Raw genomic sequence first — 53,548 nt, forward strand, 5'->3', positions numbered from 1 at the left:
AAAATGGAAAAAACCCTATAAGCTCACAAGATCTAAAGATAGGGTGTTTTCAATGTTCCTGCTTTGCCTGCCCCAGATGAAGTTCTACAGGGAAAGAAACATCCCTTCCTCCTCCTTTTCCCCTTCCTTTCCTTGCCCCGCTTGCTGCATTTACAGGATCCAAAGTTTTTCATCGCATGCCATTGTAATCTGTGTAAATAAATACAAGCGTAAAAAATAACTTTGGGGAGCCTGGGCTACTTCCAGCTTGCCTGGATAGCTGGGTTGTGCATGGAGCTGGAAGGGTGTTTTTTAAAAGGAGGGAAGCAGAAGAGAACAGCTTAAGAATCTTGGCTCAGGCTGGGCATATTTCCGCCTAACTCTGGCTAAACCTCAGCACGAAGGGCTGGACGAGGAGTGGATAGGAAGCCGGGGAGGGAGGGAGGCTGCGGGGCTCTCCAGCACAGCTACAGCAGAGCCCGGACAGGCTGAAGCCATGCTTTTCCTCTGGGCACTGGCATTTGTTCTAGTCCTGCAGGAGCAAGATCCTTTAGGTAAGTGACTCTGAACTTGCAAAGCAGAAACTGTAGCTTAATCTTAATATGGTCAAAGCCTTTGCTTGGGGTGGGAGAGGGAGGCAAATAATTGCCTAATTTCTCTATGCATTTTACGTGAAGGTGACACAGGTATGTATCAAAATTCTGTGGGCGTATTGATTTTAAGAGGTAAAGCTCCATTTTTGTGACATTAAAGTCTCTCCTGTAGACATATTGCTTTGGTAGAGGTTTTTACTTCTTACAGGAGATAATATCACTCTACATTCAGAAATTTAGAACCACATTGAGGTGCTGCAGACAGAGCTCTGAATTTCCATAATTACTGTTCTGGCAGCTTTATTAATACCACACTAATCCACCTGGAAAGTTCAAGGTGATTAGAGAAAGATTCTCCTTTATTCAAAGCCTTCTTTTTAAATTTCCTGCTAACAGCATCACAATTTTATTTCTTCTGCTTTTCATTGCTTATTCCTGAGATTTTGAAGTACATAATGATTTCTCCAAAAGTCTTGTGAGAACAAACAAACAAACTGCATCTGAATTCTACTTTCATTAACAAGAGATTAGTGCTGAATAACCTGTAATCACATTGTAGTGTGACTGAAAGCTATTCACTTTGACTAGTTCAAGGATTTACAGTCTCTATGTAACCACAAACCTGGCTGCCCAGCCTGTTTGTACTGCATCTTTTCTGCTAGCTGAGGCTCAGCTTTATTTTCCCTCTGGTCCTACTTTCTTGACAACACAGTAGTTGTATTTCATGGCAGGGTAGTAAGATCCTATTACATTCAAAACATTTCCTGAAAGACTGTTAGTCCCTTCTGCCCCCAAGTTCTAGTCACTCTTCCTTGCTCTGACTCCCTCCTACTTAACTGGCTTTGTGACATTTATCTCAGTGATGAACTGAAATATCAATGCAACAGCAGGAGCACTAACTTGTTTTCACTCCACAAGAATACACTGTCCTCTTGTGAGTTTTGTGAGCTTCACCAAAATAAATGTGAAATTAAAGAAAAAAAATTTAAAGGCTTTGTCTATTCCCATTAAAGTATGGTTTTAACCTCAAATCATTTGCAAACTCAGATAAAATCCAGTTAATAAGAATAGCACTTCAATAATAACTGCAGTGGAGACTAGCACCCAGTATCATGCCAGGTGGCAGCTACTCAGTCAGCAAACCATGTTTACTGTCTTAGTGGTGTACATCATGCAAAATGAGAAATTTTGTGTATGTCAGGGCCAGGGGAGCACCCTGCCTGACTGAAGGATTAAAAAAGCCATCCTCACATGCTACCCTTGAGCTGGGGAACATGACCTGATTCCCTTGCAGATCCCCCTCATCCTTACTCCCACGGGTTCCTCTTAAAAATTATTCAGAAAAACTAGAATTTACGTTTCAATTCAATTAATAGAAACAATCTCAAATTCAAAGAGGTCAGCCTCCATATCATTCAGGAGGAGAGGCTGGCACGGGGGCCCTTCTGGATGCAACCATGTGCTCCTGCCACAGTTCATAGTGCTTTGCTGCCAGCGCCAGGTTAATCTGTGGGGTGCTGCTCAAATGTAGCCTGGAGCACAATACCTGCCCCATTTAAACGCGTTTCCATTCTTACAAAAACATCCAGGCGGATGTTTCTGAGGGGCGTGGCACAGAGCAGCAGAGATTTTGCTCCATGTTTACTCGTGGCAGAGAGGTGAGCCGGAGCTCTCGGGTCAGCACGTAGCTGGCAAGCAGGGCCATCATTAGCGGGGCGCTCCGGCCACCGAGAGAGGACAGAGAGCTCTCAGCGCAGGCACTGCTGCTCCACACCGCGCCGGGGTGCGCTCGCAAACAGCACGAGAGCCACTCGGTTTGAAATACAAGCTAAAGTAAACCGAGCGTATGAATGCTTTTCTTCATTCACCGAACGTTCCTTGAATTCTCAAGATCTTTTGAATCCTCTGATGCTCACATGCAATATCAAAGCTGGGAAGATCTATAAGCTAAACCAGTATCTAGAAACTGGGGAAAAAATCCTTTCAGAACAGTCAGATTCTGCCCCAAATTGACCATTTGCATTATCATAGAGGAGCGTTTTTTCTCCAGGAAATTAAACTACTGCTACTGCATTGCAGAACTAAAGCCACAGAAATAAACTTATGATAGCTATCCTATTTTAGAGCAGACTTGGACTCATATTTATCTTACCAACAAATTAGTAATGGTTTAACCTATACTCCATGTTATAGGTATTTTCTGTCCTTCTGGAAACCTATCAGCATTAGTGTCTCCAGCACCAGGATTGTAGACTTTGCAGAACCCACCTCAGAGCTCCAACAAAGAAGGAGAAATAAAGTTTGCAATAAAGTGTACCCTGAAATAACCGTGGTTTTTAAGACTGTGAGGTATCTGGAGATCATGGTTCACTACAGAAGTGAGCCTTTTATAAAGAGATTTTATACATCTGTAAAGCCCTATGTTTTCTTACATTTATTAAAAGGAATTTAAGTTCTGTGAACTTTGTAACCCTTTTGCAAAGCAAAAGTTAGTTTCAAATGCCCCCCAAAAACCAGGAGTTTAGAAATATAGGACTCCTATTGTTCATCTGCAGGATGTGGCTCTATTCATAAACACAGCTGATCTGCTCTGCTTGAAGCAGATGTAAGTCCCAGGCCTGAATGTCAGGATCTACTGTGTATGTATATATATGTGTGAATATATATATTATCTCTGAATATATATATACATATATATTCTCTCCCACTATTCTACTTCCTGAGCTGCTGCACAATGCATGAACTGTCTGCCAAGAGAAAATATAACTTCAAGCAAGTTCTTAGATTTGTTTAGATACTAGAAAAAACTCTAAAATTATATTCTTTCATTGTACTTATTTATCTATTATTATTTCTATTGTTCCCATTTATTTCTTATATATTTCTACTATGACTTAGACATATGAAAACTACACAATCACAGAGCTGACTAATTAGTCACAGACTCACCTCACCCACTTCCCATGACCAGTTTCTATTACTAAACACAGACTAAAAGCCATGTCCTCAGAGAATTGAGAAACTCTTTATCCCTGATACCAGTGATTATCTTCAAATTGATGGTGGCATCCATTATTCATTTATCTCACATCTTCCACTCTCAAGCCAGCCTTAAGCTCACTAATTCTGCACAACTGGGATTCTTTATGTATACTAAGACACAACTTCTCTTCTTCCTAAACAGCTTCCCCTTCTCTACACACAGGTGTGTCCTATACAGCTTCTAGCCATAATCCTCCTAACATTTAGCCTTAGTTTCCATAACAAAGATATACTCACACAAAAATATATACATAATAAAGGCAAATTTTTCTGCAGCCCAATGCATCATTGTAAGACACAGCCTGAATTAGAGTAACATACCTGCTAATTACATGGCTCACATCTCTTATCAGTCCAATTCCCTGTAGTCAGTTTCCATCACAGCAGCAAGTGCAGGAAGACTTGCACTGCTTGTTCAGAAGACCAGCATGCTGAAAACACGCGCCAAGCCAATAGCTCCCTCACAGGAACTTTCAATTGCTATCCTTCTTCCTTTCAATGAAAATACACAAAACTTAAGTGCTTCTTACAGTCACAGATATGGTCAAATATCAGAAAAAGGAAAGCAGCTTTTCAAGTAGCAATTTTGCTTCTGGCACATAGCCATGGCAGGGAGCCAGATTTTTCTGTGCCTTAAAAAAAACCACCCACTGGAAGTACAAACTATCCCTGGCCCTGTGCACTCCCTCTCAATCTCTACTGATGCATAATAGATGGATCCCCTTATGAAATGAGAATTACATGGGTCACAATAGCAAAAGCTGCTGTAAATGAAGTAGTTTTACTCAGAAATACATGCTAACTAGTCAGGAACAATTGCTATGAGGTCCCATTTCTGGTTTTGCACATTCCACAAGCACAAATGATGTACGGTCGGACCAGAACATGCCGTGACACCAAGTCCCACCCACAGGTGGATGGGATAGACTAGGTAGAGATGTGAGGCCTCATAGGCTGGTATCTGACCACCTTCATTAATATATTCCACAACCCATGAGATTCTCCCTTTGCTTCTTCTCTTTCAGGTAAAAAAAGAATTAAAAAAAGTACAATCTTAACTGATGTAGGATCTGAAGTAATATTCATAGTAGCATATTCTACACCTTGATAAAGAGAGTATGAACCAGGTCTGCAATTTTGGAACTTGACCTTCTGATATGGTTATTTAGCTACTAAAATTAATATTAAAAGTAATTAATTTCATGGAAGAAACTAACTTCAGGATGTTTCCCTTATTGGAGGACCATAAAACTTGGATACCAGAGAAATCCCTTGGTTTTTGTATCATGTTTGAAACCTTTCCAAGACTTGACATTCAGGCAGCAGTTGAAGTATTCAACGAATGTATAGATTACAGAGTAATCCCTAATCAGGCATTAAAAACTTTCTATGTACCTTTTTGAAATGAAAACAAAAAACTAACCAAACAAACAAAAACAACAACAACAAAATCTTCCCACAACCCCTAAATTTCAGATCTTCCGATACTGTGAGTTTACTGTCTAATACACAATGCCTGCTTTCCATCTCCCACTTTGGACAGACCATAGTTACCCTGTATGAAATTTGCCTTGTCATTCTGCCATAAAAGCTAGAGCCTAGTAAAGGTGTGTGTACATTTAAATATTTATATGTATATGTATATATTTACATGTATATATATTTGCATGTAAATATAAGCAAACCCATGCAGTTGCCTCCAGTGTGAAGCATATGGCAGCATGTAAGTTGGTAAGGAATTTCATATATTTATTGCAATTCCTGCAGTCTTTATTGCAATCACTAAAGGTAAGAATTCCCTTATCCTGAAGAAAATAGAGACAAAACTTGAAAAAGAGGATCAGAGGTGTCTAAATCACAGCTAAGCATTAGTGTTTTATGGATTACATTCAGAAAGATGCTCTATGTCCAGTTAAAGATATGCTTCCGAGTGGCTAAGAACTTGAAGGGAATCTGTGCCCTAAAAAACATTTTAAATACAACACTTGATATCCAAATCAATTATTTTTGATGTCCTAACAATAAAATTTGATATGGCTCGAGTTATATATCACTGCTTGAAATGAATTTGGGCATGCTGATGATAATGAAACTCGTAATGACACAAAGTTCATTCAGAACCTCTATACCCACGGGTGCCAATGTGATTAATTAAGAGCTGACATTACTGGAAACTAACTTTGATGCCTTGAAGAACAGCCCCCAAAATTAAATATGACTAACAGTTTTAGCTCAACATAGTTTATGGTCTGAAAGCACTAGTACCGATATTTATTAGTATTGGTTAAGGTTCAAAGCAATTAAATCTTTCCTGAATTCAGCTGCAAGTTATCCTAACCAATCACTTTTGAAAACTATATGATTTCTTGTACCATTTCAAAGTCACATGCAAATTTCCAAGTGGAATCCAGAACTTATATTTAGAGAAAAAAATCATTTAAGCAAGGATCAGCAAGTCTATTCAGAAGTCTGTTGCATTCCTCCCAAACTGGTTAGTGGATTCATCATTTGAACTTGATCCTCCAGCTCATGACCTTTTTCCTGTTGGAACATAAATCATTACTACCACCATTCCTTTTCTTATCAAGGGCTATCTGGCCACCTTATGCTACGTGCTCCAGGAATAAGATTATACTACTAAACCTAAGGCAGTGCAAACAAAACCACACAGCACAGCACATTTTCTTGAAGAGTTAGACACGTTTTCTCCTTTATTCCCCTTGCTCTATCACGTTTTCAGGCTTCTTCATTTGCCATCTGGTTCCTGTTTTAATCTCCCATGTTTTTCACTTGGCTTGTGGCCTGCTTTGTTTTACCCCTCCCACTGAGCACAAAGAAGAACTTGCAGTCAACTTGCAAAACCACACTGATCATAGAATGAGGTGAAAGAATTTTGCAGGTTTTAAGACCAATGGAGAACACTGTGGTCACTCACCTTGACCTTCTCTATAATGCAGACCAAAGAACCCAACCTAGCAATTTCTAGATCAAGCCTGTAACTTCATTTGGACCAGCAATATGTCATTAGGAAGGATACTTTAAAAGACCTTCCAGATCTGTGTGGTCACAAACTTCAGTTCTGGCAGTCCCAGCAACCACAGAAAATGACAGCAGAGAAGCAGTTGCTTGGGTTTATTCTGATGCTTACCATTAGCAACTACTCAGATGATCAAAATGAACCATTTAACAGCATCTGGATAGAAAGAACCCTGACAGTCCTAGAAGGGAACTTCGTCAGGGAGCACAGAGAAGCAACATCTTGTGGGTTGGGGGAATATATCAAATGTAAAGGAAGCAGAAGAGCTTAACTGAGTGATATTCTTAATCTAAGATCTCTGCTCTTAACCTCTTTAGTATGGCTGTTCTTAGTCTGCTCTTTCTCCCTCTTGCTATAAGATCAAGCTTTGTACAGTCAGGCTGACCATGATACATAGATGTTACTCTTCATTGTGCTACTTCTTTCAAACTTTAAGCATGTTCTTCTATTAAACAGATCGTTATTAACAACCAGTTCAGAGATGCTCCATTTCCCTGCTGGTGTCTGACTGCATCACAGCCCAGGGTGGTTGGAACTACCCTGATTTATGAGCATCATCAATGTAGCACAGAGGACTTAATCAGAGGAAATAAGGCATGAGTTGTTTTCTTATATCGAACATGAGATTTCTGGTTCTTGATGGAAAATAACTACTCTATATATCAAATAGAATGGATTTCAAGAATTTAACTAAACATGTCACCTGCAAGAAACATCAGGTGGAAATCTGCAGATGGGACATGAACTGAAAGGTAATGTTCTCTCTGCTGCACTGAAATGTGAAAAGGGTCTGCGTGAAATAATCTATTAAGTTTCAAATGAGAGATTTAAGACATTGAAATATGCCTCCTACACATTTGCATAAGCTGTCAAAAGTTGCAAACACCCACACATATTAAATATGTAATTTATATGGCATACAAAGAACACTTCACTTCTAAAAGTAGTAAGCTTCAAAACTTACTACCAAAGTTGTCTGTATTTGTGCACATGCTTTGAAACACAGACAAGTAAAAATTCCAATTTACATTTTAAACAATGTTTCTTCAGTAATCTCAGTAAGTACCTGGAAGTATCCTAAAAGGTCATTAGTCTTTTGCTTACATAGTTTGCAGCCTTCCACTCTTCACTTCCTTTACACAGTGACTGAATTTATTACATGAGGTAGAGGTACTGCTGGAGTAAGGTCAGTGCCAAAGGCAGATTGTGTCCCTTTCCCTCACCAGTTGCAATAGAGAAGGGCAGTGCTCATAAGCAACATTCCATGTGCTCTCTTTGAGCACATGGAAATTACTGCTTTGGCTGAATTGCCCGACCACAGTGACCCAGATATGTGCTGTATTTACAAGGGACCGGATGTGTCCTGTGAACAGCCCATCCCAGAGATAAAGCCGTAGTTTAACAGCTAAAGCCAGACAACAAAATAACAATGAGTGTTTTGGGCAGCCACAGCCTCAAGCCAGAAAAAAGAAATCTGCACAAAGCACTGGCTGGCCAGCCAGTAGCAGCTGAGTTAGCCTATTCTGGCGTGGTGGTGAAGGGGCAATCACAAGAACCTGAGCATCTCTTTTCTGGTGTGAAAGTGACTAACAAGACATGGACATACAGGTCCTGAGAAGGTTTCTCCTTTCTCAGCCCTCTCACAGCTCCATACTGTGAGATCTACAACTAGACATGCTTTTGCTTATACTAACTCTTAGCCTTGCTATCATCAGCTGTCAGGTGCTCCCTGAGACACTTAGGCTTGGCCTGTTTATCAAATTTTTTGGGCACTGCACTAATTCTGTGGTTCTGAGTGATAATCTTACAGCCCTGTCAAACTAGAACAAGATGCTTTGTCCTCCTTCAGTACACCCATTGCAGCTGATAACGCAGCAATGCACTTTGAGTGGTGGAAAGTTGTCTCCCCTCATATCAGGAGAGGAACCCATCACCAAAGGAACCAAGAGCTACTGAGTCCTGTGTCTCATAGCATAGTGTCTCCCTTTACCTTGTTCTCTAGATGCACACAAAGCCTTGCAGTGCTTTGCTAAGCTCACAGTAAGATACGACAACCTTACATTGGCTATACATACCTATCATGGTATGTATACATGTGCTTTGAACTGTCATCCATCATATCTAACCTCCCCACCTACAAACACTTGCCTAGAGAATCAGCCAGCACAATTTCAGTATCTCCACACTGTTCTAGCCATGATAGGAAAAAACCAAATGTGTAAAGAAGCAAAAATTTTAAGAAACAGCACGTTCCCCTGACCACTAAGACAATAACAATACTCATAAACCACCACTACCAGCAGCAAAGAGAAAAAAAAGGGTAACTGCAAAGCAGCTGGTGTTGAAATACCTGCTGTATTTCAGCACTCTCCTGTAAACAGGTAGAGGAAGCCTTTGGGTTTCTGTCCTAACAGCACCACCTTCTGGTGACTGCACTAAAAAAAAACCCAACCAAACCTCTGCCAAACCAGTTTCTAAATAATGCCCAGTAAGTCAGGTCACCTCGTAATCCCTCCTCCCCTCCGTCCTCCACCCTCCAATTACGAGGATGTCATTCCAACTCAGAGTACATCTCTCATCCCCCCAAACTGCAGTGATCCTTACTGACACGTGTTTGCCATCACCTGACACCTACACTCCAGAAATCTTGGCACAGCCTTGAGATGAAGCACTGCAGCAGTTCCACACCTCTGTTCTGGCACAGCAGTACTGAAGACAGAGTTAGTTACTGTTCTTGTGTGTTTTACTGATCATTGTAACACAAGCTCAGTTTTGTCTTTGTTACAATCAGTGACAATGTTACAATCAAACAATGAGTTACTTCTGTTTCCTCATTATCATAGCTGCTTCAAGCATCAAACAAGAGCAAAACCTATCTTTACATGCAGGAAGATATGTTATCACTTTACCACAGCTTAAGATATTCCATTACAGTCCTCTGCACACATGTGAAAATGTAAATGTTACTGAATGCTACAAAGAAATTATGAAAAGGAAGCGGGCTCCACTAAAGCATGGACACCAGCAGCTACTGACTGACCTTTCATGGAGCACAGCCAGCAGAAGGAAAAGTTCAAAGAGCAAGAGCTCACAAGTACTGAAAGTAAATACAGATAACTGTCAGAGATATGTGACTTCGTATATAGGACTATATACAAGTCAGCAAATGTGCACATTTTTATTGTTTCCCTCCCCATTGCAAAGTCAGACTGTTAGGGACAACTTGCTGTCATCAGACATCATCAGCAACCATTTGGAAAGGGGACAAGCTTAGCTACTCTTCAAAGCTCTACCGCACCAGCTGCTTCTGAAGAAAGTCTACAATGAACTGTTGTGCAAGGCAGATCTTCCCCAAAGTTAGGCTTCACACTTAAGAGACAGAGTTATAGCCTATAAACTTACCCTACACAGGTAGGAAAAAGTAGATTATGTAAAACAAACACACACATAAACAAAACAAACACCTGTAGGAAGAGAAAACACCTTTTTACAACCAACATGATGTGTGCAGGCAAGGAGACATTCACTGCACCAGGGCACAGCTGTACTTACTGGAAAAGAAGTTCAATTTCTACATTTGGTTCATAAACAAGGCCGGGTAGCATGCAAAATACAACTTCAGAAATCAGAAAGGTAAGGACTGCTATTAGCCCTCTGCTAATTAACTGTGTCTGTACTTCCAGCTGCTGCAGATCCTGTCAGTATGGTACCTGGAAGTTTGGAAAGAGGAAGCTGGTGTAATGAACATATGCTCCATGAACGCTTAGATATTATTGAAGAGGTAAGAGGGATTGTGCTGGCTCCTGAACTTTACCAGACCTCTGCCCTATCCTTTTGACCAAAGAAAAAGGATGTTTCTAGACAGTGTCCCTTCCTGACTTAATTCTAGTCAAGGTTGGACTACTTTTTTTTTTTTTTTTCAGATGTCATAGTTTATAACTATCCATAAAACCATTATCACCAGAAATATATAATCTTGATGAATTCCAAAAATCTGATTAACAATTTATTATATATCAGCCTTTTCTAGAATGTTTATAACTGTGCCTTTAATCTAAAAATCTCAGAATCAGTATTTGTAAAGTTTCACATTGGCTTATTGGTAAATGTGAGTTCTGCAGGTGATGATAGAGGAGTTTCTGCTCACCCCTGCTGACACTTAAGAGCTAAATGCGCTTTATGACTGGGATTCTAGGAAAGCTGCAGAGTTTGATTTTTTTTTTCCCTGATGTCTTAAGCACTCACAAGATATCTGCTAACTATTCTCAGCTGGGTAGTTCCCAAACTCCATGCTGACGTTTTCAAATGGCAACATTACCTCTTTCTTGCTCTAGTCCCAGCCCTGTTCTTTCCGCCTCATCTCATCATCCACGCAGTTTCTTTTATTGCATATAGTAAATTTCAATTCTCTCACAGAAAGAATTAAAAACAAACTAATGCAAAGCCCCAATAAGTTAAATTCTTCTTTATGTTAAGGGGTGCCTTAACATAACTCTTACAAAACCAAGTGCTAGTACTTGGTGCCACTAGAGGCCAGCAGAACACAAGAAATGTTTAAAGCTGCAATGCGCAATATAGACTAAATTAGCTGTTGGCACTAAAGGACATGAGGTTTGCATTTCCACAAACACATCTGGTGCAATTCCTTCCACTTGACCCTTTGACTACCTCCTTTCTCCATTTGTCTCCCTTGTTTCCATTAGAAGGTAATAAAAACTGTGGAGCACCTAGAATCAGAAGTCAAATCACTCCTCAACATCATCAGTGAGACAACATTGAATATCCCCACCGTTCCAGGAACTCCACTGATAGACATTTTTGATGGTCAGTATCTGGTCCGATATAATCTATGTTGAAAAAAAGGGTTACATATGTTATTATTAAATATGCCATATTTTCTCTCTCAGGATGTGAACTAAATCCTTCATTCAGCTCAGAGTAGCTAAGGGCTCAGAACTGGGGGCCTCAGGACCCCAATTCTGGGTCCAGTTTGAAAAATCGGATTTCAACAACCACTGAAGACAGGGCTGGGAGAAAAGGAAGCAACTCACCTTAGAACAGCAGGGCAGATGAAGATGCAGGGCAGATGAAAAATCTCAAGGTTCCTTTCAGATTTAAAAGCCTGTGCTTCTTTAGCTTCATGTGTAAGAAAATAAGGGAGAGCAACAAAATTTAAAAAAAACTGGAGGTATTGCCACTATGATATCCTAAATTCAACTTTGACCCATTAGCCCCTCACACAAAACATGCTCCTGGATAAACAATTTTGGAATAAATTAAACCACAACAGAAATTAGTTGGATGAGACCACCTATTCTACTCACTTTCTTATAATGCTCTACGCTCTTCATCCTCTGCCTAAATATCAATAGTGCATTTAACAAGGTGAGACACTCTTGATGGAAAACAAACCACTTGTGGACAGATGTAAGCATCCACAGACATGTTTATGAAGTCAGTTTTGTCAGTGCTGGGTTGTTTTTTCATTTAAAAATATCTTAAAGTGGGCACACTACAGTGCACTGAGATGATGGAAGGAGACAGCAGCAGAGTTTATGCTGCTTTTTGTTTCTTGCAGTTGGCTGTATGGATCTGGTCACCATGACTGATAATGTCCTCCCCAACTTTGCTATCCATTGAAGTTTACAGTTTTCTGTGAGGGGCAGTTGACAGGTTAACAATTAAGTTACTCCCCTGCAATGGAAGGGGGTGTTCCAGTAAAAGTGAAAAGTATTCCAGTAAAGCACTGCAGTGAATTTAAAGTGGAAATCAGCACATTTGCAGCAAATCTATAGCAAGTACTACTCGGATGGATCTTGCAACAACTGCCAAATTGCTCAAGAATTACAGATCAGACCTTCCTTCTATGATTTTGTGACTCAAGGTGACAATTCCCCACTTTAGAGTAGCAAGATTCATTTTTTAAATTAGATTTATCCACAAAGATTGATCCTGATCTCATAACCAAAAATAATTGCATCAACTCTTCTCTACACAGATACCAGCTGAACACTGTGAAGACAGGAGACAGCTGAATGTAACTGTGGTTGTCTAAACAATTGCCCTTCTGATCGTTTAATAAGCTTGTGTTTCCAGAATTTGTGCAGGGTGAACAATACTCAGCTGTAGTTTGTATTCTGTGTTGCTGTGCTTTATAATAAAGAGGTATTTGCTTTCAGACACCGTTTCAAACTTTGCATTCCAAATCTTTCAGGAGCCCCACTTTATCAAAACTGCCTTTCAAATACAGCAGTCAGTAAGCAAACAAGATCGGGTGGTGTTCAGGACTAAAGAACAGCCAACAATTCAAAAGCTTCCTCCTACCCTTGCAAAGAAGTGAACTATTGGTTTCAGCCAACAAAGAGACTTCCAGCTGCAAATTCCTCTCAAGACATGCCCAGATTGTCTGACAGAAATGAGTGTATGATCTGCCTTTGGACACAGGACACACTGCTGCCATTGACCAAAATGGGAGTCCTGCCAGCAAGTCCCAGTCAGAATCCATCATTTGGACACACAGCTACCATATTCTGTAATCTTTACATTCCCCTCCCTTGCTATGCTGACAAATCAGAATTAAATCCAGGTCCTGTCAGACAACAGACAGAGCACACCTACATGTGTGTGAAGGAAGGGGAGTTTGCACATTCTTGAATAATAAGCAGTCTATTTTCACTGATCTAGTTAGAAAACCTTTCCCCTGCTATGTACTTTTTACCTTTACATGTTTTTATTTTGAGAACAAGCTGAAGAGATGTCATCCATGCCAGCAGCGAATAAAAATTCAGAGTTCCAAGAGTTAGAGAAACTGCAACATGCAAAATGAAAATACTGAGCAGTAACTACAGATTACATGTATCATATACAATTGCTCATTAACAGCATACATCTCCCAAACTCTTATCAAAACAACAATTTCTGAATAATCCTGGGGAAGAGAACTTCTATGGAAAAATTAAGTTACATAAACTGAATCATCACTCACATACATCAATATGAACACCAAAAGGCACAGTCTGCAAAGACTCAGACAGCTTTAATTTCATAATCTCTTCTTACATACATATATTTAAGGCACGATCCAAAACCTTTAAACATTAATGACAGAATCTTTACTACTGTCAACATTACTACTGCCTTGGGACAGTCTGCCTTAGCAAGAATGAAATGTGGAACATATCTTCCTTGAAAATAATCAAGGTAAAAAATAGAACTTGACAAAACTTCTTTAAAACAGTCTTAACTTGACACAAAATCTCGAGGCTGCTATCTCCACATATCAGGAAGTGGGCTAACCAACTCTACATACAATAGATATAAAACTTGCATTAAAATTGCACTCAATGTTTATACAAAAAAAAATCTTAAATCACACAACTGTGATTTTTCATAAAACAAACATTATTTCAGCATGATTGAAGCAGAAAAGAAATAATGACCACCCATTCATGGATTGCTAAGGCTGCTATACAGAATCCTGAGTAGACAGCACATAAGCTGGGTATTTTGGGGGGTTTTGGCATTTATTACCTACTACTTCTGAACTGAAGATATATGCAATATTATTTAAAATGTAATTGCTTTAGAAGAAACAAGTCATTACATATTTACTTATGGAGGAAAAAAGATGCTTTGCAGCAAGTACATGAAAATTGCAGCTTTTTGAAGAAAAGCTCAATGCTCCATTTAGTCATTTCCACCACACAACTTGAGTAGGATTTTCCGGTAGTCTCCTGAAGTATCACCCTGAAAAGTAATCCAGAAAAAGAAAAGTTGAAGAATAACCAAAAGAGATGAAGCCACAGCTGGAAAACTGAGAACTTTCTTTCCAGGGATATTTTTGGCTCTACTTTTACAGAAATAAGCAGCTGAGTTTACATACACCTAACTGTGGACATGCACACCCCATATTTACTGAAGCTGAGTTTTAACCAAGTTCAGTCCATTAAATAGATATGGCCTGTTCTGCTTCTATTCTGAATGGTAAATTATAGTGCCAGATCAAAAGAGGAACAGGGGGGAAGAAGAAATACAGAGCTTTTCCACCAATGTCTCACTTCTTTTTACTGATACATTGGTGGTTACAGGGCATGCAACTACTGTAGAAGAAACATTTGGCACATGCTAACCTCCAGAATGTCTACAGGATTCTTTCCAAACACCAAGTTACAGCCCCTCCGTGTCCAGAGCAGAAGGAATAAACAGGGGCTTAATAGGTTTGGCACCCTCATTACAAGGTAAATAAAAGTGACACCACTCACTCTCCTCCAGCACTTACTGCCCTACCACTGGCCAGGCATCCTCTTGGCTGTTGCTATAGCTCTTCATAGCAGCAGGAATGTGGATCAACTGCTAAAGAATCTGAAGTTTAGCCTATTTGCAAAATCTTGTACTTTCAAGAGAAAGAGGAGGCAATCCTTAAGAAGATTTTTAGGACCTTTATATTCTTCCAAGACACACATGAAGTAGAGCGTCACTGTTACTCAACTGGAGGACTGAGTAGTTCCCACAAGATCATATAAGTAGATTGGGATAGAGGGGTCTCAGAAACCTCTTTTCCCTTTCCTTCCTTCCCATCCCTAGTTCATCTAGCCCCCATGCAAACCCAAGTGCTCTCAATCCTCCAGCCCTCAGCCTCCATGCTCCTGGCCAATGCAGCAATCCAACACAGCCAGCTAAGCTTAGTGCAGGTAACAGCCGTTCAGCACAAGGAGCAGTGTTTTGCCAGCACAAGGGGTGTCACGGCAGGGAAGGTAAGGAAGGCAAGGAAGGTAAGATGTGCAAGTCTTACAGTGATATCTGAGTAGAGAGATCTGCCATACATCCGCTTGTACTCTGCACGTATGTCCAGCAGGTCAACCTCGCTGCGCGATACCATGATCCGGATCAGCGTCCTGTCCTTTGTCCCCGCTCCCTGAAACAAACATAGCAGCAGTATAATGCATTGAAAAGTGTATGATACAGCACTGGTAAAAAATAAAATGCCTGTTTACTAGCATAATCCCACTGACTTAATAAGCTTGAACAGAATTTGGCCTATCATACTTTAATAAATTTAATTTAGTGGTAGGACGCTAATTTCTCTGCACAAGAACAGCTCAAAAAAAAAGAGGGGGATTTATAAAGACAGGTCACAAAAATCTGTTGAGTTAAATGGCCTTTATTTCTGCTAGAATTCCCTACTTAAAAAGTACCCATTTCAATGAGTTTTAAGCATATTTTTGTTTCACCAAGTGAAGATTTTTGTTTTATGTATGGTTGCATTCATCGCTCTGTTAAGCTGGATCAAATTAGCTAGATTTTTTCCAGCCTTTCATAATAATGACTGCATCCTGTTAGTCATCTGCCCACTGAAAAATGTAATCCCTTCAGCTGCACAGCTCCTTCCCAAGAGCTGTACAAGCATTTATAAAAACCCCACACTATAAGTTTATGTAACTTGTCACAGACACCTACCTTCATTGCTTTATATAATCTCTCTGCAAAAAAAGCTGGTGTGTTCTTGAGACACTTAACTGCAAAAAGAAACAGTATTACAGAAATCAGGCATTCCTCCTCAATCAGAACTCAGTAATTCTTTGAGTTTATCCAACATAGTCACATGCTTGAATTTTACATAAACATACGCTTTATACAATGCAGCTTCCACTCCTTCCATTAGTCACCGAAATTATTTTTAATCCAAACAGTAGCTGCAATACAGTTAAAGAACCTACACTGCACGGCTAAAAGTAAACATTTCTGTCACTAGAAACCATCTAGTGTGAGCCATAATGAACCTTTGAATTCTAATGTCCAGATTCTTGTTTGTGAAGTGAGAACAGGGGATGAGGAGGGGGCAGAAGATTTGAAGGAACACATAGGTAGTGGTGTTCCTGACTTCTTGATTCTAAATTTTCAGGCCATGCATCTGCAAGGTATGAAAAATTCAAGTCCTGCACTAGTACAAATTAGGAAACCACCTATGATAGCAGAGAATCTTAGGTGGTTCCTTCTCCTTAAGGGTGAATCATCATAACCCTTATTTTAGTCTTATTTTAGCCACAAAGTTCATTAAGACTCCTGAAATTTTTTTAACGTGCTCATTTACTAATGACTAGATGTTATATTTAATTAGCACAGTTAATTAGAAATCTGAAAGAGCAAAATCTAAGTCAAATTACTGTCATGTTAATCAGGATAATTAAAGAATTCTCCATCACTGATCAGAATTAAAATCTATGTATTGATGCAATGTTGCTTACAAGTAAACAATCATGCAAACTGTGGTAAACTACAGAGGAAACAAACCAAACTTGACATTTAATAGCACAGTAAGATATCAAAATCAATCACACAGAATCAACGCAGAACTAAAGGTGTAACCCCAGATATATTTTTCATAGCAACACACATTCTGTATAGGGAGAAGTACTTTTCTCAGTAGGAAAATGTAGATGAGAGATAGCAGTTCACCACACAACTGTCAATGATACGTACAATACTATTCAAAAACAAATGACAAAATGAAATGCATGTTTCTGTATCACTATATTTAGCTAACACAACACACTTGCATTCTAAGATGTTTAAAGATGTTGTTTAAGTTACCAGTTTTACAATCCAGAAAGCTTTAAAGAAAGCAAAATTAAATATTTTCAATTAGAAACTCCTTTTTTTCTTGCAAATAAGGTTCACAGAACAAATGAGGTTAATATCATTTACTGATATAGAGATATGTGTATATACATAAAAAATCCCACAGAATCTATTTAATAAAGGGAGTTAGTGAATATTAATGACAAGCCTTGCTCAAAAAGCTATTGACTTGTTTGCCAGCTACAGTCTCAGTTTTGAATCTGGATTTACATGAAGACCTGTCAAGTCACTATGAAGCTCCATGAAGACAAATGGCTTCTAAACTCTGAGCAGTTTCTTTACTAAGGCAATCTTTTTCTACAAACAGAGAAATCTTTTCCCTAAGCTTGGTTTTCTGACAATAGTTTCTGAGGTGACAGTTTGAATCCTGGAAAAGGTCTGCAAATGAATCAGACACAATGAGCTAGATCCAGCTTGGGTCATTAAAAGATCGGTACAACAACAGTACGGCCAAGTAGAATAAGAACATTAGTTACATAGTTCACACATGCACAAGACAGGAGTGAAAAAATAAGACTTTTAAGTTGATTTTCATTTTGTCAAGATTTTGTTACAAAGTTCAGTGGAAAAATCTGTTGTGGTTGAACCAAATATCCTCTTCTATCTCATTTCCAAGTGATGCAAAGTTCACTTTTCCTATTTTTTGGGTTAGGTGTCTGTGGTTGTTTTAGGAGTTTTTTTGTTATATCACTACCATATTCAAAACCAAAGAACACCACTTTTAAAGCAGGAGCTCTAGATACCACAGTATGTTTACAGAAATAAACAGAAAAAGAAATTGAGATGTAAAGACACAAGACAGCAAAGTGGTTCACAGTTATATCTATAATAAAGCATTTTAAATTAAACTACTGCACAGCAACTTGAGGCCTTGTCCCAACCTCATGGAAATAAATGGCTGCTTCTGAAGAGAGAACAGTAGACCTGAGGTAAGAATTTTTACTCCTCAGAAGTTCTGGGGCCATTAAAAATGAAGTTTTAATAAAATTGTAGCCACAGGAAAAGTGGAAAAAATAACCCTTTTACAATTAAATTCAAGTTTTCTTTCTACTAAATAGAGGTAGAGGTAACTAATTAGAGGGTTAAAGCCTGTATCTTGCTAGATTTCCAAAATTGTCCCAAATACTCCATTCTCACTGAGTCAGCAGTTGGTACAAGTTCATTTCTTAAACAGTGTCAATTGTAGTTAATAATTCTCTCCCTATTTTAACACGTGAAATTCAAATTCTGCAGATGCCTGAAATAAAAAAGCTTCATCTGTCCTTTTGAGGTGAATTAAGTGTCCCACTTTACTAATCACAAATGACTTCACAGAAAGCTCAACATAAAAAGCAGAAAACTAGAAACTACTACTAATAAGAACATCCTTAGCTGGAGTCACAGGTGCCACCTGAGCCAGCTGTAGCAGAATAGCAGGAATGAACTTGCTAAGGTGGCACATACCTACTGCCAGCATGCCCCTCTCCAAGTCTCCAGACATTTCACGACATATGCTGCTTTCGATGTCCCGGTTACACATCCTCTGGTACTCGCTGAAGACTGTTAATGGAAAAGAAAGATTTCAGCTCCACCACAAGAGGTGGCTCTGGAATGTGCTGGATGGCTTCATTTCAATGGCGATTCTCAGCTGGAGAAGTGTACTCACACTACAGTGTACTCACACTAGTTTGAACATCTCAAGGATTAATAACTGTGTTATCAACCATTTGCATGTTATCAGGCTCCTTCTAGCTTGCCTAACTCTGTCCTCTTCACTGAAAAAATAGACTAAGAAATCACAGCAATTTTTTAGGAAAACTTTGGGTGTCAACAAAATTAAGAAATTATTCATGTTCTCATATACACCCCTTTCCTCCATATAAGCACCTCGCATACCAACAACACATTGTAAAAGTTCTATGTAGTTACTAAAACATTTCCACCACGACAGACTGATGTAGTACCTTACATCAGCAAGTAAAAAGGGAAGGATTGCAAGTGTCTTGCACACACAAGTATGCAAGACTGAAACAATTCTAGTTTTTCAACTCTTTATCAGAGGATCATTTGAACAAGTATGACCTCTACTTCTACTAGAAAGGTGACTCTTCCTGTTCCTCAGCAGAATTCACCCTGCTTGTCATTGATATCTTATTGGCCTCACTTTACAGATGGAGGAAATTCAGAGCACAGAGCAGTGCTGTACATTTTTATCATTATACACAACAGAATCAAGTTACTGTTTATGTAGGGCATCGTTACCTGCTCTAAGGTGGGCCCTGCTTCTTGCACACAGAATGGCATTGAATTTGGATTCATCAGTTCCTAGACGGTTCTCTCCAGCTGCATACAACTCCTGAACACAGAAGAGAGTTCACACTTCATTACTCAGAAAAGTAGTCAGGCTGAACAGCTCAGTTACAGATTTGCCTCCTTGCAGCCTCTCCTCCTTTTATACTTATTTCATAGCCTATGTACCACTGCAAAAGGGTGGTACAAGGGGCAAGCAATAAATAGCAACTAGTTCTAACCTTCCTATAATATGCTATGCTTGCAGTCTTCCTAGCTTGCTGATGCATAAGTGCTCAAGCACAAGAGCACCACATTACTAAAGAAGGGGACATTGTTCAAAAAGTACCTGAAATTTTTTCTTCCTAACAGTCCTTACATCTAGCTTTTCTTCTACAATTCTAGGTGCATTCTGGGACATTCTTGTATTTTGGCTAAGGCACACTATGTAGAAAGCTAATGGCGTTACTATTTAAATGCCACTAGTATGGCTAAAACAATCCGGGGTTTTCCCTTTGCTACATAGTGAAATGGAATATACAGAAAAATAAATGGGGAGGCATTACTAAGTCCAAGTGCCTTATTTATATGTATATTAAACAACATGCAAAGGCTATTGCAGGTGTTGAATTGTTTAAAATTTAATCCACACACGTCACCTCAAATCTCTTTGGACCATTTCCTTAGTAAGCAGCACAATCCAATACTTGGAAAAGCCAAGGACCTGACTGAATGAGAAGTAAAATATCCCATGGACTGTACTCCCAAGAGATTCATCTCTGTATTGCACCTACATGGCTCTAATGCTCTGTCACAGCTTTTTGTATCTCTACTCAAACATAAGCATTGAATCAGAAGACGTCACAAGGTATCCAAAACTAACAGTAAGCAGAATCCACACAGTCTAATTTCAGCAAACTGAGTTGACCATAGCTAGAAATGATGAAGCATTTTTACTGACCTGTACATCTCTTTGGACAACAGACATGTCGACATTTGTACTTTCATCTCTGTTTCCCTGAAAGAAGTAGAAGATCCAGCAGTGTTACTGATGGGCTGCTTTTTTTTTAAATTAAAAAAAAACAAAAAACAACCAAAACCAAACCAAACCCATCCACACCACCTACAAATACACAACAAAAAATTCCCAAAATCCCAGCAGACAAGTACCTGAGCAAGTGATATTAAAAGTCTCTGAAAGTGTCCAGATGTGTCACTTTTTATTGCTTCCTCCAGAGTTTTCTTATATTCTGGAAAAGAGACAGTCATGAATCCTCATACAACCCTGCTCAATTCCTAAATTCAAACTATCAATCAGTGATTAAGGAAGAAAGGGATGAAAATTTTGATGCAACAGATCTAACCTGCTTTATAGACCCTGTTAAGTTCCTGAATATGCTCATTACTGCGGGAAGCTAAGATTTCAATGAGACAATTTTCGTCTGTGCCAACGCCCTAAAACAAGCAAAGAAGAAACACTTCAGATTCTTGATTTCTACAGCCTAGCACAAAAGAAATGTAATAAAATTGTACAGGAAAAAATTCAGATTATAACCAAAGCAAGTAATCCCAAGTAAGCCCAAACTTTTAAATGGCAACCAAATATTTTATCAGCTCAACTATTTCCCCTATCTTATAAATGTATCTCCTACACAAACCTTTATAGCTTCCTTGATTTCATAAGCATCAAACATGACAGGTGTCTTCATCATTGCCAAGATTGTCTTCTCAAAGTTACCTGATAGCTCAGACTTGAGATCCTTGATCAAATCCTAATGAGAAGGAAAAACAAGGAATATATGTGTAAAGACCAAACTTGACAAAAGCAAGCACCAAAAATACACATTTTATTAAGAATTTTTTATGCATAAGCACCAGTAATGTATGTTCAAAGTAAAGCTATGCCACTTAACACTAAAACCAGCATAATGGAATATGTACATTGAGGTCACTAAGGTCCAATTAAATAGACTGCACAGATCAAAGCGTCAAAGTAACCATTTAGCATAGAAACTGCTTTACATGTTTCATCTGCAACACTGCATAAAGAAGTCAAGCATGGGTAAAAAGCAGAACTCTGAACTGGCTATGACTTAAGAAACATCTTCCCCTAATGCACCTTTCAATCTTTTTTCCCCACCACTAAGTCTTCTGACTGCCACTGAAGGGATGTAGGCTCTTATTTCTTCTTCCTTCTGTTCTCACAATGTACTTACTTTTCCATAAGCTGTTTTGAAGGACAGGATTATCTGCTGCCGTTGCTTGTTTGAACGACTTCCAAGACAATCGATGATGGCCTGCTCATCGGTTCCTGTACACGCACACAGACACCACAGAATGAGCATCACCTCACGTGAGAATTGAGCTTTCTGTCTCTATTTCATCCTGTTCTAAACCCAGCAGAAGGACATGAATGCCTTGAATTCACCTACAGTATCTACTCTTGTGTACAACCACAGAACTTCGAGCTCTACTCCCAACCACAAACACAGTAAGAATACAAAGAAAACCTAAACCAAACTCATGATATTATTTATGCCTACATGAATGTCCAGTAATACTTCTGATAACCAAGGACAATCACATGTGAACTATCCTGCTCAGTACACACACAGCAATAGAAAAACATCAGTGCTGAATGGATATGCAATTCTACTTTAACTGACATGTAAATCCTCAGACTGCTCACCAAATCCTTTCATGGCCTTCCTTAAGACTTCTGCATCCTTCAGAGGGTCAAAACCTGGTGCATCAGTGATGGTACCTCGGTTTCCATGCTAAAATGAGATCAATAGTGTTAAACAGTACTAGTGTTAACAGCATATTAGTGTTAAATAGTGAAATACTGGTTTACTACTTAGGAAAGATGATCACTGTTACTAATTTTTTTCTTGTGAGAAAAGTAATAGAGAAAACTCAAACCAACCCTTCCTTAAGCAATTTGCTAATTTCTAGACACAAATGACAAAATGCAAGATCAAGGTTTCCTGACATTAAATCTGCTTTCCAATTAATTAAGGTTTGATTATACTGTATATATGACTGGCAATACTTGCTAAAGTTAGGAAAGGCAAGATTTATTAATTTGAATTAATGTCAAAACTTTTTTCTTGGATACCATGGTAAAACATCATTTGTTTCAAGACATATGAGCCTATACTGCTTGTGTTTGAAAAGGTTCCATCTCTCTCTTTGCTCAAACTTCTTTTCCTAACTTTCTTTCCAATTTCATGATTGGTTTACATTAATACACACAAAGTAAATGTAGAGGAACATATATACAGCCACACCTCAAAAGAAAAGCAGTGAATGCTCTTACTGTTACAGGAGTGACTGCAGGCCCTGTAGTTCCTGAGTAAGAGGGCATAGATGGGTTCACAGCTGGACCTGCTGGGTAATTTGGCATGGGCTGCTGCCCTGGGTGAGTTGCTGGAAATCCTGGATAGTTCATAGGCTGCTGAGCAGGTGGTGGTGTGGGCTGGCCTGGCACAGGGCCGCCTCCATACCCTGGGTAAGAAGGCATTCCGGATGGTGGATTTCCTCCAGGGGGAGCGTACCCTCCGTACGAGGGCTGCTGTCCTGGCTGGGGTTGCCCAAAGCCACCTGGAGGAACAGGTGGATAACCCCCAGGTGTGGAAGGATACATGTTTTGCGGTACATTTGCCCCTCCAAAGGTCCCTGCCAGGTTGGATGCCTGCAATGACAGCAAAAAAGCAAGAGACAGGAAGATGTACAAACAGCTGAGTTTCAGTAACATGCTTAATACAACACAACCTCCCTCCCCACCAACACAGACAGATAGTTCTTTATCTGGAAAACAAAGCAAGCAGGATGGAAAAATCTGCCTAAAACTACACCAAATAATCCCTTCTTTTCTCATGGCTGCCTTGTATGATCACAAGGGTGCACCTGGGTGCAAGGACTTTAAGCAACCTTTGGCTGTTTTATGATGTGTTAGTAGTTTACAACTAGCAGGAGTTCCTGGACTGCATTTGGAAAGACTTCTGCAGAAACTGAAATGAAGATATTCCGCTCCACATCAAAACTTTACCACTGAAACCACTCTTCTAGAGAGAAACCAGAAGAGACATTTGATGATTGCAGAATTGTCAAAAACTAGTTGCTGTGGATATTGCCTCCTGCACCCTAGATAGTTTGTTGCTCAATTTGCCTGCTGGCTGCCAAATCGCTTCATTTAATCACTGCCTCAGAAAGGCATCTATAATGCAAATATCTTCCTACAAACTGCATTCGTTATGCAGCATAACAGATTTCTGAAGACTAAAGTTGTCAGAAGTGTCACTCACTTCTGCTCTATGAAAAAAATCACATTGGAAACGTCTACATTTTCTTCAGTCAATGTAAAAGGTTTTTACTTCCATCTGTTAAACATCAGTGTTTGTAAGAGACTGTTGATCCCATATTATTTTCAAGGATGAATCATTGCTACCTCTAATTACACTGCCTTTTTCCTTACTCTGACTGGTCAAAACACAGGTAATAGGCAAAATCCAGACTGTGTTTGCTCATGTGAATATATTAACAGTGCATACTCTGTGTTAATAGCTCCCTATTCCTCAACTCAGCAAATGCCAAGTTGTATTAGTTTTACGTTCACAACTTTTGAAGTTAGACTGTTAACAACACTTAACTAGTGTTCTGTTTCCTAAAATAAGAAATAGCTTTCAGTAATCATTTTCTTCAATAGGCAATATTGAATGCTCAACACTTAAACAGATTAGACATAAAGGCACAGAATTCAAGTGATGAACTTCACTGTGACAATGCCAGAAACACAAATTCACCCTTAAGGGCATCACAGTGAAACACATTAAATGAAAGCAAACTCACCATTCCAGCCATGTGGCTGGGATTGAACTGGTTGGCATAGCCAGCCACATTTTCCAGGCCAATTGGAGGTGGATTTGAAGGTGGATAGGCAGCACCACCCCAAGGACTGCTACCTGAAATCAAACACACATGTGCTGAAACAAGAAACTATGCCATTTTAAAGTTCTTACTACTGAAATTTCTAATGTAATTATTTTCAACACTACCAGGAAAATCAACTGAAGAGGTGCAGGGCAGCAGTGTAATTATTATAAAAAGAGAGGTCTCACTGGGTATTTCTAATCATGTTAGTATAACTGAATCTGTAAGTTCTCAAACTCTAAACCTATTTGACAGTTAGCACTCAGTCAAGACTAGCACCACATTTTGACTTGAGAGTACTTAAAGTACAAAGTTGTCTGGGTATTCCAGTAGGAAGATATTATTAATTCCACTTACTTTGCTAATTTGAGAGGTGTCCACAGAGCACAACAGTATATTTACAGACACCAAAGTCATAAAACTTGTCTGCACCCAGCAGTATGGTCTAACTTAAGATAGAATACTCTGCTGAGAAATAGGCTTTATCCTCCTAGCTAGTTCAACTTCCCCTTCCTGAGCTAGCCTACCTAACTCCACACTTCACCATACCTGCATGACTCCAGACCCTTCTTTCTGAATTTCAACAATATTAACAACTGTGAAGCTCAGCTTGATAACCAAGCAGTGGTTGAGTATTTCATCAGCTTTATGTTATTATAAATGCCACCCTTGTTAATTGCCCTCTCTCCTCTGTATGCAATCACCTGCCTAAGAACAGTGAATTAAGAATAATTTCCTATTTCTTTGGAGAATATGGTTTTAAGATGTATGAATGATTTCTCCCCATACTCATTTGTCTCACCACACACCCTAAAGACTCAGTATTGACTTGACACTGATCCTTGTCATTTATTTGATTTGATCAAGTTAAGACCATTTCCTAATGCTCTGTGCTTTATTTGAGATGAATGAAACTGGACCCTACTATATGAGCACATGGCAGAACACACATATTAGACAAATCAGAATCCCCAGCCTAAATAACACAGGACTTAACAAGCAAGTACAGAAAGCTCTGGGGAGTCAAGGAAACCCTTCAGAGTCCTGTTCTTCATCCATGCCATGTTTCCACTCCAGACAGGACTGCCAGTGCATTATGTTTAATTCATCTGAACAACTTACCTGGAGCAGCTGGTGGATATCCACCCGCTGGGGGATAGCCCGGGTAACTCATTGCAAAGATCTGGAAAGTATGGGTGATACAGTTATTTTCTGCAATGCTTCACTCATTACACCATGTAACACTAAGAGGTAACATTTATGCAGTAGCCAGTTATCAATATTTATATATAATCTGCACAAGCCTGTCCCGGCTTTCCCTTTAAAAACCTCTTCCTGTTTCCTTCTGCTGGACTAATAAACAGATAGCTAAGCAGCTGCAGAGTCACTCCTCACACTATTTTTCTTATCAGTTCCAGTTACTACTTGCTGCTTGCTTTGCCTATTATGTTGTTAGGAATATATTACTTGTACATGCTTCCTTTACTGTGCTATTAAAACCTCCAGAATTTCCAGCCTATACAAAACTGTGTTACCAATGAGGAGTAGAAAATCATCTGACAAAGAAGCTATGTCTTCAAGTGAGTAATTAGGAGAAGGTGTTAGAAGGCACCTAAATGCAAACGTCTGGAGAAGTGCAAGGTCAGAATAAGAAGCAGAAGGGATACACCTTCATGGTTACCGCATTGCCATAAAATATGAAGGGTTTACTGATAGGACAAGATCACTAGAACAAATTTGGTCTCTCAAAATGGATAGTGCCTCTGTCAGCACAGAAGTGCACAAAGTCATTAGCTGTCCAAAATAGAAGCGGAGGTCAAAAAGGAAGAACAGCTAAATTAAGGACAAAATGAAAACTGGCTTCCAAAATACAAAGGCTTTATTTTAAACAGAACAACTACCAGAAGAAATGGTAAAAGGAACTATGAAGAAAATATCCATAATGAGTGTTAACTTTTGAAGGTTATTTTAATGACAAATCACAGTCTATTTTTAGAATTGCTGCCCTTTTTTTCCCCCTCTCTTTCCCCTAAAGCACTACCTTTTGCATCTGGCATGTTTTGCTGTGTTTTGGGTTTCAACTGTGGAATTTTGCTTTGGATTTGGTTTGAGTTGGCAGGGGTGCTGTTCTTGTGAAATTGTTTTCATTTTGCATGATCACATTAACTTCTCTTTCTGGTTTGCATGGCTCTATCGCATAGCAACACTGAAATGGAGAAACACTCTTTTTTAGTGGTTTTCTTTTTTAAAAGGAAATACAATTAGGAAATCTGAAATTTACTTAAAAACTGCTCGGACTTCATGCTGCACATACTCATTTAAATTTAAAGAGAGATAAATTAACAGAAACAGCAATGAACAGAGTACACCAAAAGTTATAACCCTACCTTACTTTTGCTCCAGTATGTAGTGTCTGAGAATCAGTAAATAAGCGAATGCAGCTTCTCAGCATTAGAAAAGCAATGCCTGCTGTTACCCATGCAAAGACTGACACAACTCACAAGGCCAAGAAACAAAAAAGCAAGACGTATTCTCCCTCTGCTGCTGGAAAAACGAGCAGGCAGCTTCCTCCCTCCTGGCGCTTGGCCACACAATTGCCAGAGGGAGCTGCCAGGCCCCAGGCCCATGCTGCCACCTCCGGCAGGTACCCGAGTATGGAAGTGCAGAGAGGCCAGCAGAAAAAAAAAAAAAACCATTAAAAAACTCAACAGAAGGCAGCCTGGCACACTTCAGAGACTCTCTAATTCAGAAATGGGCTTTATGTAATAAAGCATGGAAAAATAAAAAAGAACAATTATTACCATGTCACTCAAAAATAAACCAAACCCCCAGAATCTAGATTCTTAGCATGTGTAATGTCAAGGTGTACATTTTTATATACAAAATATTACAACACTGAAATTAGTGTTATTTCTTCAGGTAAAACCGTAATTATATTTTTAGTTACTTTTTAGCTTTACATGTAAATACAACAAAGACAGGGTACTCAAAAAATTTTAAGATGCCTTTTTAATAAAGATTTAGGTACACATTTAAGGAAAAAAAAACTTTTTTTTTTTGTGGTAGAGGGTGAGAAGCAATGGGATAGGCTTTGTTTTTCTTAGCAAGGCTGTTTGCTTGCTTTTAATCCCATACAGAACGCTCATTTCAAATTGGGAAAAAACCCAAGATTAAAAGAGCCTTTCGGCAATGAAAGCTGAGGTTGAGAAAAAACAGCCAACTTCAGCAATCTGAAAAAAATGTTAGTTTCTATATAAAAATGTTCCACTTGCTTCTTTTGAACACTGTATTTAACCAGGGCTTTTCCAAGGGGAAATTTTCCCAGACTGGTTAGATTCCAGGCAAACTAGATCTGCAAACACACCGACTTCTCATGTTCAGAAACTTCCCTGATCACCACCTTTTCCGCAGTTGATTCGAGCCTCTGTTGACCAGTACTCTAACTTTAGAAATACTAACATAGAAAGTTACCTTTCCCAACCATTCCCTCAAGCCAGCCTCCATTTCATCTTCTAATCTCATCATCCACACTTTCTCCTGCTACATCCACAATATTTTACTAAAATTGCTCCTGATGAGCAGCACTTGCCTGCTGATAACAGAGGGTGATACAGGCGAGGGAACAGAAGATATGGAAACCTACCCTGCTACACAAATATTGCGTGGGAGGACAAAGGAACAGCAAGGTCTCTGTTTGCTCAGTCATAAAAAATGTAGTGCATAAGACAAGGGAAAAATACAAACAACCAAACCACACACGGAAAGAGGGAGTGCCTTGAAGAAAACAAAGAACAACTACTGTCAAGGTCCTCTCCCCATTCCCAGTATTCAATCCCAGAGGTCCACCTCAGAACTTTAAATAAAGACCTGAGGTTTTACTCCCACAGCAAACGTCGCTATCATGCTTCACACTGCAAGCTATAAACCATTCAGGCTCTTGAGCATTTTCCTGCTGCTTGACAAAACTAAGAGGGAACAGACCTGTTCATAAACATTTAAACCTATGACAGACTTTCAACAGGAGTCTTGCAAATATGCTTCTGTACGATACAACACAGAAGGAAAGGACTACAACTCAATAAATTTGTAACAAAAATACAAATGCCATAATGAAGGCAGAAATAAAGAAGAAAACTTCAAGGCTGCAAGAAAACTTCTGTTTCAAGGTGCAATAGCAATAAACTCAGCCACTGCATTCACGCCCACTACTGGAATGTATTTAGTGGCTGCTGTTCAGGCTCCAGCTATGCCATGGTACAATAATTTGAAGACAAAAAAGGATGAAAAACCACAATCTTTATTTTTTCAAAATTATTTGTTTAATTATGCCCATTTCATCACAGGGATCACCGAGTAAAGTTAAACCCTTGGCCTTGACTCCTCCACAAGGTTAATTACCAGGATATTGTAGACAAAGCAGCCTGAAGCTATAAATTACAGTACCTGCTCTGAGACTGATCCCTGATTGTGAAACCAGCAGAACAGAATTTATCACCTTACAATATGCTGTCGTTTTTCATCAGATATGAGCTGAGGCATCCACCACAATGCTTTTCCAGGACAAGGACAAACCACAGTCAGCACTGAACCAGCAAAGTGCTTTTTTACCAGCCTGAGCAAAATTTATCTTTGACTCATACACTGCATCATACAAGTTGTTCTCTCCTGTATCAGTTGTAATAGTTTTCATCCTGACAGATAAAAAGTCCTGCAATTTTATTTTTTCATTAAGTCTTCTGTATATGTATGTGATTCCTGTCTAGCCTTCCTCTCACTATGAAAAGAACTAATTTAGTGGAATGGGTTTATCTTCCAACACGGGTGAGCTCATGCTGCCCAAAACTCAGGAAACCTCTTTACACAGATCTTATCACTCATTGTTCACCTTTACTGGAATTCATCCAACAATGCATATTTAAAGAGTACTAACACATCATCCACTTCCAATAAAAAATAGCTTCCCAAACCAACTCACAGCTTTGAATAGACTGTGGAACAGAAACAAAATAAAATATGAGTTTTTTTTAAAAAAATTATCCATTTAAATTGCTTGCTAGTATTATGACTCAGGAGCTCCGTCACTTTTGATGATCCTTCTAATTCAATATAATAATCTTTTTTATTACAGAAAATAATCTAACACTTTTTGACCTACTGGGGCAAGGGGGGTGAGGAGGGAAGAGCATCAGAAAGGTAGCACTTGTAAGCTTTAGTCAAAATAAAATAGATCTGAAATGTTGATGATGCCACGCTCAACAAAGAAAAGCTGAATGGGAAGACATACCCATAAGCCACAATCAAGCTGTAAAAATATTACTAAGAACATTCCTGTAACCTTTACAGTGACTGAAGCCCTACATATAAACTCAGGGCTTCAAAATCCAAAGAACTTAGTTGAGCTGCATGGACTTTCAAGATCTATGTGCAGGAAAAACCTGAGTTAACTCCAAGACGTCAATTTCATTTTGTACCCCTAGACTGCCCTGATGCAAGTGCCTACTTTTGTAGCACTCATTCAATACTCTCTTTCAAATATATGAAACACACAGTCAGAACGTTTATGACAATACAGACAGACACCTTCCAAACAACAAAACAAACAAGAAAAAAAAAATAGGTTATGAGATGTTTGAAAAAGTAATGGAATGAGGTTGTTCTACTTCAAACTCCTAACTTTTTCTTTTGTTGCAAAAAAATAATACTATAAATAGTCTGAACTACGTTCTCAACTGACTAGTGCCTCAGGGATTTACACTCCTCTATTTTAAGTTCCACCACAAAAGAATAAATTTTTACACCATTAGTGCAAGTCAGAATATGTAAATACCAATTACTCCAGGAACCACAGCAATAGAGTAGTATTCAGTACTCTAAAACAACTATTAAAAAATATCTGATTTTTCATTTCTCACCAGCAATTTTTAATTAGTTGCTGTGCCCAAGCCTGAAGGGCAGAGCCAAGGAGTGGCCCCACTGCAAAGGCAGAGGCAACAGGAACAAAAGGACGACAAAAGGTTTCCATCAGGTCTGTAGCTGTTTGGGCTGCAGGAGGCCAGACTGACACCAAGCTGTTCAAGTGACAGCTCCCAAAGTCAGGCATACTGGCAGGAGCTGCATGGGAGCTTAGCTAAACTCCTAATGGACATACCCTACACTGCAACAAAACCTCTCTGCTGACAGCCTTGGGACTCCCCAGCTGAACAAGAGGTACAAAGACATCAACTTCTTAACAGTGATGATTCTCACACTTTCTGGCCAGGGAAGACTTACACATCCAGCTGTCCAGCAACACTGGGATGGTTACTACCCCTCGGTGAGCAAATGGACACACCTTCATTCATTCCAGGCTATAAGGAATTACTCATTTTCAGCTGATTAATTCTTTCCAGGAACAGAATTATTCAAGAACCAGCTTCAAATAGTAAAATAGAGAGACAGGTATTTCAAAGCAATCATAAACAAGGAATGTGAAAAGAAAGCAAGACTATAGCCTTCAAATCTAGTCTGCACTTTAGATCAGCCAGCTTTAGTCCTTAAATCTTACTACTGAAAAGTATTTTTTCCCCTAAATCCTAACATTTGTAAGATGCATTTACTCTCCTAGCTAATAGAAAACCAAGTATTTTTAAAACACTGCCAAGCACAGCCAACAACCAGTTATTCTGACTATAGATAAGTACATTGTTTACCGAAGAAGTTCAAATTCCCAAGCTTAAAGTTATCTCTGTCAATAATAAAAGGGATATTCAGCCTGTCTGCTTCAGGAAACTTAAGCACCTAATTCAGAGTAACTCACTAAGCCAAAGTTCAAAATCAGATGTCCTTTTCTAGCCAAGCCAGGGGTCTTTTTTTTTTGGCCTCGGACCTTATACTAGGCAGTATAGGTCAGGCAAGAGAAAGGAACATAAATATCATAAATATTGTTGACATAAAATTATTAGGCACTCAGCAGAAGGGACAGGGCTACAGGCAAACATGTAAGCAATACTCAGTTCTAATAATCTGCTGCATCAGTGGGAGGAGAGTGATCCACATGACGCTTAGAACAACTCAAAATACAGGAAATTACAGAAACAGCCAAGCTATGGGGAAAACATTCATACACTCAGGCTTCACAGCAACCATACACTTGCACTGGTTTTGTATTGTTTCCGACGTTACCATGGGCGTTCCAATAAAGCACTGACTCACTCCACAGAAAATAACTGTATGCTGGGGGAGGTATCAGGGAATGAACCTCCCACTCTGACAGCAGCTGTGCTTTTAGGTGCGTAACCCTCATCATGAGCTTCTTCCTCAACACACACTGCACCAGCACTTTTCCTCTCTCGCCAGTCTGTTTTCGCTCCACACCTTCTGCCCCAGTGCCATCTGTCCCCGCTCCAGGCTCAGAAGCCTTCCATGCTTCTGCCACTCCCTTCGGAACATTATCTCTCCACAGTTCCTCCTTAACAGGAAGAAGCTTCCAGGAACTACTATAAATACATTTTAAAATAAAAACATATTCTATAGAAGTACTCCCTTACTGCCCAGAAACAGGATGGGGACAAGAAGGAACTGCTTTTCTGAATATGGAGATGTTTGTGTTGTTTTTTGTCACACATATAGCTACAGCATCGCAGGAGTTTGAAGAGTTTTGGTTTTAAGACAACTTAAGTGACTTGAAGACACTTAAAGACACTTAAGCGTCTTAAAGACATTCGAAGTACATAGGTAAAGTATACTACGAGCAGTTTAGAGAAAGGGGGAAAAAAATAAATAAATAAAAAAGCACTGCGTAATGGCCAGCCTACCATCTTAGGCTGCTTTCTCCTGACAACTGTGTACGTATCGAAATTATAAGCTCAAGATAAACTATAGACACATGCAAAGGACCGAACTGCAACTACAACAGCAAAACATGCCCTCTCCCCCGAAACCGTATTTCCTCAGGAAACAGGCGTCGCTTCCTCCCAGCCGCGGAGCTGCCGCAGGCCCTGACCTCCCCTCCGCCAGCCCCTGAGCCGCTGCCGGTCACCCGCGGGCGTCTCGGCTCCTGCTGCCCCAGGATCCCCTCCCTGCGGGGACGCGGGCCCGGCCCGGCCCTGCCGCACCGGCTGGCCCTGGCCCCGGCCCCTGGCCCCGTCCCGCCGCGGGGTCGCGCCTACCGCGGGTCCTGTGAGCCGCTGCTCCCGCCGCCCGTCCCAGGTGCTCGCTGGCGCTGCAGGGCGGTGCCGGGGAGCGGCAGGAGGAGGAGCCGCTGCGGCCACGGCTCATTCCGCCCGCCCCGCCGCGGCTTCGGTGTGAGGGAGGGCCGGGGCCGGGCGGTGCGAAACCTGCCGGGAGCGGCGGGCCCGGCCTCGGGGAGAGCCCGCAGCGCCCGCGGGGACAGCCGGCACCTGTGTGTGCCGGCCGCGGCTGGAAACCGCACAACAGGTTTGACCAAGGGGCAGCTGCAGCGAGAGGCCCATTTTACAAAAAAACAAGACACACTGTAAAAAAGGTAACTCCACCCATCAGGTGGGCAGCCTGGGCATTCCGCAAGAGCACAGCGTCACCTGAGGGACCGGGGACATGGACACGGCAAAACCAAATCCGGGCAGCTACGGTTCAAGTCAAGATTCAGGACAACATCGGATTTAAACCCAAAACCACCTCGGACTGTTCTCACCAGGAAATCTCAGAAAATATTCTTTCCAGACAAGGTGGTACAGAAACCCCCATTTCGTATATGACCTACTTTTCCTTAAGTAAAACTCCCCAAAAAATCAAGAGGAAGGAAGGAAGGAAGTTTGTGTCGACCTTTTCTAGTACAAGCAGTAATAGCTAAAGGCTTCAATAAACATCTTTTTTTCCTACATGCATTCCTTAAAGATGAGTGAAATTGCTCACATGGAAGCATTTAGAGAGACAAGCCAAGATAATAAAAATGAAAAATAAAAAGGGCTAGCATTTTCCAGTTAAATTTCTTTTGCCAAGACACTAATCAAAATAGCAAAGACAGCGTTATCTAACTGAATCACAGCATTATACAATTTGGGTGGGGAATGAACTTTGCAGCTGGGAATTTTGTGAACAGGATCCAGAACCTCCTTTCCATCACTTGCTTCTTTAATATGTATGCTTTGTAACAGGCAATTTCATTTAGGATTAAACTAATTTGGATAGGTGTGTTCACGCTTCTTAAAGCATCCTGTTCAACTACCAACAGCTTTCAGTGACAGGCCTGGGATTTTTCTCCTCCATACAATTTTCACATATTACAATGGCCAATCATTGAAATGCAACAGCTGTGATTAAACTAAAGAGAAGAAATTGCCATTTTTTTCCCTCTCCCTCATCAAAATTTTTATCGGCACCGCAGAGGCCAAGGCTACACTCATGAGAAACAGCTACATTTAAAATAGTCTAGAGCAGGTGAATAGGTATATTTGAATATAAGAACAGCTGTGGTTGCTTAACCCCAGCCAGCAGCCAGGCCCCACACAGCCTCTCTTACTCCCTGGTCAGCAAGATCAGGGAGGGAATGAGAAAGGTAAAAGCCAAAAAACTTGTGAGTTGAGAAAAAGACAGTCTAATAGGAAAAGCAAAAGCCATGCATGCAGGCAAAGAAATATAAGGAATTAATTCTCCATTTCCCATGGGCAGGCAGGTGTAAAGTCATCTCCAGGAGGACAAGGTTCCATCACATATAACAGTTACTTGGAAAGATAAATGCCATTGCTCCAAATGCCCCCCCTGCTTTCATATACTGAGCACAATGTCATATGGTCTGGAATAACCCTTGGGGTCAGCTGTGTCCCTGCCCAATTTATTGTGCACCCCCAGTCTCCTCACTGGTGGGGTGAGAAGCAGAAAGGCCTTGGCTCTGTGCAAGCCCTGCTCAGCAATAACAAAAATATCTCCGTCATTATCACCACTGTCTTCAGCACAAATCTAAAACATAGCCCCCCACTAGCCATTGTGAACAAGATATATTACATCTCAGTCAAAACCTATTGTGGTTTAGCACAAATTATAAATTTATACCCAGATTATCTTAAGCTTCACTGATACAGACATTTCTCATTAATAGGCAAAGCTAAACACAGGTTCTGATGCAAAGTGTAGCCTGATGTTCACTATGCAGGAAGATGGAGAAATGAAGATGTGTCCAGAGTAGCTCAGGTGGAAAGAAGGCCAGCAATCTTTGTCCTCTGAGTCTGCTGGTATTGCTTCTCTTGGGAGTTAAACTCCTCTCACCTGTATCAGCCAAAAGGGGCCTCATTAGGTCTGACACAAGAGTCCTGTTAACCAGAGTAACTTTGACTGAAACAGGTTTGGGGCCATTCAGAGGAGCTGCTGCTCCCATCAGATGAGGACACAGCAATTTCTACAACGCACTATTTCTTCTTCCAGCAGAATTTGGGGAAAAACCCTCATATTTCTGTAACTTTAGTACTGCTATTTTTTCATGTAGGAAAGCCCTTTGAGTATCAATGCCTAGGCTGGATGGGGTGGATGAGGAAGCTTGTACTGCTGCAACCAGCTCAATATTCATTCCAGACCAGGTTGTGCTCACTTTGAAGTCAATTGCAATCTTCCATGGGTTTAACCAAGGTCTAGATTTAGCTTATTTCTATGAATTCCTCTATTTATCCAGGCTCAGTGACTGGAAGTCTCACACCTTTGATGCTGCATTCATAAACAGAAAACTGGGCTAGCTATGGCAGCATATGGAATATTCTTCTGACAAAGAAATCATTGTATGGAAACCTCAGTACCTGCCATTTTCAGACAGTTAGGGACTGAGATATTTGCTTAACGTATTTTATTTCTGGAAATTTTTCCACAGGAATGATAACCTCTGAGCCCATGCTTTTGGGGACTTCTGACTGGAGTAAAACCCTTTCCCTGCAAAATCTGCTACGGGCAGCACATGCACTTGTCAGCATTCACTTAAAGAGCCAGGAAGCCTACCAGCAAATTTTAATATCTTTTTATTTCCCAGCCTCCTCTTGGGTTTTAGCATTTGAGCCAGGACAGAACCCCAAAGCACCATGTGCTGTGCAATTGAACAGAGATTTACTTTTACCCATATAAAAAACTGTCATGTTGTGTTGGCATTTCAAACCAAATTCATATGGGCAGTGATGCCACAGTCAGAAATGAAGCAGAAATGAGGCCTGGAATCCTTGGTGTTGGGATGGGTGCGAGTTCACCTATCATCTCAAGCATAGTCATACTGCTTTCTGACATTGTGCCTGTACTGACCCAGTACCAACTGAAACAGAGAAGCCTTTGTGGGAGAGCCCACAAAAATCACAGCAGCATTTCCTGCAAGCACTGTATTTTCCTAGTGACCCTTCCAAGCTTACAAGCTCCAGACTTGTAGTTTTCCAAGTGGATTTGTGCCATTATAACACACAGGCCAGAACTGAGTGGTGGAAACTAGTACAACAAAACATCCATATTCCTGATGTCACAGGTACTGTCTTCATTTTTCCACGTTCATTTTACAGCATTTCATTCCTATCACTAAAATAATACATTGTTGAAAACTCTAAAAGAAAAATCTTGAATGTTTACACAGTAAAAGCAAGCACAAATCACTAAAGAAAACATAAAATAAAACCTACAAGTATTATAACGCAGTTTTTCAGACAGTCTAAGAACCTCGAGTACCAGTCAGTGTGATCTGGGAATTCTACCCAAATGGTCCAGGTTACTCCAGAGGTTTCCTGCAAGAACTTGATTAGGTTCAGACCTCTGAGGATACACATGAATATGTATGCCTACATTCATTTTGAGCCCTAAGGAACTGATACACATAATTTGTCAACTCAATCTCATATGAGAAAGGCTGTTCTCTCACAGTCATGCTGGGTTGTAGTTCACTTTTTTACAGTCTTATTAGTTGATGGAGATTTTAGAAAGATATTTGCCCGAATCCCTTCACTCTGCTATAGTCACAAAAGACATTTATCTTCCCTCCTTGCTTTTTTACTGCTCCTGAGCATTCTCTAGGTTTTATACTTACTTTTTTTGCACATAGTTTCTAACTCCATCAGCTTGCAACTCTTCTATGCACCTGTTTTCCTTCTTCATAACTGGGCCTTCAGTTAAACCAGATCCCTCCAAGACAATATCACGTATTTGGATTTGCCGCCCCTGCTTGATCCTCCACAGGTTCTTTGTATATGCCAGTGTATTAGGCTTGAAGATAAGCATTTGATGGTAACGGCATTATCCTCAATCTGTGTTACACTCCTGAGAAATTTTACTGCTTAAAATCCATTGCCTCGGAGGCAGGCTTAACTGAAATGATTTCTGCACTCCAGCTTCATTTCCCCAGTGCATTTGTGTTGCAATAGGAGACTGCAGTGTTTAATGTCTGCACTGCCACTAGTCTGGAATAAAGGTAATACAGCCTATGGTTCAACTTGCTGTTTGCTGAGGAATGCAACACTACAGCCATTTAATAATTGGGCCAGAACTTGTGATGGACTGTACAAACTATGTTATCAAAGGCTATCTGCCTTAGACCTGGATAGGTCTCTAGCACAAAAAATATTTGGTGAAATAATTTTCTTGCAAGTCTCTTGCATTTTCCCCCAAACCATCATGCTGTGAGCTTTGATCTGTGAGAGGCTGTCAATCTGAGCATCTTCCATTGTTACTGAAGGCATCCAAATTAAGAGTGAATTGGAATGTTCAGCATGCATTTGTACGTAAACCAATACCCTTCACAAGCAGTAGAATATAGCCTTGAAATAAACATTTTCATCAAGGAGTAACAGATGGAAGTGCTTTAGTTTCCATTTTGTATTAACAGAAACTTCTCATTAAACTCTTGGAGCGTTAAAATTGGATAGCTCTGTGTTTTCCTGCTTGGTGGGCATAGCCTGGCTGACTTTGGTGGGCTGACACTTTTCCACATACGCTCTTAGAAGTCGCTAGTTCCCCTCTTTACAGATCAGATTTTCTATCATTTGTTTAGATTTTCTGCTTTGCATTGTATCTTGTGTAAAACTGAATTCTGAACTCCAATCAACATTTAATTCTATGTAACAGAGTTAGCCAACAGGAAAAGGAACTCACAGAACCAGACTGAGCTGGTCCTGGCATGCACACACTTCACCTACACCTGCAGAGTTTAAGCTCCCAGTATGGGGAAATAGATAAATATCTGCTAGTATTTTTAAGTACTGCTGAATGCAATTCAGTTGGTTGACTGGGAACCCCATCTGAATGCATTCCAGATGAGCCATTTATCCCCATGTGTCAGCTGTGGCAATTTGTAATACCATTCTGAACTGATTGCTTCATTATTGTAAATGACGTTCCAGCCCCACAAAGTTTCCAGGTGGAGCTTAATATGACGTACACACAAATACCTACCTACCTACCTATTTTTTTTCTCCTCCAGGAAGTAGAGAGCAAAGCAACTCAGGCATTCAGCAGTATCCAAGGGTTTTTAAGCTATTAAGAGAAGTCATTATTGTAAGGTTAACAAAAAAATTTTATTAAAGAGTGATTTAACAATGATGATTAAACAGTTACTAAACAATGACAACAAGGCAGTCAAACACTACTTCTTGCCACACTTCTAAGCTTGCTTGTGTAGAATATGCTTTGGATTATAACATAAAATGTCACTTACCTTGCTGTAGATGCCAGGCAAGGGATCTCTTGACTTTGAGGAATGGCCTTGGGAGTTACCCCTGCTCAAGGGGAGATCACCATTGTGCAGCCACTATCATGCATGCAGGAGAGCTCAGGCTCTGAGGCTGCAGATATTTGTAGTGTAAAGTGGTTGGCTTGTAGTCAAACTCCTCTCTGGTGGCAGCCATTGAAGTTTTAGATATGTCTGGTCTCAGTTCAGGCTGGTCCTGTAAACTCTCAGTAAGAGCCAAATTCTTTAGGTGAAGAGATACAGCTTTAGCCATTTCTCAAGGTTTGCACAGTAGGGCTGACTTCAGCAAAGCCTATTATTGGTGATGCCAATAAATGGTTTACCACTGACTCAGAGTAGGTGTGCCCTTTACACCATAAAGTTTGGGAAATAAATACCTCAATTTTTATGTTCCCTCACTTCTAATATGACTGCTCATACTTCTGTCTCACAGCAATGCTTCTGTTGTACACTTAATAGAAAAAGGTGGGATTTGGAGTCACTCTCCAAGCTCCATTTAGCCTTGATTCTAACTTTGCCACCTTTTAGCTCCTCCCATCAGGTCATGATCCCACAGCTTTACTGTCCTATTCACTAGAACTGAACCCTCTCCTGTATCTTCTGTTCTGCTCTCCTCAGTTTTAAATCCTATGTCAGAATATACCATATTGAACTACTTTCTTTTCTTTCATCTATTGTATGCTCTTCTTTGATATTTGTGTGGTAATTCTGTGAAGAAAGGAGTGCCTAAAGCTTATAGGGGTATTAAATATGTCAAAACAGTCATGGAGCTGAAAATACAACTACTCAGTAAACATCAAGGTCTAGGTCATTTTAGCTCACTATAGGCCTAGTATGTGATTTTAGCCCGTTCATTCTTCAAATTCCCTTCCCTAACACTGGAAATAAATACCATTAATCAATCCTCAGCATGATAATAAAAACCAAGAGGACTACATAAAGATAAATATTCTACATGTAAAACATTTCTTTGTAACTATTAGTCAGAATTGAAAGGCTTAATAAAAAATTCTCAAGACTACAAAAAACACAATTCAAGCTGTGGTTAAAAGTGTAGCTTTCCAGAGGTTCTGATCATTACTGCCAGGGGGTCATCTGTGCACAGCAAGCTCTGAGGGGCTTCTTCACCTCACTAATGATATGGGTCAGCACCTCCTCAAACCATGCCTCCAGCTGCAGCAGCGTTCTGCTGCAGCAAAACAGTTCTTTGGGACATAACTCTTGGAACATAATAAACCAAGTCTCATATAGAGTAGTAGCATAATCTTCCCATGACTCAGCCCTGACTCACCAGGAGCCTTTTCCACATTTAAGGAGAACCATGTCATTCAAGCCATCTTTAGCACAGATGACCTTTTGAGCAAGATTGCTCAAAATATTTTTCAACTATTAAGAAAAACGAGCACTGAAAGATTGCCTTTCATAGGTGTCCCAGCCCAGCCTTGCTTGCAGGTAAGCACCCAAACCACAGACTAGGGATCAGATCCTGAGAGAGCTGAACAACATGGTATTTAACTGAAACGGAACAGAGTCAGATTTGTGTTATTGACAGCAACGAGGCAGCATTTATCTAAAAGGAAGAAGGTAAATTCAGATCTGAGTAAGCATTTTTCCAACGAGTATTGCTCATCTAGCTGATATTTTGAATCAGCACATATCTCTTTGCCTTCCAGCTGCAGGGAGCAAGAGTCTCCTGGTGGTGTGGGAGTGCTCAGCGGTGCAGCCTGGGGTGGCCTGGTGGCACAGGTCCCCTGCACCCAGCACCCCAACAGCCTCCATTCCCTGCAGCTCTGCAAAACACAGGCTCCACTGCGATGCTCATCCCCCTGGCCAAGGAATTCTCTTTTCTACTCTCTCCAGCTCAGTCAGTCCTAGCTGATTACAGTTGGCCTCAAATGCTTTTTGGTTTGCTTTTGGTTTTCTTGTTTTGTACCCCTTATCCTCATTTTGAACCCTGCAAACCGCCTTTGATTGAAGTTTTCAGGAAGGGGGCTTCATTGCATCCTAAACTAGATTTTCCTTTTCATATTTAGAAGCAATAAAAAAAAAAAAAGAAAATAAATTGTTGTTTTCTACAAAGCAGCTGCCATCAGCATAGCCTATTATCTGAGCTGGCTCAAAGCACAGAGGAATGACAGCTCAGTGCTAACATTTTAAGATTCAGAACTTCAGTCTATTTTAATGCATTCCATGATGAGTCAAAGCTCTCTCCTAGAAATATGGAAAGGCATTTTTTCTTTTCTTAAAATAGTTGTGCTATTTCACCTCAGAAATACTTAACACCCACAAATATGAGCCACTGATATTCCTGCTTCCTTCAATTTTAATTTGCTTATACAACAGAGAACGCAAAAATGTGTTAAGAGAAAAGATTTAACAATGATGCTCAGATGTACATAGACCAGAATTATGCAAGTGTCTGAGTTTACAGTTCAGCTGCAGATTGTGGCTAGTTAGTTTTGTTTGTTTATTCAAGCACAACCTCATTAATCAAATTGCTGAGATTTCACAAAATTAAAGTATCCCAGGAAGATACATGGACACAATAATTCTTACTTATCTCACAGGTACCCACAGATTTGCCAACAGAGGGAGTCCTCTTACTGTCTACCAAAGATCTGTGGAAGCGACGGTGTCCCTGCTGAGCAGCTACCATCGCACTAAGAGCAAGGATGGAAAAGGTTTGCAAAACAGAGGCACCTCAGGGTATTTAGCAAATCAAAACATGGGGTAATATCAGACATCCAATCCCTAGAAGTACACTGGAGGATTCAAGCCGCCGTTTGTGTTATTGCAGCAATTATATCTATGGGCAGGGTTATGAAATATCTGTGAGAGTAATTACTCTTAAATAAATTGAGAAGAATTATGCCAGATAAACATACAGTTCCCCTATGTCTGCCAATCAATGTTTAACTGTAAAAATCCTTTAAGTTCTTTCCTGTTGTTGTAGTCATAGCTGGTCAAACAGCAGCTATTCAGGCTGTGGTTTGGAGGAAACACGTTCTAAAAATAAATTATTAATTAATTAAATTAAATTTAAAGAAAACCAAACCAAACAAAAACCCCCCATTTTTTCTATATTGTAATTCCATATTCTGATTTCTTCTATAATAAATTTTATATTGTGAATTCTATTCTATATTGTGATTTCCTTAATGGAATTTAAATGTAATTTTAATCCCAACAGAATGAACTTATATACAGTAAGACCCTCAGAACTTGCTTTTTCATCACAGAATAAACCAAACTTTCTTGTGAACTATGAAAACGTTTATTTAGTATTTTATAGCCACTGTTTGGATCATTATGGTTTCTGCTGCTTAACCCTTACCTGATGTAGCCACTTCCCTTATGACTTGATGAAAGGATTTCAGCAATTTATCTGATAATGACATGAATCATATTCCAGATTAGCTTGGACACAGAACTTTAGCGCATTTAAGAGAAAAAAAAAAAAAAAACAACAACAAAAAAATTTACTTATTACATCAAAGTAAACACTTTACAACTACAATGTATTGCAAGGTCTAATAATTTTGTAAAATATTAAGTAACCAAACCAAGAACTGAGCAGCATTCAGGTATGGTGATTTACTAGCAGTAGCATAAAGACAAATATATGAGGTTACAGTCACATCTGTGTGACAGTAGCTCCTTCCTTCTCACAGAAATTGCCATTTTTATGGTAGTCAAGACTGAAGTTCTCATGAAGCAACTCCTAAACCTCTGGGTTTTTTCAGCTTGTGAAGCTGAAACTTCACTATATCCCAGTGAGTCTTTTAGAAAAATAAAAATACAAAACCAGTATTACCTGCATCTGTTCCATTCCCCCTTTCTGTCCTTTTACTGGGACCCAGATTTATACTGAGATTCCAGCAGCAGTCCTAACCTCAACCAATTATCTTCTAAAATGAGTTCAGGATAGGCAAACCAGTGCCAAGAAAACTCAGAATGGCAACAAAATTGAGCTTAATTATTGATGGGAATAAAATTGAGATTTTTTTCTTCATTTTCAAATGAGTAAAGTTCTTTGTTTTCTACTTCTTGTTAACACTGCAAAGAGATCAGCTTTGCAAGTTTTGGACGTCTGGCCATTTTAGATAAACATTCCAGCCTTTTTAGTGTTTACAGACTAAACTGTAGAGCTAAATGTTTATGTTGCACTGAATAACTTCAGCTTTGTATTTAACAGAGAGACTGCTAAAGTAATATTGTTTCAATCAGTAGGTGAAGACACATGCTACTGAAATAACCAAAATTTTAAAGAAAGATATTAATACTAGTCTGTCCATAATTATTTAATATATCTCTCTGTAGTAGGCTTTATAGTTGGAATGTATAAAACTCCCACAGTTTACAGGGTTTCTAATTGTTTTTATTCCCAGACCCTTTGAAAACCATTATTATTGCCTTTAGCTCCTATGAAAACTAGAATGTAGCTTTTTGGTTTTCAAATAGTATGTTCCTCCCCTAATTCTAGTTTAATATGAAATAAATCCTTGGCCATGTATTTCAAGGAACATGGCCTCAGATATTCCTTGGAACAGGGTTTGGATCCTATAATTGTACCTGTGTAGGGCAAGAGTTTACCCTGACACATGCAAAACTACATAGAGCAGAGAACTAGTCTGGTCCAGAAAAGAGAATTTCTGGACCAAAATATCTGTTCTCAATCAAATATCTTCTCAGTTTTAAATAACGATCTAGCTGTTGCCTGCTAAGATTAATTTGAATCATGTCTCTTTCTCCTTGCTATTTACATTTTTCTTGCTCTTTGGGGACAGAAACAATATCTAATAGTGTATAAATCTGAAAGTATGTCATTCACTCCAAAATACCACTTTGCTTGCAACATGAAAACAAGCTGGGGTACAATATTGCTTTTAAGAAGAAGAAAAACAACATGAAGAGAGTTGCACAGTGGCATCAGCTTGCAGGCTGTGTTATTCATTGTTCAGCTGCTCATGTAGAGACTTTCCACGTTAAAGCAACACAATGCAGATGAGGATATTTCTTAACTTCTGTGGTTAACTTGGATGTTTCCATTTCACTGTGAGTTTCGGCTGGATGTGTTTTCCACAAGGTCAGAAGAGTTTGCCCTGGATGGGCTCCTCTGGGGATCATACCATTACACGTTTCCTGTTTTGCACATGACAACACAGTAAGCTTTTTCAAAGACACAAGCTGTATGTGTAAGCCTTCTGAGCAGAGTTACTACTGTACTACTTCAAGAGTAAGACAGTACAAAGGAAAGAACTCTTGACTGAAACCTTTCCCATCTTTCTACTGAGTCCTTCAGAACACAAATTCAAGCCCACTTCTCAAAGAGGTTGAATTCAAAGAGCAACAACCTCAGGGTTTAACCTGAGTTTTCAAATCTCTGAGTGTAAAGTAATCAAATACAGCATTTATATTTTGTCTTTTGTCCATTGCTTAGGCAAGTCAGTTTTCACTGTGTCAGAGTAGTTACATTAGCACTTGACAAGTCTGGCAAGGTGAAGTTACCTTAGACTCAGAGCAGGTACATCCTTTCTAATGAACCCAGAGGTAATCAGGCAGCAGTTCCTGAACCAGCTGATAAAAACTGTCATCACTATTCCTTTTTTTCAAACTGATTCACCTATGCTTAAAACAGCTCCTTCCCCAAATAATTTTCTGAAAGTTCAAAGTTATTTAGTGGTTGAACCATGTCAAGTGATTTACAGTAACTATGCTGTATTGAAGATACATTTAGTGTTTTCAAAGGAACTAACATCTGCAAGTGTTTTCCATTAATATGTGGTATGGCAACAGTAAAAGAATGGAAATTAAAAAGGGAAGTGTAAAGGAAATGACTATCAAGAAATACAGTTTTGGGGTTTTCTTAATCAGTTCAAGTGGAGATGCAATATAGATATCCATTTGAAAGCCCTGATGATATCTACGAAACTGAGGAGAGTTCTGTAATTTTAAGATGGTTTACACCTGCTAAGTATCACTGAAATTATACCTGAAGACTTGACATAGATCTCACTGTTTCCAAGACTGCTGGAAACACTGTTCAAACCAGAATATTGCATCCCTCATGCACATTTCTATTGCTGTGTGGCCACAGAGCATCTTTGGAGCACCTCAAAGATGAGAAAGAAATTGTCTGAAATGGTCAGGTTTGTCCTGACATGATCTTGAAATAAAGCTATTCTCCATACAGGAAAAAAAAATACAAAAAAGGAGGACTTTTGACTAACTGATAGAATGCAATGGTCCTCAAAATTTAGACTGTTATTCATAGTTCACAAAACTTTCCTGAGAAAATGCTTGCAGTATGTGGGACAGAATAGCAGGAGGGGATCAAGGCAGCCTTCATTTTTGGGAGTTTCAGCCAGCGGGGAATCCCAGGCATACCAGGACTGGAATGGAGGCTGCTGTGTCCTCCTTCCCCTTCAGGTGAATTCTACATTATTATGACCCCAAAGGAAGCTCTGCCTTGGAGGAGCCTGGCTTGCCTCCTCCTGCAATCAGGAATGGAAAGCATTGACAAAGATGAGTATATTGGTGTCTAAATATTGGGGAAAACAATTCAAAGGAAGAATTTAAGAAATCATAGAAACATCATCATTCCTTTCTGGTTTTTCCAAGGATCCTGGCAACATAGTATTTCCTCAGTAGCGTGTTTCAGCTACAAAGATGGACCATCTCACTTCACACACAGTGAAAAACAGGTATAGAGAACAATCTGATGCCTGCTTGAATCCCTCAGTGAGATCTGTGGAGGCAGATTCATAAACAGTGTGCAGGGGCTGCTTGCCTGAAATTCAGTACAGGACTGGAGCTAAGTTCTCTGTTCTGTCAGCTGTTGGTAGCGTGCAAGACTCCAGCTAGTGAGATCAAGCCTCAACAGGCACATGCTCACATCTTAAAATATAACAGTCTGGCAATAGATTGTAAAAAAGGCCAAGATACACATGCTATAAAACCTAATTACCATTGCAGCCCACGTCATACATAGCCTGCCACTGCACACAATGCATAGTAAAGGAAGGGTTTTATCCAGGACTCTGACAGCTCAGCATGGTGACTTTCCACCCCTGCAGTACCCTGAAAAAGTATATAAAATGAGAGATTTCTATCTATTTTCCTATCATGAAATATTTTTGAAGGAGTGATATTATAGATGCTAGAAATGGGGAGCACATACCATTGATGCATCTAGTTGTGTTCCATACCTAAACAACTTGATCTCAACTGAGCTTTTTGCATGCTCCAGCCAAACTACTCTGTATGTGAAAATAATATTCCACTGCCTCCATCTTTGCAGTCTCATAGTGTTCACTATCAACAGAGTAGAGGAATTTCCCTTTGCTGACTACAACCTGATAGTCTCTATTATGCTACTGTTTAATTACTCACTTCACTCTGCAATCTTTCACCAAGTATTTGCTGGCATTTACCTTGAATTCTCTGTAGGGGGACTTCAGTTCCTTGAGGGTTTGGAAAAAAATTGCATTCTCTATTCATGGCTCTACTAATGTACTATATGAAGTGCTAGCTCTGCACATACAGTCTGCATATAGTCTGTCTATATTTTCCAGATGTAATAACTAACTATCAATTCAATGGCCAGTTTTGATCACTACCTTCTGCACCTACAACCCCAAGCTTGCATCATGTGTATTTCCTTGCTATTTTGCCTGTTCTAACATTTACAGTTTCTCTAAATCTAGCATTATATAAATATTTTACTAATATGCTGCTCCTATTTTCTTTTACAATAGGCTCATGATACACTTTCAAGGAATGTATTTAAATCAGTAGCTCATCTATGTAAATAAAAGTAAAAAAAAAACAGAATAAGTATTTGTTCAGTGTTATCTCCCACTATGCCTTGCATTTGCAATCTATTGATTCTAACCCTGAGTTCAACTCTAAATTTATTATACTCTAGGCTTTTAAAATTTGTTTGAAGCTTATCAATTAAAATTCTAGAGTCCTAATAGTGGAAACTTAAGAAACAGTTTACTTACCATCTGTGTCAAATTAGATTCTCATTTCTACATTTATGGCCAGAAATAGAAGAACTGAGCAAGTCCATTTTTAAAATCCTTTTTCTAGGATTTGAGGAAAGGTGGAGGGAAGGTTTTAGTAGTACAGCCACTTTACCAGATACAAGTTATTAATAACAATTACTTACCTTCTTATATATGTATATGACATGATTTATTTTTAAAATAATCTAGTATTCATATTAGCTATTAGATTGACATAAGCAAATCACATAAAGCCTAAGCTGAATTACATGGATAAGAGAACTTCTTCAGAATATTCCACAAAACAGTGCCTGATGTGTTTGAAGAAAGTTTACATTGAAAATCCACTTGGATTTCTAGTCAGGAAAGGCCCACTGAAGTAGGGTTACTCTCCCCTCAAGATAACCATTTAACAGGCTCTTGCTTGGAAACTGAATATGCAGAGGGATAGGAATAGAGTGGCAGAGAATGTCTGCTTAGAACAAGAGAAAATAGCAGCTGCTACTATGACTGCAATGCACTTGTGCTTTCAGGACAGCCTGGAAGTTGCAAGGGACTAGAAAGCACCCCTAACTTACGAAAAATAAAAATAAAACCTCTAATTCGGTGCCTAATTTGTGTGTTTAAGTTCTGCTGAATGATCAGCTGAACATAATGAAACAAGGACAGGCTAAAGAGAAGCACAGAAGATTTAGATGGGATTTTGAGCAAGGTTCTAACTCTACTCCCAAAGGCAAGTGAGCTCTTACTAATCCTGTCCTTAATAAATTATCATTTAAATTGACACATCTACAGATCCTATTACTTCTTAAGTACAAAAGCCACTTTATATGTGTAATAATTCCACAAGCACTGAGATTTCCATTCAACAGGGCATCTAATGCCTGCAGTTCAAGACTAGGGCACAGCACTTCTGCCAGAAAAAAAAAAAAAAAATCATTCCCCAGTGTAATTGCACTAAACTGATAATTAACTGCTTAACGTGGTGTATAATGAAAGGTCGAGGGTAAGGTGAAAGAGATGACTTTCACCTCTGCTACAGTTTGATAGCAGGAAGATTCCTTTAGAACCTACAGATTCATGTAGGTTGTTGGTTGAAAAGGAAACATTGTGAGGGTTTCTATGAGGCTTCTGTGAGAGGCAACAAAAGTTGTCCTTTCTGAGAAATGTACCCAGAATGAGAATATCTCCTGTTGGACAGCTTGGACAAAGAGCTGGGGCTGCCAAAAGCTGTGGAAAGCTGCCAAAGGACAAGGAAGAAAATAAAGCAACAGAGAAGTGCTAGCATTTTATCAACAAAAATCTTTAGGGTAGGGAAAGGCAAATTTACAAATACAACAGTCACTGTAAGTGAACACCCTGGATCAGGAAAGAGCAGAAATTCCGTTGGGGAGCGCAGTAAAAGATTTTGCACAGGAAATGGGGAGATCACATTACCATCAAAATGTTGATTTTCAGAGAGGGCCCAGATAGACAATAAAACAGTTCCAGTCCTATAACTCCTTTTAATACTGTGAATAGTAAATAATATACCATCTAACCTGCAGGAACCCTTATGGATCACCATCTGTAAATGGCAGGAAATAGTCACACACTTCACTCACTCAAGTGGGATGCAGGCACAGCAGCAGTCTACAGACATTTTCAGGTAACATTTTGCTAACATTCACCAACATCTGAACTTTGTTCAATCATTTCCTGGGTTAGAAAAAAATTTGTATCAATTGTTGCATAAAAATGATAACGCTAAGCAATTAAAACTCCTATGGAGGACTACAATCTTGCAGCCACTCAATTGTTATGATTATGACTTCAAAAAGTTCTCCAAATTTTTTCCTCCATATCCAAGATAAGTAGAAAAGGCTCAGAAAACCTCCACCAGCATATTTCCAGAAAATACAATCAGTGACATAGTGCTGGTGAAGCAAGAGACTATTGAAGTTCTGTCCTCAAATAGACTGATTTTTCTTCATTCAGCAAGCATTCTCACGCTTTTACACGAGTTTGGGAAGGAGTTTTAAAGGAATATCTTCAGGGTTTTTTCTGTTCTCATGTAGTCAGTCCTGACTTTAACAAGAAGTTACACCTGACTGTGGAAACTGAGCTGCTGCATTACTGCCACAGAGAGATTAGATATTACTAAAATTAAGATCGTGGAGCCACATGTCATGCTTTGCAGCATAGTTACTTCTCTCATTACAATCTTTAGCAGATACTTCTTCAATAGTATGCAATTCAGTGTAGCTACACAGAGTATGTGCCTATGCATTTGTATATGCATTCTATGTTCCAAACAAATGTGGCTGTTACCATATCTACCTGCTATTTGAGTTATTATTTTAGCATTAGCTGCACATGACTAATGGTATCCTGCTTTATTGTTTGGAAGATGCATACAAAATAATAAGAAAAAGTGGCACTAATTTATTCACATGATTAGTGAAAGCAGTCCTGTGTAAGGATCTCTTGATTACCACAGGCTGTATAAACTTCAATAAAAAGCATTCAGTAGCTGGCACTGAACTCTACGTGGCAGTAATGTACCAGCTCAGTCAGTACAGCCAAGGCTTAAAATAGGTAGGGGATTACATGACACAGGTGTAAATTAGGAAGATATTAGGACTTGACCCTGTGAAGCATGAGAAAAAGAAACAACCTGTGAAACAACTTTGAAAAATTCATGATTTACCACAATTTTAGGAAGGCATGTCCCTCCCTCTCCTGCACAACTAAGAAAAATTCCCCTTCCTCTTTCTGAGAGCATATTCATGCTTGCTACAGTCTTAAAAATCTACTCATATTTTTGTGGTCATCCTGTCTGGCTTTGTAGAATCTTTTGGAAGAGAGCTCTACAATTTTCCACCCTAAGATATCTGATAGCTACACTAAAAATAGCCCCATGGCAATTCCTCTGTTGAAGATACACCTACTGGTATGTGTCGTGCTGATCATAGCTTAGAATCCTCTTGGACACTCAAACTACTTCTGATGCCCCAGGGGCTGTAACAGAATGAGTCTCAGTGTGCTCTTTAAACAATCATTAATAACTTATGCCCATAATAAACCACATGAGAGTGTATCTATTTTTTGCACATCAAGTATATCAAACTTAGTGTTCTCTGACTGTGTGAGGGGAGGAGGGGGATGCAAATCACTGAGTGAGGAGTGGGTATGAAGAACATCTTAGCTTGTTTGCACAGCTGTGGTGTCATGTTTTCCCCTTGCATTACATTTTCCAGTATTCCTGTCCCAAGCAGTCAAATACTTCACAAATATCAATTTATCTCTCATAATTCATTAAGAGCCAAGAGTTATAAGAGCTAGCAAAAGTCCTGTGTCTGTGGATATCCACTCATCTTAAAGAAATGTGAGCTAGTGTCTCACTAGGGTTTTTGCTGAAAACCACCTCACCAAGGCTGTTAGGATGTACAGCAGTAACTCAGGTACCTCAGGAGAGACCTCCAGAGCTTCCCTAAGGCAGTTAGCTGCAGTGAATGCTGCTGCAGAATGAATGCTTCCTGACAAGTTCTGCTTTGTAGCCTTTTCATATACATCAAATAATTGCCTTCTGTGTGTAAGGGGTATCAAATGTTATAACAAAATAATTAAAAGGCTTGAAAAAGTGCAGATTTAAAACTTAAGTTCTCCTTTAAGGAAGCTCTGTAGTATCTAGGTGTTATTCTGACTAAAACATCTCTTCTATCAAATTGTGGAGAGAATAGGCCTACATTTCTACACTGCTCTATGAGCCAGAACTTTCTAGTTTATTGCTTGAAAAGACATTCCTGCTTTTTTTCAACTATTAAAATGGAATTTCTGGAGCAAGTAAACTGAACTAAAAAAAAAATAGAATGAAAAAATCAGTCTCTGTTATTCTATATTCAAACATTCAAATTAGTCACTAGATATCTGTGATCTTGCTTTGCTTTTTTGTTTTTTTAGCAGCATAATTATTGCATAGATGAACTTTCCAAATGGAAACCTGCAGAACAACAGTCAGGTTTGGAAAAGTCTAGGCCATTTTCTTCTTTCAAACAGAAGTTTGTAAAAATATCTTATTGAGGAAACACGGAAACTAAGGCCACCTCAAAACATGAGCAAGAACCAAGCTACTAATGATACTGCTCATGAGCTAAATTGCCATGAAAAGTAATATGCTCAAAGGCAAAGAGAGACATGGAGTAGATAGGGTGAGGGGGAAGCATCTTGAAAAGTGAGAACATGTTTGATAGGATCTTCTCCTAAGGGGTAGAATATCACTCCTCTACCCTGGGAGCCTTTCATTGCTCCTTTCCAGCTGCTGGCTTCAAGTCCTGTTACCCACGTCTGTACAGTTTTGGGCAATTTATATTCTGAGTTGCCTCGATTCAGCTTTTATAAACATGACAATGTTACAAACCTAACAACTGTTATAAATGTAACAGTGTCAAAAGTTAACAACTGCCTGTACTGCAGGACATCATTCACCTGCCTGGAGCTCCATGCACTTCTTGCAGTGTGGAATTCAACACAGGTTATTATTATCTGGCCTTAAACTGGTAACATGGAGAAGGTCTGTCCTCAGCTTTGGGAGTACAGGTACAGGACAGAGAAGGAAGTAATTTCATTATAGGATTCTGATTCTAGGGACTTAAAGTCCTATTTTGAGGGTTTTTTTTTTTTTGAGAAGGCAAATGATAAAAATCCCTTAATTACCTTTAGAAAAACCCCACATTTCTGCAAGCCCAAAAAGGTACACAAAATATGATATCCAAAAGCAAGTAATGCAGTTGAAATTCATATTAAAAGGAGTTTGGAACTAGCATGATCCTTCCATGTGCTCCAGGCAATCCAGTTTTTTGGATATACAAACAAAAGCAGATGTGTTGATTTTTAGTGGGAAAGTGATTTATCTCTATATATGGTATCAGTACTAGAATACTGTGCACAGATGACATCCACATTTTAATAAGACCAGATGTAGTTTGGAGAACAGGATAGCAGAAAGGAAACACTTCAAAAATTAAAAAAAATTATAAATCTAGAATTAATTTTTTACTTGGTAATAAAGGGCCTCAAACAATTTATTATAGTAAAATGAAAAGGCAATATGATTATGGAATAAAAGAACCTCCAAAGAAATAAAGCACCATGTAATTAAGAAAACCTAAACCTATTGGCCTGGAGTGTGGCACAGTGTCAATACAAAAAAAAACCTAAATTCCATTCAAAAATCTGATAACTAGCAGCTGAGGACAATTTTAATTTGGAGAGTGGTTAAGTAGTGGAGCTGGTGCCCTTTCCATTGCAGGGGTGTTTTTCTGATTTAGAAGATGATCAAGAAGATATTTTTAGCCAAAGATACTAGAAAGATTATACAATTCTTGGCAAAATTTCCTATCTTGCTTACTAGGGTTGTTCAGAACAAACATTTTCATGGTCTTTTCCAGCTTTAAATTCTGTGAGGAGTTAAACATTCAAAACATTTTGATGTGAAGGCTCTTATTCATTTTTTTACACAAACTCCTGCTATCCACTAAGGTATCTTGTAACATCAACTGTATTTTTAATAAGGTTGCTACTTCACAGCAGTAGAAGGGAAGAAATGTGAGCACACACTACAAATCTGTTAAACCCAGTGCTAAAATGCAAGCTTAAGCAAAGCCAGCCATGTTCCAGCTGTGTCTGGAGGGCTAGTCAACTACAGATTTTTCTTCCTATTCCATTCCAAGAAAAATTGAGTACGTTGAATGGGAATAAATCACACATCGATAAAATACACCAGAAAACACTCATGAGGAAACTCACTACTGAAACCTCGATCAGCAGGTCTGCTGTGCCTGCACAAAGCTATGTACTACTGCAGACAGAGCAAAATAAGGAAATAATTAAGAGTCTGTATTTGAGATTGGAACTAGGCAGAGTTCCATCATGAAACCTCTTTACAGGTTTAAAAGCTCTTCTTTAAGAAATTCATATATTGCTAGTGGCCATCTCCCAAACAACCTACATTTGACTACCAAAACTCATACAAAATTTCTGTTTTCTGGGTACAATATATAGCATTCCCCTTTCCTTTTGCTCACTGTATTTTTCTACTTACTACTTCTGACCTCAATTCTTCTATTTGTTGGCTGGGATATTGTTTTTCTTTTGCTTTGGCTTTTTTTTCCAAGGAGAACTTTTGACTTTTTTGTGCTCTTCACCACAGATTTTGTTTTTCAAACACTATGAAATTACTCAGCAACATCTGTCAAGCCAAGGAATTAACTGAAAATAGTTAAAACAGCATATAATTTTTGCCTCCTATTCCTCTACAATACAATCAATATAACAATATATACTTATTAGCCTGCTTTTCCTACAGTAATGGACACAGGGGATGGAGCTACAAAGATGTGACCACTCTGTCCAGGCAGGCCTTGTGCTGAGCTTGGCAAAAGAGAACAGAGGAAAAAAATGTCCCTAGAAAAATGTCCCCAAAATCAAAGAACAATAACAAAAAAAAATGGATAAAGGAAGTGAGCAGAAAGTAGTGAAAGGGTTTTTCTAATGCTACCGAGTAGTTCAGCGGAGGAACAAGTAATAGGAATACGGTTTTTCCCAAGTCCCCTCTGTTGCCCAAACCACAAGATGTGCTGCTGCATACCAGTGATTATTCTATGAGATCAAGACTTGACTGTGTATTGATTCACTATTTAGAAGGTGAAAACAGACAAACAGTTCAGAAGTGTAGTAAGAAATCAATGGATCACTGTTAATTTCCTTCCCAGTATCCATTGTTTGCTATGAGATGCTTCCACGCAGCGTTTATGGGAGCTCTCTAACCAACAATGCAGCCCTTCTTATTCCAAGCAGTAACATACTTTTCAAAGTTTCATTTCCAAGAAGATACTTCAGCAACTAAAAGGTTTAAAACTTCGTAGTTTGTCAAACTCTTTAAGAGTGCTGGGGGAAAGAAAAGATTGGTAGATTCAGCAGTGAAAATAAATTCCCCAAAAGAAGAGGAGATGTTTTGGCAATGAATAGTAGGTGGAAAAATGGTGAAAACATCAATTGTGAAAACTCAGACTTCTAAAAGTGTTCCTACAAGGTCTCAAATTTATTTACAGACGGTAACGCATCTATAGTTACAACAATCTTCTGAAATAGGTCAAGATAGCCTTTTCCCTGCACATTAGTTATCCAAGGCACAAAGAAGATAACAGTAACATTCCCAAAGTCTGACTTGCTGCAAAAAAATAAATCCAGGTCACATATTTTCTGGTCTTGATATGAAACTCATTGGAACAGCAGACTTTACTAACACAAAATTCTTTAAACACCCTGCAAAGAAGCAAAGGGTTTGTGTTGGTTTTTTTTATTGCAGCCATTTAGAAACACTGGGAATCATTTATAAAAGGCCCAATGTAGTAGT

At 39.3% G+C, this 53,548-nt stretch overlaps 2 protein-coding genes across 5 annotated transcripts; one reads left to right on the forward strand and one right to left on the reverse strand.

Moving 5' to 3' along the window:
* The first annotated feature begins 370 nt into the window (after window positions 1-370).
* On the forward strand, window positions 371-12,829 carry PLAC9 (placenta associated 9). 2 transcript variants are annotated; one of them, XM_058841535.1, is made up of 4 exons: window positions 371-533; window positions 10,335-10,432; window positions 11,355-11,475; window positions 12,230-12,625. In XM_058841535.1, exons 1-4 carry the CDS (start codon window positions 476-478, stop codon window positions 12,289-12,291), a joined length of 339 nt encoding a protein of 112 aa, XP_058697518.1. In that variant the 5' UTR covers window positions 371-475; the 3' UTR covers window positions 12,292-12,625. The 2 variants fall into 2 exon arrangements, with proteins under 2 accessions (XP_058697518.1, XP_058697519.1); XM_058841536.1 differs by lacking the exon at window positions 12,230-12,625 and adding an exon at window positions 12,650-12,829 and having other exon boundaries at window positions 376-533.
* An 839-nt stretch (window positions 12,830-13,668) lies between these two features.
* On the reverse strand, window positions 13,669-32,786 carry ANXA11 (annexin A11). Of its 3 annotated transcripts, none has more exons than XM_058841533.1 (15): window positions 32,637-32,786; window positions 25,612-25,672; window positions 24,409-24,521; window positions 22,877-23,251; window positions 22,247-22,334; window positions 21,774-21,868; window positions 21,216-21,329; window positions 20,922-21,012; window positions 20,728-20,807; window positions 20,519-20,575; window positions 19,531-19,624; window positions 18,733-18,828; window positions 16,108-16,166; window positions 15,443-15,565; window positions 13,669-14,397 (listed from the first exon to the last, which is right to left on the reverse strand). In XM_058841533.1, the coding sequence occupies exons 2-15, from the start codon at window positions 25,661-25,663 to the stop codon at window positions 14,338-14,340; spliced, it is 1,497 nt and encodes a 498-aa protein (XP_058697516.1). In that variant the 5' UTR covers window positions 25,664-25,672; window positions 32,637-32,786; the 3' UTR covers window positions 13,669-14,337. The 3 variants fall into 3 exon arrangements, with proteins under 3 accessions (XP_058697516.1, XP_058697517.1, XP_058697515.1); XM_058841534.1 differs by lacking the exon at window positions 32,637-32,786 and adding an exon at window positions 26,877-27,034; XM_058841532.1 differs by lacking the exon at window positions 32,637-32,786 and adding an exon at window positions 26,531-26,667.
* Between the last annotated feature and the right edge of the window lie 20,762 nt (window positions 32,787-53,548).

Source organism: Poecile atricapillus, chromosome 6, assembly GCF_030490865.1.
Source record: "Poecile atricapillus isolate bPoeAtr1 chromosome 6, bPoeAtr1.hap1, whole genome shotgun sequence".
Lineage (NCBI taxonomy): Eukaryota > Metazoa > Chordata > Aves > Passeriformes > Paridae > Poecile > Poecile atricapillus.

Bases quoted from the DNA above. Each gene is read 5' to 3' on its own strand.
- PLAC9 (XM_058841535.1), top strand. From the start codon at position 476: ATGCTTTTCCTCTGGGCACTGGCATTTGTTCTAGTCCTGCAGGAGCAA. The intron at 534-10,334 runs GTAAGTGACTCT...CTGTACTTCCAG, and splicing joins GCAGGAGCAAGATCCTTTAG to CTGCTGCAGATCCTGTCAGT. The intron at 10,433-11,354 runs GTAAGAGGGATT...TGTTTCCATTAG, and splicing joins GCTTAGATATTATTGAAGAG to AAGGTAATAAAAACTGTGGA.
- ANXA11 (XM_058841532.1), bottom strand. The intron at 21,013-21,215 runs GTTTGTGTAGGA...TGCTTGTTTTAG, and splicing joins AAATCAAGGAAGCTATAAAG to GGCGTTGGCACAGACGAAAA. The intron at 20,576-20,727 runs GTACTTGTCTGC...TACTTCTTTCAG, and splicing joins TTTTAATATCACTTGCTCAG to GGAAACAGAGATGAAAGTAC.